Raw genomic sequence first — 72089 nt, forward strand, 5'->3', positions numbered from 1 at the left:
GAAATGAGAAACCGCTATGTTGTGATAGAAAGTGTCCTAGAAAGCAACTCTGAAGGGGTTTTTATATTGAAATGATCTGATATTTTGTGTTTAGTTCAGAGTTGACACCTTTTGTTGTTCCTGTAGCTGTTTATGTGTTGTTAACGTAACTGCTTTTGTATGTGACACTTGGTTGCTATGCCGACAAGTTGATGTAAAGTTTCTATTCGTCATTTACTGGTCTGTTTTGGAGAGTCTGGTGAGTTGAGACTGCCGTTGTTTTGCTCTTGTTTTGGCGTGGGGTAAGGCCTACAGTAGCCCTTGTGTTCAGAAAATAAACAACCAAAAGAAATTCAGCGTGTTTCCTTCCACCAGAATGCTACAATATGCTGGTTGATTTTAAGTGCACCATGTAACTTTTCTGGTGGAGTGGCCAGAACCAGTTTGTCTCCATGGAGATAGTGTTGCTTTGCTTGGAATGTCCCGCAGAATGCCAATAAATGTTTATATTTTCATGGAAAAAAGCAGAAAGCAGCACAGAAGAAACTGACATTTTTGTAATGAATGAATTTAAGAGTGTAAGACAGTTATGTTTACCAATCCTACTGTGGAACATTCCAGTGTTTGCCATTGGCCCCTCCAACCAACACTCCCACACACAGGATACTAGTGTGTGTGTGTGTGTGTGTGTGTGTCCCAACAACAGTCTGCAATAGAACAGAGCCACTGCTACCCCAATACTGTTCCTCTACTGCCCCACTGCTGCTCCAATACTGCCCCTATACTGCCCCACTGCTGCTCCAATACTGCCCCTATACTGCCCCACTGCTGCTCCAATACTGCTCTACTGCTGCCCCACTACAGCACCAACAATCGATTTTCCCATGTAAGTACTAACCAGGCCAGGCTTTGCTTAGCTTAATACTGCCCCACTGCTGCGCTGTCCCCAATACTGCCCCACTGCTGCCCCACTACTGCCTCACTGCTCCCGCACTACTGCCCCACTGCTGCCCCAATACTGCCCCACTGCTGCGCTGTCCCCAATACTGCCCCACTGCTGCTCCACTGCTGCTCGAATCTTCCGCACTGCTGCCCCACTACTGCCCCACTGCCGCTCCAGTGCTGCTCTAATGCTGCCCCACTACGGCAACAACCAACCGTCTCCCATGTAAGTACTAACCAGGCCAGGCTTTGTTTAACTTCCGACATCTGGCCTGATCGGGCATTGACAAGCAGGTATGACCACATGTACTGTCCAGAATATCCAAATCAGCATTTACTCCAAAGCCTCTAGATTACTGAAAGGATTTCTGGATGACTCATATCAGCCATTATTAAAATTATAACACTGGTGCATGAATGAAAAAGTGTGTCCTGAAACACTTCATACTGTCGTCCTGTTTTTACAGTGCATCTTCTGGCCACCCTCGCAAACTGCCGCGGGTTCATTCCACATCTCCGTGTCCCTCTCTGTGTTCCCACACGCGGCATATGGACCACATTTACTCTGGTCGGGTGTCACTGGCCACTGGGAGGCACTGGGAGGCCCTGGCGTCACTGTCCCGTACCCGATGGGGAGATTAGTGACTGCTGTCCCATAAGAGGAGGCCTGGTCCGGAGCTCTGTGATCCAGAGGAGATACAGAGGAGAAGTGGTAGCGGTGGAGTGGTGCGCCGAGCCCCAAAACGGTGACCACAATCCCTGCTGACACCCTGTTCTGCGAGGACGTGGTTTTACTGCGGACCATGATTTAAACCTGTCCCAATGAAGACCAGAGCTTTGGGGAAAAGAGGGAAAACATGGCACCTCCTCACCATGACTGCTCAAGGACGGTATTCTCCCACGACGCTGACCACATGCAGAGGGACAAAGCAGCGTGGGGTAGTTTAGAACCGTCTTTTCATCACCGATATCTTCAAATGGACACGTGTCAGTCCTGCACAGCGACAGCCTGTCCAGATATGGGACCGGATCTCTCCTTCAGTGTGGTTTCCCTTTTCCCCACTGTATTTATGACTATGATTATGATTTTATTTGAATTTTTTGGTAATTTTTTCCTTGCCGAGAAGGAGCGCCTGAGAACAGAGGATGCAGTGGGACAGTTTTCTATTTGCATGTTCTCACTTTATGTTGATTAAAACAACAATCTTTTTAAGCCTTACGATGTGACTGCAGTTGCAATTTAATTTTATATTAATACATACATGTACTTTTATATTGCATTTTTCAACAGACTCAAAAGATGTATTACAAAGAAATACCAAATTATATTAAAAAATAAATAAATAAAAAACATTAAGGTAGGTACAAAGCAGTAAGAGATAAAACAACTTTATTCCAAATCTAAGTAATTTTCCTTGTGGATCAATAGTTTCTTTCACAGAAATAATTTTATCATGCCACAGTTATACACAAAAAAATTGCAAATGTATAATAAGAAAACTATGCTGGCTATCAAAACCAGGGAACAAAAATAAAAATCACTTGTTATACTTACAAATGAATGTATAAATATATAAATTATCATTACAGAATTGACATTTTTGATTAAGTGCAGCAGCTTTTCTAGTCTCCTCATAATAAAAACAAGAATATATTTTATTTATAATGCACTCTTCATTCCATAGAATCTCAGAGTGCTACAATAAAACAAGAACTTTAAACCAATACTAAGTACTAAAAAAAACCATCAACAATAAGCGTTTCTAAATAAAACGGTCTTTAGATAAGCTTTAAAAAAAAGTCCAGGCTCCTTGTGGCTCTCAGCTGGACAGGGAGGCAATTCCAGAGTCGTGGTGCAGCTGAACAGAAGGCCCGGCCCCCCATTGTACGGAGCCTCGTGGGGGGGCCCTAAAGGAGCCACCTGAAGATCTGGTCATATTAACAACAATCTGTGCATAGTTACGTTTTGAAAGAAATCGAAAATGAACAAAAACGAAATAAAGTTCACATTTTTACACAGCGCTTTTCCACCTTCAAGACGCTCAAAGCTCTTTAAATCAAAGCCAGATTCTCACCGCCAACCTGTGGACCACTGGATCTGACCACTCTGAATAACGTTTATGTTGAGAGAGCGAGATTCGAACCTCCAACCTTCGGATCAATGGACAAACACAGCAACAACCGAGCTACTGCCGCACAAATCCATACGTTTTCATTTGGTAACCTGTGGGTCCATCTTAAAGCGATAATCCAATCAAGGGAAAATGAAGGCTTTGCACATCCAAAACTCAAAACTCATATTTGGTTAACCCCTGATTACAGAACAAACAGTCATGCGCGGACCTCCGTATTAGCAGATGCTCCGGGCTAAAGTATAATTAAAAAGACAACTCTCTTTGTCATGTCATACTGATTAGCACGATGATAGCTGAACTCCGAGGTTTCAAAGCGGACGAGAGCTTTGGCTGCCTCCTCCTAACCTTTGTGTAATGCCTAACATGTGGCCGGTGTAGACAGTAGAGAGATACACTGTGCTGATGAGGAGGTCATGCAGGAGTTAGGGCTGTTCCCACTGATTCAGGCAAATTAAAAGAGCACAACGCAGCAGAAAGAGCTCTGTCGTTTCCAATATCAGCATCTGTAAACTACTAAGTGAAGTCTTTAGCGGTGCATTGTGGTTGCGCAGTGCATTTTTATATGTAAATGTAACTTGTAAGGCTCTACTGTGCTGCAAATTGTAGTTTTCTTTGTGTATAATAAATAATATAAATGCTATATGAGGCTCAAAGTAGCTGTATGCATTCATTTGTTCACTCTCTACGCTGAAATGTAGGCTACAGCTGCAGACAAAAGCGTGGTTGCCAATCTCTACTTGTGGCACCTCCAACCATCACCACTCACACACAAACTCACACACAAACACACTACATTCATTCATAGCCAAGGAGGGTAAGTGAGTTAGGGGTATTACAGAGAAACTGCAGAAAGCAATGAGAAAACACAATATAAACACACCAGTAAAACCGTGCAGAAAACTCAAGCAACTACTAAAACTAAAATAGAACTGGAGCGCGAGTGTAATGTCATCTACGCAATACCCTGCATGCCTCGCAATAAAACATATATCGGGGAAACGGGGAGGGCTTTCAGTAGTACATGGAAAAAGGAACATAGGATTGAATGTGAGAAGGAAACAGTGAAGGCGAGCACACAAAGCAGAACGGGAGAATCTCAAATCGGCAGTTTTTGACCTTTGTAAAAGAGAAAACCACATTATGGGCCGGGACGGAGCGAATAATATTGGGACAGAGGGCAACAAACATCGTCGCTGGATTAAGGAGGCAATCGGAATACGGAAACGTGCCCATGGGATGTTAAACCGGGACGAGGGGGCCTTTTTGCTCACACGCACCTGGGATACTGTTCTGAAGAAGTCGGATTGTAGATGGCGCTGTTGGCCTCCATTGGTAGGAAGACAGCCAAAAACCTGACTGGACACATCAATAGCAACATCATGTGACCACTTTGAGGACGAGCGCTTGTGAAACGTCCAAACTGTCAGGGATGAAAACAAACGAAACCCTCATCTGGACAAAGAATCTGTTAAATTAAGGTAAGTTCCCTCGTAAAATAGAACATAGAGTTTGTCTAAGTCTCAGTTATTTAGTTATTATAGTGAATCTCAACAGACCAACGAGTACTTGTACATTTGTTTCACCAGTCCAACTTCTCTGTAACTGCGTGCCAACATTTACCTTTTGACCAATCACTCTGTTTTCATATTAATACAACACATCTCCCCTCCATGGGCCTGTTTGTGCCGCCCCACACTGCAGCAGGACCATCAGCCGCCTCAACCAGTGTCTATCCATGGGTTTTTTAAGTGGTGAAGAATTAGATTGTTGCCATAGCGATTGATAATTAAGTATGGTCCAATGCACTCAAAATGGCTCCTATAAAACCTGTACCCAAACCGATGAATCACCCTAACGAAGATGCGTCTATTCTTCTAATTACCTAAAAAAAAGCATGAATGAACTGCTGTTTCCCATTGTGTCAGCAAATGCTTTTAGTAATGCCCTGTTTTGCGAGGTTCTTCACAATTACTGACCACAAACTAAACTTCTTTATTGTGAGTTCCATGATGTCTCCTTCCGCTCCTCTGTCTGTGGCTGCCCCTGAGAATCTGCAGCACTTTCTATTTTGTATCTTTGCCGGGGCCCAAACCTGTGGGATCCTCCGTCCTCAGCAGTTTTCTCTCACAAGAATCTCCAACATGGCACCCAGATGTCACCACACACAACGGCGGTCGGTCAGAGCAGTCATAATAAGTTTTGCAAAGAACGACAACGACAGAACGTGATGCGAGAAAGCGTCAGAGGAGGAAGAAGTATCGCAGAATGATGGGATTTTTTTGTCATAAAACTTCAAATCATACTCCCAGATGCAATAAAAACTGAATGAGTTTATTTATACATTACCTGGATAACAAAATGCCTATCTATTTGCATGATTATGGTAAGAATGAGTCACAGTTCACACTTCCTAGCCTCCAAACAGAGACTGTAAACAAAAGATGTGTTAGTTTCAGTGTAGTTAACTCCTCCTTTCTGACAGATATAAGGCAATGTCCACCAGTAATCTGACCAGAACTGAAAAAGCAGCTTGGACGAGCAGCGAAACATCTTCACTCCTACAACTTTCTGTCCCGTTGTGTCCTTGGGCAAGACACTTAACCTCTGCGCAGACTGGTGTTTGAGTGCAGGCGTGTGGGTGGGTGCTTCTTTGATGTAGGTGGTGAAGCAATATATAAAAACGTGACCATTTCCTGTGAGTCAATGCTTCAAATCCAGTTCCCACACATTAAACCCTTGGGCAAGACACTTTACAGATTAAAATCAGCATATAGATCACATATGTCATAAACTCAAGGCCCGCGGGCTAAATGTGGCCCTTCACATAATTTTATGTGGCCCTCGACAGGGTAAATTCAAAAGTATAATGGTCTTAAAATGTCATTTTATCAGGAAACATGCAGTTACACAACCACATTTTTTTACATCTTTGCAAATGCATATGTAATATTTGTAACTTGAATAAGAGAAACAATTAATTAACAATTTTAAAAAGTAGTTACATTTATTTTACATCTGGCCCTTTGACGGCAGCCATTTTGCTCTGATATAGATTATGGTCCATTGAATAAACATTAAAAGTTTCGAAATAAAAATTTGAGAGAATTATCTACTTACTTTTTACCATTTAGCACTTTGCCTTGGGGTCCCGCCGGAGAAGCTGGAGGACGTGTCTGGGGTGAGGGAAGTCTGGGAGTCCCTGCTTAAACTGCTGCCCTGGATAAGCGGAAGAAAATGGATGGATGGACTTTGTATAACTTTGCATGAATTCTCGCGCTCACAAATGTTCATATTCACCTTGGCTCGGTCCTGCTGTTGTGATTGCGCTTGGCCACCAGCGGTTCGGAGACGGGATCAATCACGGGCCCAAGGAGACAGATGCATTCCAACTTATTATAACGCAAATACAGACTAAATGGACACGTTTTTTGGGGGGTTTTTTGCATTTGTGGAGGAAAAGTCGTTGATTTCTCTGCTTGCTCCCGCTGGTCCTTCACCAAATCAGCCTGAAGTATCAAGTATCCATTTCAGCGACTCAGATATGATACATGTGTAGATCTTAATTCAGATTGCATTAGCCAGATTACACTTAAAACAATACAATGATTCATCAAACGCGGCCTGTGTGTTGAATCATAGCATCAAGACACTATTTGATTTATGATGTGGTGAAAGTTGGCATTGACAAAAACTTTGGACTCTCAGACAAATCCTCTTTCATGTGTTTCCCCCTTGTTTTTCCCCGTGCAGTTTTCATAATAAATAGTGCACATATTCTCCGGTCGTTGTACAATGTCCTGGAGGCTGGAGCAGAGACAGGCCTGACTGCAGTTGGCCCGGGATCAGCACATACCTGATGGGTCCCCTTCGCTGTGCCAGAACTCATTTATGAAGTATGAGACTGTCAACAGCTCGCATACGAAAACACCAGCCCCTATGACTCATGTTCACATTTGCATTGTTTTCCAAAAGCACAAAAGTCACACAGTAGTAGCGGTTGCAGAGCGATGAGAGAGATTTCTGCTAATCGGATCAGGATTTCATAAGGACCTGTGCCTTGACTTGTCCAAAAGTATATGATCACTGCATAATCGAGGTGTCAATGCTGTCAAGTATGCAGGGTTTTTTTTTTGGATAGTCTGTTCAGATATGCATAAAGATAAAATTCAACATCAAAGCAAAAACGCAACCTAAGAGTGAAGTAAAGAAGACAGTGTAAATTGCAAATACAAACAACCATGACCAATGTATGAGTATTGTAAGAAGTAACTTTTGCAGTCTTTTTTAAGGTCTGGATGAAGTTATATTACGCTATTTTCCTGATCTACGTTATAATGTTGTTTCCTCATCGCAAACGTAGCTGGAGTTACGTTTTGTTGCATTCACATAAACCCATGAGCTAAGTTCTTCTCTCAAACAGAAAACACTCCGTTCCTTCTGATATCACGTTGAAAATCCAATATCTGCTGAAACTAAGGTAAAGTACCACCACTGCATGACATCACAAGGTGGAGCAGAGCATTTTGTAGACAGACTAATAATAAAAGGTGACTCAGACATGTGTGAATGAAACAAAACACAATTCCAGGTGTGTTTTTGATTAGGTAACACCGCTAAAACATGGATAAAACTTCACAAGAGTATATTTTGTGTAATAGTGTGGGACTTTTAAGGTGTACTCTACGGATAGGGATATTTTTCATCTGATTTTCGACTTGGGATAACCTGTTCGGAGCTGTGGGTGGCACCTGCTTCCTCGGGACTACCTTAGCTGAAGGATTTTACATATCGTGCGTGTTTTATTATTTGAATTTTCCAAAAAGTATTGTTTTTGCATTGGTTCTAAAATTGTTAAAACAGTAGCTAGACCTCTCACGATAACAAATTTTGACAAGTTTAACAGTAGCACATCTGCTTTGGGTTGTGGGTTCAATATCCTGGCAGTACAGTAATTTATTTGTATCTCTTATATTGCACACGGCTGCTTAGTTTGACAGGAAAGTGTGTTTTTTTATTGATTTAGTCTGATTTCCAAGTCTTTACACAAGCCTATCATGTACCACTCACTGAAGATAATAAAATGCAAAGAACACCTTCAGTCATAGAGCAATTGCAACATTTATTGAAGTGTTGGCTTTCTTGTATTGATTTTTCAACACATTACAAAAATACATATATGTTCCAAACAGCATGACGTGGACTGTTCAGAAACCACTTTTTTCACAACAATGCACTCCCCCCAAATAAGAACAACGAAACTATCATTTTTTTGTACAAAGAGTGAGTGAAAGTTGTGAAATATGAAGAAATGTATACAGTATGTTTGCCAAATTACAATTGGTAAGTGCCATCACAAGACCTTCAACCAACCATGAGGAGAAAAAGAACAAAAACAGCATGTCTTATTTGATTGGGAAAAGTATGCACTATTTTAGACCGTTAGGTTCCCCTGCAGAAAGTCCTCCTTTAGAAATTGTATTTTTCTAGTTTTATATCCATACACGGATTGCTTCACCAAACCAACAACATTCATAAAACATAAAAAAGTCAAAATAACGGATTAAAAAATGGCACCAAATTGCAATAAAAATATTCTGGAATGGCTTTGCAGTTTTACAATTTCCAAAATACAGAAACATGGTAAAAATCCCTCCACCAGCATACAAAAAAAAAAATATTACGGTGTCCTAAACAATACTTTTTAAAAACATATACACATTTTTTCAATAACTTCAACACTGTAAACATTGTAAGACTGAATGTCCACAAGGGATTTGGATATGTGTCAGCGTTCCTCTATTTTTGCAATTTATATTCCACAGTATGGCTCAATTTGGCCTCGCTCAAAGTTTTCCTGTGCGTATACCACCAGATCTTGATTTTTTGCAGTCATGCATCAACACATGTAAGCAAGCCCCCTTTCTCTCCGCCCAATCTGTGTAGCCATTCATTACAATGTATAACCTATGCCGTCACCACTTTTTATAAGGGAGTCGCGTTGCATTTAAAATCACTGTATATTCCTATCAGACGAAATTGGCGCGGATAGGAGCTGACAGTGAACCAAAAAGCAGGTCAAAAGTTTCAAAATGTGAAGATGATTTTCGACGGTGAAGGGGGAGGGATTGCGAAATGAAAGTCGTATCAATTTTCTTTTGATGTGGCCTTGCTGTGTCTCCTGGCTCTCTTGCTGCGTTATACACTGGCCAGTCCATGTGTGTTTGGGTCTACGAAATAACACACACTTTCCATATGCTTCCAATTTGATTTGAATGACTCCGGTCAAGGCCCCCGCTCCCTGTCTCTCCCTTTCGCTTTTTTCTCTTTCTCTCTCCACCTCCATACATTTCATCAAATCTTTTTATTTTACTATTCGAGACCAACGCCTGCGCGAGGTTGTCGAGCCAATTCCGTACGCCCCCCCCCCCCCCAAAAAAAAATAAATTATCATATAGTTTTCATGTATCAGATTCAAAATCCAAAGAGGTGTAATCCCTAAAAGTCACCGCGGCGCACACAGTCTGGGAAATCTGTTGAAATCGTATCACTTTGTCGGGGCGAATGAACACGCAAATTCGGTCTGAAAGCGGCTCTAATGCTGAATGTGAGCTAGTGGAGTGTGAAAAGACGTGAGCGCTTGGGAGAGGCTTAGGGCGCACAGCGGAGAGAATACATGCTAACACATACTGATACGACTTTCATTTCGACGTATTTGGGAAGGCCACGGACACATGCTGTATTTCCATTAAGATTCAAACTAATGATTTTAAATATTACAGTTTCAAATTTCAACTAAAACCAAATCTAAAATGTGTAGTTTTGGTAGAATAGTATTAATGTTTTCCTGTATATTGAAATCACTGCACTGCATAGGTCGTTGCGTTATGATTAGCAACTGATATTTCATGTGTCGTAATACTTATCTCTGTAATGATAAATCAGCACTGAAATCTTGTATGGAAACACAACAGCTAAATAAATACGGTGGGAGTTTTGTGAATGCGGACATGTTGGCTGTGGAAGTTTGAAATCAATTCTTAAACGACAAAAGCATGGGAGATGGATGTAGCATATTCTGTGGGCGATGGAGCAGCTGGTCTCTGATTGTTTAAGTTTAGGCCTTTTTCTGTCGTGCTCAGGGCGACTTTTCAACATATAAAAAGAAAATATTTACAAACCATAAACAGGACTGTTCTTCTCACATTAATCACAAGTAGTCTTAACTTATTCAACATTTTACATCGGGCGCTTTAGACCTCTGCTGGGAATGTACTGAGCATCAGGGCTCCTCCTTTAAGTGCAACCATTTATTTATGTCCTGGATATATCAATCAGGACAGCAACACAGTAACTGCATTTTTAGAATAGTCGCATGCCAATGTTTTAAATATATTATCCCCTGAAAATGTAAATGTTGGATTTCTTAAATCCACGGTGGAGTTTTAATGTCAGCCTGACATTCAGTGCTTAGGCCTGGGTGAGGACATGGATTGTAGTCCGCTGCTGCAGTTAAAATAGAAAACATCATTTTTTAAAAGCTTACTGCTTCACACAGTTTCATCTTATAGGACAATTCCTTAAAGGAAAACTAAAGAAATTTGAAAAAGGGTGACTTCTTCCAGTTATATTTAAAAAAAAACAAAAATGTTTTAGCACACTTTTAAAACTAATTCCATAGGAAATCCCACAAAGATGTACCTGCACATGCCAAATATCATTACAAAAATCCAATAAATACAGAAATTATTGCACAGTAGAAAGGCTCCATGGATTCCTAACTGATAAAATCAGTTAGGAAGACAGTTTGTCTGGAAATGCCAAGATGGGCTCTCAGACAAGTTCTTTTAAAGTTTCCCTTTGTTAATATTCTCAGGTGTCAGTTTGTGACAAGAAAAAGACAAACAATGATCAGTCTCATGTAGAGATAGAGATTCTGCAGCTGAGCCCCACAGCTCCGAGTGGTTTGAGGGAGTTTGTGTGTGCATACATGTGTATGTGTCCCAGTGTTCTGTCGCCTTTGGGTGCTGCTGGCTCAGCCTCTATCGGCCTGCTCCAGTTTGACCTCGCTGGCCATCAAATGTTCCCCGTGCCACTTCTTCATGTGTTTCTCCAGCGTGCTGTAGACGCTGAAGGGCATGTGGCAGATGTCGCAGCGGTACACCTCTTTCCCGAACTGGCCGTGGGTCTTCATGTGGCGCGTGAGCTTGGAGCTCTGTGCACAGGCGTAGCTGCACAGGTCACACTTGTAAGGACGCTCCCCTGTGTGGCTGCGCCGGTGCACCGTCAGGTTGCTGCAGTTTTTGAACACTTTGCCGCAGTACTCGCACGTGTCGTTCCTGCGGTCTTTGGAGCTGGGGGGTCTGCCGGGCCCAGGCCCCCGCAGGAGATGAGGGGTACTGCTGTTGCTGCGACCTGAGGCGCTGCCTGCATCCATCAATTCCCCCGGTGGCGTGGAGAAGCGCAGGCTTCCAGTTTCTGAGGAGGAGTGCTCCGAGGAGGTGGCGAACGGCGACTGACGGGAATCGGTGAATCCCAGAAAGGGTTCTCTAATGAAGTGTCGAGATGCAGCATAACCAGCCAGGAGCTGGGAGTACACGTTCTCAGGGGAGATGAGGGGGATGGTCGGGGGAAGCTCAAGCTGTTCCTTCTCGATCTTGATCCTCTTGTTGTTGGACGGGCTGGGGATGGTAATGGGAGTTGGCCGGCGCTGGAACAATCCGGAGAAGGCGTCTGCCTCCGAGACGCTCATCCTGCCATTCATCAAAGGCCTCTGATCCTCCGGCTGGTTCCTCTCTCTCTCCTGATTCTGCTCTCCGTTCCTCTCTGCCTCGTCCCGCTCCCCTCCGTCTCCGTTGGGCTGTCGGTCCAGGCCTCTCTTGTTGGGGTTCAGTCGTATGTGATTGTCCAGATGGTTGTACGGGTGCATGATGCCCACTCCACTGCCCTCTATAATTCTCTCCCCTCCCATGGCCTTCTCCTCAGGGGACCGCCTCTGCCCGTTTTCTCTGTTTTGGCTGAATTCCTGGGAGTCCTCACTTAAGTTTGAATCAGGACGACTGCCATTTCTCAACTCCTCCTCTTCCTCCTCCTCTTCTTCCTCCTCCTCCTCTTCCTCTTCCTCCTCCTCATCATTGTCCAGGCCCATTCCTCTGCCCTCTTCGTCTCTCATTTTGTCCTCCCCCTCTCCCTCACCTTTGGACCCTTGTTCTGGGGAGCCGGTCATGGATCCAGACTTGTGCATGTGAGTTTTCATGTGCCTCTTGAGCTTGCTGGCCTGGGAGCACGCATGGTCACAGAGATGACACTTGTACGGCCGCTCTCCGGTGTGGCTGCGTCTGTGGACAATTAGGTTACTTTGGAACTTAAACACTTTGCCACAGAACTCACAAGATTTTGATTTACCCTGGCCTTGGTTCTGGGCGTCAGATGGGCTGGTGGAGTTGTGGCTGCCCTGCGAGGTGGGAGGCTGTGGGGCATAGGTGAGAAAGGCGGGGGGCTTAGACCCGGGCTGGAAGAGGGTGGGACTCAGCAGGCGATGCATGGGTGGCACTCGGTTGGGGGAGAGAGGAGGGGTGGGCCCTCCATTGTTGGTGTTACCTGCCAGCTCCCTCAGACGCCTGGAGAAGTCCATTGAGGGGGGGTCCATGGGAGCCATCCGCATCACCCTCTCAAAGGCACTGGGGTGCTGGGACAGCAGCCCCATCTCTTCTGGGCCCAGCCGCTCTAGAGGAGGTCTGGGCGGAGGAGGGGGGCTGACGAAAGGTGGCGTCGCAGGCAGCCGAGTTTCCATGTACCCCGGGGGAGGGTGGTGTTCCCTGAGGAGGGGGGCGGCCATGCGCAGGAATTGGAATGTGTTGTTGGTGTCGCTGAGAAAGGTGGGGAGAGGAGAGCGAGGCAGGGTGTCAGCACCCGGGGGTGGGGGTAGAGCCATGTGAGGGGTGAGGGCGGCGTTGGCCATGTGGTGGTCTAGGTAGATCCGGATGCCGTGGGTGTTCTGGGCGTGCTGGAGCAGGAACCAGGCGCTGGTGAAGGTCTGCTTGCAGGACGTGCAGATGTAGCTGGACGGCTCATCTTTATCTGCAAGACACAAAGAGAAAGTTCTGTTAATTATTTTGCAGCACAACATTTATTTAAGAATAATTTAAGTGTGCACAAACTTGAGCTCTGAGTGTGTTTGTGGAGGAGCGTCCCTTGTGTGCGACTGGGAGGGTGTGTGACTACAGGCTAATGCAGATGGTGGGTACTGCCCCAAGGCCACCACACATTATGCAAATTCTAATGTCAGCTAGGCTTTAATATACAGATCCATCTCGTCTACTCTGTCATTTCCATACGGAGACAGGAGAGGCTGCTATTGAAAAACACACCGAGGTGGAGGGGAAAAAACAAGGTAGGGCAAAAAGAATGGAGTGATAGAGGGAGGGTGGAATCAGAGAAGACGACAAGCGCACAAAGGAGAGACAGGAGGGATGATGGCGATGATGTGTAAACATTCAAGCCCTTCTAGTGTTTTTGCGTAGCGTCTATGTACAGCTCATATACAGCAAAGGATCGGCGATGGCTAACGCTAGCTGTACACTACAAATTACAATTTTAAATGCCTTGACTTCATAACAGCAAATGAATTGATCTGTCATGGTGGTAAGGCCTTCATGAGCCTTCTTGTGACTCTCGTGAATCCTCGCTTGCATTTCATCTAATTCGACACAGACATGCACTGTAAAAAAAAGAAAAGTATTTCCATATAGTCTCATGTTTGTGCTTGCAAGGCATCTGCATCTACTTTATCATCAGCAGCTACCGCAAACCCAGAGTCAAGTTGGTACAGTGGTCCCAGAGAAGCCCCCGAGGGTAAACACAAAGTAATACAGGAGTGCTCTTGCCCAAAGTCTTATGTGATCAAGAGAGAGAACCTTTAAGATGGCCGACTGCCTCGAAGCCACCCATTGTCAAGGAATCTAAAACACAAACACACACACACGCCAATGCTGTTCTCCTCTCTAGTACAGTACAGGTCTGATCTCTGTGCGAACCTTACGCAGTACAGAAAGTATGAAGTATGTGTTTTCTCAGATTTATTTTTGATATTTTGAAAGTTTAGAAATTATAAACTGTGCCACTCATGTCAATTTACAGCCACAAAAATAATATCACAATGAATTGAGTGTAATATGAGCAAGCAATGAGGGTTCGTTTATGTATTGACTATGAAAGGTACTTGCATAACCGAATTTCACCGATATTTGGATTTACAAAGTATTTATCTAAGTGCGTTGTAAGGATACAGCAAAAATGGATATGATTAGAACCTCTGGAGCTCCCGTTGGTGGGTGAAAGCCTAACCTTCTGCACCACAGCCTCTTTCTATTGTTAATATAATAATAATATGATTAATTGTGCGATTGTTTGGATTTGAGTTGCTAATATGGAGTAAGAAATACAACTTAAAGGTCCTATATTACGTATTCATTCAAACGTTTGGGTAACATTTTATTATTAGTCTGTTACATCTCCAAAGCTCAAAAGGCTCCGTTCCACCTCGTGATGTCATGAAGTGATAATTTTCAAGTTAGCAGCTCCTTTTTACCTTTTGTTTAGTAGAAATCAGCAGTTCCAGGGCTGAAATAATCTAAATGATTCTAGAAATGAAGGTGTGTGGAGTTTAAAAACACAGTGGAGCACTTCCTGTATTACCACATGATGACATCACAAGGTGGAACAGAGCGTCTTCTGTTTGCAAGTTTGTGTTAAACTTGTGTAAATGAAACAAAACACAACTCCAGGTCTGTTTGTGATGAGGAAACAACATTATAACATAGATCAGAAGATAGCGTAATCTGGGACCTTTAAAAGCAGTCAGATGGTTTAATCACTCTTTGGCCGGTCCAGTGTAGTAGCACTTGACACGTGGCCTGCTGCACAGATAAACTGGAGCAGAGGTTGGATTGAGCCTCGTACAGGAAGCAGTTTTGGCGGCACGATCGCGTTGGCTTCCCCCGCGGGAGTAAAAGGGTCAGGCAAAGTTAATGAGGAGCTCATTTAGCGATTCTGTCTGCTTTTCTCTGCTATTAGCGGGGGCCATCTTTACAAGTTGTCACTGCTGGCTGGTTTGCATAGGGGCGGCTCGCGACCTGACTGCTACGCTAGCCGGCGCATGTGTGTACAAATGTATATGGATGTCTCTTAAACGCTTGTGTGTGTGTGGTGCGGGCTGCGTGCCTGTGTTTAGTTTGGCCCGACTTCACAAGAGCGCTTGGCAAAGGGGAGAGGAGTTGGACGGCTTAACAGCTTGGACAGCGAGAAGAAGAGGAGTGCGGAGGGAGAGGAGGAGAAAGGGGGGATAGGAGAAGGGAGGGGCGAGGAGGGAGGAGCAGACAGAGATGGGGTAAAGGGACAAACACACACATACACACACACACACACACACACACAGAGAGGCTATTTACATGCCCCCTGGGATCGGAGCGGTCTATGGACTGGCAAGCCGTGTAATCCCATCAACAAGGATCGATACGAGATGAAGATGTGAGATTTGGAGTAGGATTGATGAAGTTTTTTTTTTTTTAAATTGTAAATAAATAAATAAATAAATTGTATTCTGTATTGACCACATGATATTGACTGCAGAGTGACCATTCAGTGCCGCTAATTAAATCATCGAATGAAAAAAAAAAGTGATATTGTACAAAAAGTGCCAGGCATCAACCTCAATTCTAGTTTTTCTTTTTCAATTTTGCAACAAGATTGAACCTGATAACTCCCACCATTTGAGTCTTTATCCTCGGGCAAAATTGTTTATTTCAAGTTGAGAATGGTCATTCCAATTAGCCTAATCAAAATAAAGTAATTAGAGTGAAAAAATACAACATAAAATGAAAAACATAAAACTAGAAAGCCACAGCACAATTCTATAATCGTTGGCGTAGAAAGAATTCAATTTGGAGTTGATTTGAGCGTTTTAACAAAAGTCTCAGGGGTTGCAAAAGGTTTATCCCGACTTATCAAGGTTGTCAAAATAATCACTACCCAGATGCTAATTAATACTAAAACGTGTAATGAAACTAGTTACAAATTTGAACAAGCGTTAACACGGAGAAAATGCACAATTTTGGATTCGAATGGCTTTAGAATTATCTCGATCTGTGTCAGACTTGGTATAAACCCACATGCCAGTATTAATTAAAATATACGTTGAAAAAAATAGAGTGATCTTTCTCAAAATCTGTATCGTTTCCTTGAAATTTCAGCACTATGACAACACCACTTCTACAAATTCGACATGTAATGAGATTTGACGCGATCCACACAGCCTTTGCATTTCTCTAAAAACACAATTTCTTTTACATTATTTCTGCTTAATCACTACACCCCCACCCACTCCTCCGTGCGCCCACCCGAGCATCCGCCCTCCCCCTGCCCCCTGCACCGCTGCCACGCGCATTTGCATCCTGTCATATTCTACACAGCCCTACCATATGTTGTTAAAGGAAGCGTGCAAGCTAATAGAGTGGCAGCTGATGGGGAGCGAGCTAATGACAACCACAGACAAATTTCATCAACTTCCCAAAACAAGAGGCTGCAAAAGAGGGGAAGGGGTTGGTGGGAGTGGGGGGTTTGGGCCATAGCGCCACATGCAGACCAACCATGAAACGGTAATCCTCCACATGGAATCAAAAGATAGACACATTCAGTCTTGCTATGTGTTTTACTCTTTTGTGCTAGGACTTCATCAAAAACTCATTTCATATCTGCTAATGTGCGCTTTGGCAGTAATTCTGAGATTCAGCTACCCATTAAGCATACATGAAAGCCTTAAAAAGCACCGTCTCGCGGGACCAGTTTGCTTGATTGACACTTCACAAAGAAATATTGCGCTAAATTACGGGTTGATTGTAATCCGTTGAGATAATAGTGTGTAAGATACCCAAACCTGCGGGCTGCCGGCACTGCGGGAATCGTTAAAAAACACGATCTTGATAACTGTATAGGAAGTAGGGAATCTATAGATTGTCAGGAGTAGTGGGAGGAGTACAGGGTAAAAGTATAGATACTGGAGTGAAGAAAAAAACATACTCAAGTAAAAGTATCACATGAAAAAATCTGCATCAAGGTACCTTTTAAAAAATGTACTTAAAGAGTAAAAACTAAAAGTATTTTGTGCACATTTTGAGATCTAATAAAGCTTAAAATTTTGTGATTTTGATAAAAAAAAGTGTGGAATTTTGTTCAACAGAAACAACTGAATCGATATTTTTTTCCTAGCTGTTTTATTATATGTATATTTGTGTTTGCTCAGACTTCAATAGTGTTAAAAGTAAACCCCTCGTCCTTTTCAGCAAACAATAAACAAACAATAATAATAAATACTTTTACTTTCCAGTTCAAAAATGTAGTGAAGTAGAAAGTACAGATATCTGCTCTTGATATAATGAAGTAAAAGTAAATAGCATCCACAAAAGAAGAAAAAAAGAAAGAAAAAGAAGATGGTTATTCATTTTGCCACAGTGTAATTGCATACATCCTTTAATACTTCGATACAGTAATGCATAATATAATGTTTTTTGTGTGTGTTTTTTTTATTTTTTCACACGACATTCAGGGCTCAGATCACACATTCTCTCTTTGTTTCATGCATTCGTCCATAATTCTAAATAATAATAAGTATGAAGTATGAAATATGAAGACAAAACAACCTTGAATATCAGGTCTTTGTGCAAATACAATATAATGCTGTTGTATAACTGTTGATTGCATATGAGATACAGTAATTGAAAGAATAACAAAGGCTATTATGAAACCAAGTGCTGCCAACTGCCTTCAACCGTGGCCCCTTCCCTTGATCAATAAAACCATAATTATCATGTAGCCAAAGTCTGTTACTCGGGTGTTGGTCACAGTGAGCCTCTCCGTACTGACCATATCGGTGTTTTATCACACACACGAGAGGTTTCCATGATTCCTGCGGACATTACATTTACTTTTACTTACATTAATTTCCTCGACTGATACTAACCTTAATCACTATCACGATATTGCACTTGCCTAACCTTAAAGCAGACATATTGTGCTTGCATTATGTTATAATTTGGACATTTTAAATTGCAGTATTCATCTATAACATCTTAATCTTAGTCTGTTGACTTCCGTGTTAGAAAACTGCGGTGCCCAATGGGAGCTGACGTCACCGTAAACATCAACACAGCCAAGAGTCGGTCCCTCGAATGCATAGCTGTGCGTGACACTAGCGAGAAATGGATAAAAAAAAAAAAAGTACCAAAATGACTACGTAACGCTGCCAAATTCTATGTGTATCATCGATTAAGGAAATAAAATTGGAGAACGAAGTAAGAGTAGAGGTTACAGAGCAATGGGCGTATCCTGGTGGAGGTGAAAACAGGGATTCATTTGCAATATGTCGTCTTGAAAATAAGATAAGAATCACTCCAAATACTACTTTGGGTGAGTAAATGTTGATGGGAAACACTATAACATGGTTAAAAGCTCTTAAAAGACAATTTTGCACAATAGGTCTGCTTTAAACTAAATCCTCGTCTTATTCCATGTCTGAAACTCTTAACTTAAATCATGTCGTTGAGCATTTTCACCACTGGGACCTGATTTCCGTCCCCATAAGTAGGCACAAACTGAGCGTACACACACATTTCAGTCCCCACGACGCGCTAACTATCCGCCCACACACACATACGTAGTAGCGAGCGTTCTGCTATCACTGCTCACCGCTCACAGCCAATAAAGGCTTCATTAGGGGGCGGCGTGGGGCTGTGTCATGCTTCACTTTGTGCTAATTATACTTGTCTGCCTGACACTCAGACAGGGACCCTCCACCGATGACCGCCAAGGTCAACTACCACTGACAATACTTCCATTCTCGCTGAGGCCGGACCTAATCGGCCAATTTAGCCTGCGCACACACACGCGCTTAGTAAAACACACACTCCACGCGGCTAACTGCCCGAGACGAGAGAGAAAAAGAGAGAATATCAGATTCAATCGGATGTTTCAATCCGCTGCATTACAGTTTATTCAATGAGTTTAATGGACCTTTTATGAGAACTGGACATAGTGCAACTACTTTAGCAGTGCTGTTAAATCAATTGACTACTGGTTTAATACGCTCTGCTGCTCATATTGTTGTGCCACATCTCATCTAATAACTTGAGAGGAAAAAGTAGCTCAGTGGATGCAGATTTTTGCCCATCAGCGAGAAAGTTAACAGTTCAATCCCGGATACTGGTCGTGCGTACTGTCAGTGTGTTTTTGGCTTCAATTTCTTGGTTTTAGACGACATCACGACATTTTAAAGACAAATAATATGTAATTCTGTGCTAAACTGGACACTTTATAATACCGGTCATCTTAATAAGTCATGTTTGCACTGTTGTTCTGATGGTGTTGTATGTATCTACCTCTAAGACTATTTTATTTTCACGCATATCTGTGTTTAACTTTATGCATGCTCTTATTTGTACTTATTCAGTGTTTATGTTGCACTTTATCACCGAAGAAGGTTCTAATTCAGATGGGGCGCATGTTATAGAATCTAGTCACCAACAGAAATGATCAAGGACAATATTTGTGAATTTACTTTTCAAATGTAGAGTGTAATCAATAGGGAAAATTGGCTCTTGTCCTGTGTATGAAAGGACATCATCACGTTCTAAAATCTGAAAACCAGCAGTAGGTGAATGATTCGTTGATGTAATCCAGACTTTTCAGAAAAAATTGGCATTGTAACTAAATATAGTAGCATGATACAAGAGTCTATAATGATTAAAACACAGATGCTAAACTTCTGTGTATGTAGGTGAAGATGGGAAACAATATCCTAAAGCAAAACTTGAAAATTGGCAATATTCAGATGTGAATATATGTGAAGTATTTGTATATGAATGTGTCATACTCCCAGACGAGGGGCAACAGCCAATTTCCCTACTGATTACACTGCACTTTTTGGAATAATATCTAAAAAATAAGTCACAAATATTGAACCTGATCATTTCTGTTAGTGACTCGACTCTAAAACCCACTAAATCACAACAAAATTTTAGCATTATTTTAGCATTATTAAGTTTACCCGCCCTCATCTGTATTAAATCCCAGTCTTTTTTCTTACCCAAAGACACAACGACACTACGCACGACTAGTATCCACGACTGAACTGTTAACCTTCTAGTCAACGGGCAAAAATCTGTATCCACTGAGCTACTTTTTCCTCTCGAGTTATTAGACTTTTACATTGTACTGTCCCATGTAAGTTGTTGAACCTGATCTAGCCCCAAAAACTCACTATAATTTGAACAGAAATCCGAATTTTAACAATATTCTATCACTTCAGCTGCCCCTCATCTGTACTAAATTATCGTCCAGTCGAATGTTGTCATCCGAAACCCAACGATCGCCTTACGAACGTTTCCAAATCTGTCATAACGAACAGGGTTAAGTGATGTATAAATAGCTTTTTACAATAAATTCCCTTAGACTAATTTGCTCCCAGCAGTAGTCTTAAGTCCCTATTGTCTCCTCTCATGCGATCCCCCCCCGTGCCATGTGTGGCCAGGTAGCGGGGAGGCGTTCTTTTCCCACAATGCCGAGCGGCACAATGCAGATGTGAGAGCGGCTGGAGAGGGCAGCAGCTCTTTGTCCTGGCTGAGCGGAGGAAAACACACACACACACATACACACACATAAACACACATAGGGCTAAGGGCCAAGCAAGCCGGGAGGAAGTTATTAAACCACTGGCACATGCACGCAGCCGAGGTGGGCCGTAATAATGCCCGCGTTTTTTTTACCAAACCACCGAGCCAATTAACTCCGTCTTCAGGGACCCAGATCTGAGCTTTACATCACGTTTTATTCCTTCCAGATTGCCTTTTATAGCCATTATTTTGCCTTAAAAAGTACAAACAAAATGCCAGTGAATGAAGGGGAGCCATAGTTGACTGTTCACATATGGCTAATGTTGAAATGTTGAAGGCCATGGAGAGATGCTGCAGACGTGAGGATTTGGGTTTCAGATAGAAGCTCCCATATGCCAGCTTGACACTGCAAGATATTGTGTTGTATATTGAATTGCTGTGATCTGTACGAGTCACATTTTGGATATATCAGACCCATGCGATGTAAAATAATAATATAAGCTTCCATACTGCGAGGCGTCGACCTGCCTGTAGTCCAACGTTACTAATGAACAACAGAAATGACTCGAACAATAAACTCCAGGGTGGAAAGTCTTTTAGAATATGTTATATATAAAGTCCAGTCCAGTGTATCCCAAACGTTTGCTACACCGAGGACTTAAAAGAAGATATTTGGCCTTCTGAGTATCCCCCAGATCGAAACCAGGCCTACAACAGGACTAAACCAGGTCTCAATTATGAGTAGACTAGTTCTAAATGAGGACTAACCCGAACCAGAAGAAGCTGGTTGAGTGTTCGTTCACTGATCTGAAGGTTGGCGATTCGAATCCATCCTGCTTTTGACATAAACAGAGGGTCAAGATCCGCTGACCCACAGGTTGGCGGAGTGATTCCAGCTTCCTGAAATGAATATCTGCCTTGGTGTGTGAATGGGTGAGTGGTTTGTTGATGTAAAGTGGCTTGAAAGTGGAAAAGCGCTGTATAAAAATGTGACCATCTAGTCCAGAGGTGCTCAAACTCTTTTCACCGAGGGCCATATCTTTAAATAAGGCTTGAAACATTATTATTAGGTCTGTATGACAACGTAATGTGATGTTATTTAGGTTATATTGGTAGGATTACTCAAAGTACTGATTATGATCAACTGGGCCACTTCAACTGAAGGTCTGAGGGCCAAAAGAAATTGATCTGAGGACCACATTTGGCCCCCGAGCCGTAGTTTGGACACCACTGTTTGGATAATAATATACGCTAAAGTGTCCCAAATGCTTCACCAGCTATTGCAACCAAAATGCATCACCCATTTCTAGATAGCTTCTGCAGTTGATCTTGTTTTTAATTACAAATAAAAAACATTTAAATAAAAGCTTATGCGCTGACGGTTGCGTATAGTTAATGCTGCTACCGTGCTAGCTTATAGGCTGCGGTGCTATAGTGCAGACATGTGTGTTTGGCTTTCATTTAGCGAGCGCACATATGCCATCCTGCCAGCCTGCTTTTGATTTATACTTTTGAGGTCCACGCCGCTGCCCAAATTTACATTATACTTACATTTGGGGTCGTTATCAGATGTTCTAAGCCGGCGGGACTTTTATTCAAACCACAGAAGAATAACAAGAATCTACGAGCACCACTCTGACATGACAGGAGCAGGGAGAGTGTGCAGGGTAATGGACGCACACTGCTGGCAAATTAACTCGCAAATCTATGGGGAGAAATCCTAATTGAAATAAGCGGCATTTAAACTTGAGCCCTCTTATACTTTGCATGCAACCCACTTTGCTAAGTCTGGTAGCAAACACCATAGTCTTTGGCTTTGAAGTTTCGCGGCACCGTATTACACAAAAGCATTCGCCGTTATGTAATCATCGTAATAAAGTAATGATTATTATAATTATAAAAAGAACTGGTATTTTAATTATGGAGATTTTATCGTGAACCAGAACACAAAATGAAGTTATTGAACGGTTGATTATGTCACTTTTTTGGTGCGGGGTTCATCATGTGCTTGTCTTTATGGATGTTATTGCTTTGCCTCGAATGTTCCAGAGTATGGCATTAAACTAAATGTACCTGTTTTGCGTGTGTATTCAATTATAGGTGTGTTTAGTGCTAAAAAACACATTGAATAACACGCATTTGTACTGTAAAGAGGCTCGCTTCTCCACAGATATGACTTGTGCCTTTTCTCAATGATAGATAATTATAATGCCGTGTTGTGGATATAAGCAGATGGCAAGTTGAGATACTTTTTTGTTTTCTCAGATACGGATTAAACAGTTGTTGTTTAACCGTGACATTTGTTTGCGGGAATGAAAATCGTCTGTTGACCCTGCCCCGTACGAGCCTAGTGCGCGGCGTCTTGTTGTGAGGGCCCAGAGCAAAGGCAGAGCAGGTTGACGCTGTAAACATCTCCGATACGACACGTTTCCTCTGTCTGTCTGTCTATCTGTGTGCGAGCGTGTGCACTGCAGCATTCCTGGGCTTCGGTTTCACTTTAAACTGCTCCTACATTCCATCAAGGGCGACACAAGAACGCCACTACCGCCGCGGATTAGCATACAGAACAAAGCGGCCCGCAGGCGAGGCCATTGGGACACGGAGCAGGGCCCCCCCCATCCTCCCCTCCCTCTGGCCCCTCCCCTCCTCCCCTCTCATGCCACACGCACGCACACGAACACACACACACACACACGTACACACACGCCACACCATGGGACCGCCGCTGCACCTGTCAGGGGTTAGCTGACACCTCTGCTGCTGGCAACGCATCTCCTCATTAGCATGGCTGTGATCTAGGGGTCCCCGGGGGTCCCAGCCTCCTCACCTTCTCGTCCTCGTCCACCCCCCCCCCCACCCACCACCCCCGCTACCCTCCGCGCACGCACCTCTGCTCCCCCCCGCCCCTCCCTCACTCATCTCCCCCCGTGTTCTGATGACTTGTTTGTCATGCACCCGGCTAATCAGGAGACATGTGTGTGTTTGGGCCCATCTCATTTCAGGGTGATCACATTTGGTCAGTGGGCCATGTCGTCCTCTAGTGATGCCGAAGGGAACAGTCTATCATTTTGTAGCGATCGTGTCTTGACCTCGCCTCGGCTCTCGACACAAAACGCGCTCTGTTTTAATGTTCCCCCCCGTGCAAACCGTGTGAAAAAATGTGAAAAACATAATAATGATTCGTTAAAGTTTCACTATGGAACTTTTTTCTGGAGTAGGGTACACCACCTGCTTGTCTCCGTGGAGATGTTATTGCTCGGCCTGGATTGATCAACTGTACAACATTAAACGTATCTATCTCCCAATGTCAGATCTGTGGAGAAGCGAGCCTGTTCAGTCAAGAAATTCATGTTTTTTTCAAGATATTTTTGAGCAATAAAAACACATGTAATTGAATAAATGCAATATAATGCCAGACTGCGGAACAATGTACGCAAAACAATATCATCTCCCTATAGATATACAATTAGAAATAATAATAATTAAACAAATAACCCTAAAATGTTAGTTAATCAGTATAATTACAACAGTGATTGACGTAATATCATAAACATGTCAACTACTACTACTCCTAAAACTACTACTACTACTATTACTACTATTACTAGCAAGCCATACATCACTACAACTTGTAAAGACAACCGATAATTTTCTCCCATGGGTGTAGGATTAGGTTGGGGCAGTTAACCTTTCACCTCCGCCTGTCCACACGCATATATGTTTTCAGGAGACATGGTTTGGGGAGACTGAGGGTGGTAGGGGGCGGTAGGGGGTAGGACGGGGTAGGAGGGGGTAGGATGGGGTAAAGAGAGGAGGAGGGGGGGGACCGGGTTGCTCTCACACGGAGGGACTGGCGCTAACGCTAACTCAAACCAGCTACGGCCCGCTAACCATGTGCATGTGTGGAGCTGGCATGACCGTCCGAAGATTGTTTAAAGACACAGTATCTTCTCATGTATTTGCGCAGGAGTATTTATGTTGCACGCGGAGTTTTCTTTCCTTTCATAGAGTACTTATTGTATTCGTAGTATTTGGACCAATACTTCACCCTTTTTTACGATCGTATGACTTGTACGCACCCTTGGAGGTAGGTCAAATGCGCAATAAAGGGATTGGGTATCATCAGTTGGTTCAGTTGGGACAATGCCAAAGTCACGTATGGGATAACGGAACAACCAATAGATATATAATAGTAGTAGTAAGACAAGACACTCCAAAAAGCACAAAAAAATACTTGTCTCGGTTAGTTTGAGTACGGTAGAATGCATTTGGTCTATGATTACAAGTTCAACACTCCAAATAATTGTGTATATACGAGAAGGTCATCCAGAAAAACAATAAAATAAATTTCAAAATGGCTGCCAAAACATCATCCAATTGCTTCGCTCTGGCAGAAGAAGAAGAAGAAGGTAGTTTAAAAAATGAATTATGCGATCAATTTTAATTACTTTGCAGATTTTTCATAGCATCCAAAATCCTCAAACTTCGCACACACGTGTATTTTAAAGCTCATTTTGTTTGTTTTTCGCGTCATACGTCTATAGCGCTGGTTAAAAGCGACAGTACTTGATCTGAGGACATTCTCAGCTGGTGAAGAGTTACAACCTCTGGCTCGGCTCGCGGGCCTAACACAGACCAGAGGCAGGGGAGCAGTGTATTAAGAGCCAGAGGAGCTTTATAAAGTGCATTAGCCTAAGCCCTGTAGACCTGAGTCATCATTATCAGCTCCGCCGTCCCCTGTTCTGAATGGGTTTTTAGAGTCTACTGTCTGAGCCGTGACACTGACGAATACTGCACTCTAAACGCTCAAACGAAACGCAAAGAAAAAAGTGGGGAAGCAAAGAGAGGACCCTAAAATTTGAAGGAAATACTCCAGCTAGGTACTTCGCAGGCCGGAAAGGGAGTTACACTGAGGTATGGGTCAAATGCAGATAAGAGAAGAAACTGCGCAAAAATAATGGTCTTCCTCACCCTCTCTCTATCTCCATCCCATCTCATCTCTCTCTGCCTTCTTCTGTCTCCTTGCTCTCTATCTCCATCCCATCTCATCTCTCCGTCCCCACCCCATCTCATCTCTCTCTCCCTTTCTCTGTCTCCTTCTTCTCTCTCTTTCTCCCTCCCTCTCTCTGTCTCCCCCTTTCCTCCTCTGTCTCTCCCCACTTCTCTGTTTCTTTCGCTCTTTCACTTCTCTTTTTGAACCCCTCTTTCACTGTCTCCCTCTTTCAATCATTCTTTGTCTGTCTCTCTCGCTCTTTCTCTCTCCCTCTCTCTGTCTCTCCCCACTTCTCTGTTTCTTTCGCTCTTTCACTTTCTCTTTTTGCACCCCCCTTTCACTGTCTCTCTCTGTGTGTTTCTTTCTCTCTTTCACTTTCTCTCTTTTTCCACCCCTCTTTCACTGTCTCCACCTCTTTCAAACTTTGTCTGTTTCTCCCATTCTCTCTCTCTCTCTCTGTCTCCCCCTCTCTCCTTCTCTGTCTGTCTTCTCTCTTTTTCCACCCCTCTTTCACTGTCTCTCCCTCTTTCAGTCTTCCTTTATCATCTCTTCCACTCGTTCTCTCTCCCTCTCTCATAGGTCAAAGGTCAAATCGTAAGCACTTGAAACACTATTTTCTACGTGGCTCTTCACTCCCTCTAGTGGCGCAAAAGGACATAACCAATATCTAAATAATAATAATATCACCATGGGATTTTAAAATACAACATGGAGGATTAAAATATACTGTAATACAAAGTGATGTTGCAAACTGGTTCTGCGTGTTTGAGGTTTTGATCAGAACGAGCTCCTTTCGCTCCGCGGGATTCACACTTTGTCCAGAAAAGTTCACTTCCTTTTCATTTCAGCGAGAAAGAAATTGACTTTGACATGTGACTGACATGTACAACACTGCAGTTTTAATAAATGTACTGCGGTTCGGTCGTTTCATATACAGTAAGAAGACGAAATTCAAATCCGTTGGTTTCGTGTTTTGGTGTGGAATATTTCAGCGTGTATCTAAAGGGTGCAGTATTCGTACAGCAGTAGTAATGGACCCCAGCTGTCTGTGCCAGTCGCGTTTAACTGGCTGCCCACAGGAAAATACCATCTGAACGCAGTATAGTGTCTGTAAAACTCACACGGTCTGCAGGGGCACGCTCATCCACACAACAGGACAGTACAACGTATACAAGTACAAGTACAGTTATTTTATGTTGAAGTATGTAATAGAGTACAAACCACTGTCCTACTACTTCGACTGGTACAAATATACTGGTGTAATGGTAGGATTTGTGGTAGGATTGTGTCATATGATGAACTGGTTTCTGGTCTTATTAATACGAGTACTACTAGGCTTTATACTACTACTACTACTACTGCTGCTACTATGGCTGCTACTATTGCGATTCTTACAGCTATTACTACAAATACTGCTATTACTACTTCTGCTGCTACTGCTGCTGCTGCTATTCTTGCAACTATTACTACAAATACTGCTACTACTACCACTACTGCTACTGCTATTGCTGCTGCCGCTGCTACTACTACTGCTATTCTTACAATTATGACTACAAATACTGCTCTTACAACTACTACTACTACTGCTGCTACTGGCACAACTACTAATACAACAACTACTACTAATACAACTACTAATACTGCTGCTGCTACTGTTACAACTACTACAATTACTACTACTACAACTGCTGCTGCTGCTGCTACTTCTTACAACACCTACAACTATTACTGCTACTACTACTACTACTACTACTACTACCACTAAAATACCCCTACTACTACATCTTCCACTATACCACAGTTTAAATACACAACCATAACTACAATTTGAAGTACAACTCAAATATTTGCACTGACTGCCCAAAAACGAACCTACTGCGTTCAAATGTGTAACATAATAAACCTTCAATAATAATAATAATAATTGTAAATAATTGTTTTAATGCAACAAATATCATTTAATCTAAATCTAATCCAGATGCACATGTCCACCCTCTCCACCCTCTCCACCCTCTCCACCCTCTCCACCCTCTCCACCCTCTCCACCCTCTCCACCCTCTCCACCCTCTCCACCCTCTCCACCCTCCTAATGCCCCTTAAGTACACAGGATTAAAAATAATACTCGTACTTGCCAAAACATGGACATAATGACTTTGACACACTGGAAACAAATACTTTCCTTTCGTTCATGATCATGTCTCGTTATAAAGTAATTGGGACACAAACACATAAAAGTAGAATGTGAGTGACCTCTTCTCCAGGTGTGTGCGGCGCTGCTCTCGAGGCTGGAGGCCAACCCTTAATAACCCGCATTGTCTCCACATGAATTCTTTCTATTATGAGCGTCCTTAAACATGCTGAGGTGTGCCAAGACTCTCCCTCCTCCTCTCCTCCTCTCCCTCTCTCTGTCTCCACCCCATCTCACCTCTCTCTCCCTTCCTCTGTCGCCTCTTTCTCTCTCTCCCCCTCCCTCTTTCTCCCGTTGCCTGTTTCCTTCTCTGGCTCGTTCTCTTCCCGTTTCTCTGTTTCTTTCTCGCTTTTACTCTCTCTGCTTTTCCACCCCCTTTCCATGTCTCTCCCTCTTTCAGTCTTTCTTTGTCAGTTTCTCCCACTCTTTCTTTCTCCCTCTCTCTGTCTCCCCCTATCCTTCTCTGTCTCTTTCCTTCCCTACTTTTCTGTTTCTTTCTTTCTTTCTCTCTTTTTCCACCCCTCTTTCACTGTCTCTCCCCCTTTTGATCTTTCTTTGTCAGTCTCTCCCACTCTTTCTTCCCCTCTCTCTGTCTCCCCCCTCCTTCTCTCTGTCTCTCCCTACTTCTCTCTGTGTTTCTTTCTCTCTTTGACTCTCCGTCTTTCACTATCGCTCCCTCTTTCTCTATTTGTCACAGTCTCCCTTTTTACCACTCATTCTCTCCTTCTTTCTGTCTTCCCCTCTCCTTTTCTCTCTTTCTCTCTCCCCCTTCTCTCTCTGTTTCTCTCGCTCTTTGACTGTCTCTCCACTCTTTCGCTCTTTCTCCCTCACTCTCTCCTCTCCCTTTCTCTTTCTTCTTACCCATTTCCATTCTCTCCCCCTTTTCTCTCTAGGTAGTACCTCTCTCCGTCTCCTTTCTCCTCCCTTGCTCCCCCTCTCACTTTCTCCCTCCCTCTTTCTCTCTCTCTGTCTCTCTCTCTCGCCCTCTTTCTCTCTCTCTCCTTTCTCTGCCCCCCTCTGTCTCTCTCTCCTGCTCTCTCTCTCTCTCCCTTCTTCTGTCTCTTCCTCCCTCCCTCTCTATTTATCCCTTTTTGTGTCTCCTCCTCCCTCTCGCTTTCTCCCTCGCTCCCTCTTTCTCTCCCATTATCCCTCTCTCCCTCTTTCTCTCCCTCCCTCTCTCTCCTTCTTTTTCTGCCTCCCTCTGTCTCTCCCTCCCTCTCTCTCCCGTTTTCTGTCTCCTCCTCCCTCTCTTTCTCCCTCTCTCCCTCTGGCTCTCCCTCCCACTCTCTCTCTCTCTCCCTTCTTCTGTCTCCTCCTCCCTCCCTCTTTCTCTCCCTCCCTTCCTCTCTCTCCTTCTTTCTCTGCCTCCCTCTGTCTCTCCCTCCCTTCTTCTGTCTCCTCCTCCTTCTCTTTCTCCCTCTCTCCCTCTGTCTCTCCCTCCCTCTCTCTCCCTTCTTCTGTCTCCTCCTCCCTCTCTTTCTCCCTCTCTCCCTCCCGCTTTCTCTCTCTCCCTCTCTCTTTCTCCCTCTCTCCCTCCATCCCTCCCTCCCTCTCTTCTCCTCTCTCTTTTTTTACACCTCTCCTTGAATGATCCTGTATGAATCCATCTCTCATCGGACACGCCCAGCACATACTTTAGAGGTGACAGGTGTGGATATGTCGGCTTTGTCTTTTCCGTGGAATAAAAGAGGGAATACTCTGTTACATTATGGAATGCCGTGGAAAGGAAAAAACGTTTGTCAACTTGCTGCTTCCCCTATGCACCGATGCCATGGAAAAGATATCGATTCCAAGGTATCGGTCCAGTCGATATCCATTTTGGTCTATAAACTTGTGTGATAAAACTATATACTGCCCAATACTGTCTCAAAATGTCTCGTAATATTACTTTTTTTTCAAAGCTGTGGTGTAATTACTTTAAATCTAAATGGTAAATAATAGTTACACGACACGTAGGATCATTTTTACCATCAGATTTTTGTATTTAAAGGAAATTGTATATGTATTCTCTGCCCTAATATCGGTTAATATCGGCAAAAAGTATCACATATCGGTATCGGGACAGAAAAACCTGGACCTGTGCATCTCTAGTCTCACCTGATAAATGTAAAATACCAAAATTAAACCCAACATTATGTCCGCAGCAGCTCTACTATCGTTAAAAAGGTGATTTTATGACTTTTATTTTGAAATTCTTCTTCAAAACCTTCAAAAATCTGCTGTTTATGTTATTTTATTTGCGGATTTTTTTGGGTAATAACAACATTTTCCTTTAAATACAGCAGGGGTGTCAAACTCATTTTCACGGAGGGCCACATCAACAAAACTAAATGTAACCAAATGAAGAAAACTAAATGTAACCAAATGTAATGTAGAATAAATAAATAAATTTAATCTTGTTAATTAATCATTTCTATATTTACTATTGATGCAAGTTACAAATACTGTATATGGATTTGCATAGATATGAAAAAATTACTGTGCAACTGTGTATCTCCTGTGTAACTGATATTTTAAGAAAGTCATATCTTTAAATTTACTTTGTCGTGGGCCACACAAAAGGTCGTGGCGGGCCGAATTTGGCCCACGGGCCTTGAGTTTGACACATGTGAAATACAGCCTGAACCCGTTACTTAAGCAGTCACTAAGTCAAAACCATTCATTATTTGTCAATCTGGATCAATCAATTTGTTTTAATAAGACAAAAACGTCAAATCGTGATCAATACGAAAGGAAAACGCAATTCACTTCTGATCCTACCTCCGAGATTTAACTAATATTCATGCAAAAATTCTAAAAATCACCCTTTCGTATAAAGACTCGTTCTATCTCCGCGTCCCTCCGTGCTCCCTCTCTCCTCCTTCGTGCTCTGTCTTACTGGCTCTTATCACGCTGATACATTTCCCGCTCCTGGCACGGCTCCTGCATAGCTTATAGTTAGAGCGAGCTTTCATGTGCGTACTGCCTTTAGGAAACACACACATTAATACACACACACACACATGCATTTACACACAAGTAGGATTTTATACACAACCAGCGCTGCCCATCCACACCACAGGCCCAGACAAGTTCTCCTGGCACCAATCAGGACGATAGCATCTCTGCGTTATTTCATTCTGACTTGGGTAGTTTTGCTTTGGGACAGACACGGAGCGAGAGAGAGAGAGGGAGTTTCATGGAAAAATAAAACATTTGTGTATTTGTGCCAATAGTAAAGATCACAGGGGCTTAACCTTGAGTGGTGAACTCTGTGCAGCGCCATCTATGGACAGGACAGCAGATGACAGATGATTTCAGTGGAACCAGATGTCAGTGAATCGATAAGTGCGATTAGCTGATATTGATGGACATGTAGCTAGTCAAAGAAGAGAGTGTTATTGGTTTTTTTTTTGGTTTTTTTTTTATATAATACTGATAATTGTGAATAATCTGAAAATTTTTCCAAATAGTAAAAATAAATAAATAAAAAAAAATAAAAAAATTAAGGTGCAGATTTTTTATTTATTTATCCATCTATCTATTTATTCATTTATTTATTTATATATATATTTATTTATTTATTTGTTTATTTATTTACTTATTTATTTATCTATCTATATATCTATCTCTCTTTTTATTCATTTATTTATGTATTTATTTATATATTTATTCATCTATTTATTTATTTATCTATCTATTTATTTATTTTGAACTTTCTCACCTTATATGTCAAAATTTCAGATCGCCAAGCAGCTTAGTTAGGTGAAGATATTATCGCAATGCTCTGAATGTTCCGCAATATAGCATTAAACTTGTATATTTTGCATTCATTCCTAACAGCTGTAACAAAACAAAACAAAAAAAACCAAAAAACTGCATTCTTACAGTGAGCAATATCGCAACTTCACAGATCTGACCTGCACAACTTGGCTCAGTGGTGCCCCCTGCTTTTCTTTATGTAGTTACACGCTATTTTTACACCTGTCACAATAACAAATTTTGAACTGTGATATATTGATAAAGTAAATATAGACGATAAACGATAATATGGAAACTAATTTACGCCAATATCACACAAAAAAAGCAGATTTAAACGGCAAAAACGATTCTAAAGCTAAAATATTATTAAAAAACCACAAGCTGCAATAAATAAACAGCAGAATGAAACACTTTAACACTTACTTTACATCTGTAACAAGTCGTAGAAGTTATTTATTCAACTTTTACGTCTCAAATTTGATCATTTCGCCAAAACAAAACCAAAAAATTCCCAGTTGTGCAAAGAAATATTAACCTCAGGAAAATATAGTTGAAGGTTTCATAGTAAAGTCCGAGCTACACTGTGCAATATTCTCATCTAGGCAAAATCTCAAGCTGTTAGCACGGCCCCCCCTCGTGCAGAAAGGTTACACAGTGCGTCTTTAAGCACAAACAAACTACAGAAGAGTGTGACACGAGGCCGTGCTCCGGAACAGACACACAAACACACACAAACCTCTTGTTAAGTGATACAGGAAACATAATGTTAGTCATGTGTTTGTCCGCCTCCCTCTCACAATAATTGCACGAGATAAATAAATGGCGAAATAAGTGCAAGATTGTGCCGGTGCCATAAAAGCCTTTCAATATCTGTTGCGGCGAAGCAGGTTGTAAAAAGGAAAAAAGAAAAAGAAAAAACACAACTATAAATGTTCCTTCTCTCATTTTCGTGTGCCACAATCAGACGCCTAATAAGATAAGAGCAAAGAGAACAACAAGAGAGCAGCGTTAGCATGCCGAGGATTACTACAAGCTAACAAGCGCCATCTCTCTCCCTCTTTCACAAATAGTAATAGTAGCCTTTTGCTCCCACACCGAGACTCAACAAACTACATTTCAACAAGAGCAGAGAGGGGAAAAAAAACTCTTCAGTGCTTCAGACAGAAAAGAAATATTCCCATTAGAGTTAGATGTAGAATAATATGTTTGGCTTGCATACTGGATTTGACTTTTGCAAGGTTCTATAAGAAGTATTTTGAGGGTTTTTTTGCAGAGGTACGTACACATATACTGGAATTTCCTAAGGGCACGGAGTAGAATTTGCTCGACGGTGAGAGAGAACACCTGCTGTACTGTCATTATGGATGTTTATGCAAAAATCATGTACAGATCTCTCTATACGCAAAGGGACAACGCGAAATGATGTGAAAATCAATGGCAGGTGAGATGCTAACGTGCTATAGGGATAAAGTGTATTCTGGTTTAAAACAGTGGAAGAAGTACTTTGTTTTGTTGGTTAAGTCAAAGTACAGATACTGGAAAAGGAAAAGAAAACACTCAAGTAAAAGTATCATAAGAAAAAATGCACTTAAGTAAAAAATACCTAGAGTAAAAAGTCAAAGTATTACGTGCATATTTCGAGTTTTTTTAAATTTTTTGTGCAGCAGAAACAACTGATCAGTTTTTTTTAGCTGTTTTTATTTGTATTTTTGTTTGTTTTTTGTGTATTTCAAATGATGAATGCGTTCAGAACAAACTGCTGAGACTTTTCAGCAGGTTTCAGACACGTAGTGGAGTAGAAAGTACAGATACTGCTCTCAAATGTGGTGAAATAAAAGTAAAAAGTACCCACTGTGAAGTCTACTTAAGTACAGATACCTTTTACTTTGTTACGTTCCACTACTGCACTGATGGTATGCGTGAAACAGCCACAAAAAAGTAATTAAAACTTTAAATATTTGAGCAAATTTGTAAATTATTATAACAAGTCCATACAAATATATAAAGTAATCCTACCTGCAAAAACACACGTTGTACTAGAATTATTATGTTGCCCAAAAATGACAAGTTTGACCTTTTTTTTTTTTACCAAATACTTCCACCAAGATATAAACAAACATATTCAAATTTTAGCTGAAAACACATTTTCTGACCAAATTTTAAACACACGCCCCAAAAAATGAAACACTGACGCTAAAATATTATATTAAACAGATGCACGGACGTCAAATAAACCATCTTAAAATCTAAATCGGCGTCAGAAAACGTTTAGTCAAAGGTACATTTTTGCGTGTATACGTCATTTTCTAAAAACACGAGCATTTTCGTAAGTAGTTTAATAAGAATTCCTACAGAAAAACACTAAAACGAATCGGAATTGTCACGTTTCACCGGCGCTAACGCACAATCTCCCTTCGATGGCGAGGACAGCTAAATACTTATCACTTGCGTATTAAGCGAAGGCTACTGCCGTTGGAGAGCGTGTGTGAGATTCTTAATAGCTCTTAAAGGCAGAAACTGTAAAGGAGCAGAGAGAGAGCACACATCTGGAAGGCACCGACAGCTCCGGCACATGCTCAAAGTTAGCGGTGGCGCTCGCAGTCCAAATTAGTGGCGAGTTTTATTCCCCCGCTGTGGTAGGAAAATATCAAATCGGCTGCCATGTGAGAACCGTAAAGCTGCTTGTGGAGCGTTTGAAGCCTTTATGTGGGACTCTTAACCATGTGTGATTGTGTGTATGTGAAAGAGAGCGAGAGAAAGAAAGAAAGAATGAAAAAAGAGAGAAAGAACGTCGCTACGGCTCTTGTCTGCTAATGTATTCCTAACACATTAAACGCACGTAGAAGGAGGGCGAAGATTGACAAAATTGGATTGGCCTCATATCAATAATCAGATCATATTTTCAGAATTCTGCAGAAACTGGATCAAACGGGGGTTGTAAATGTTTTGGTGGAGGATCAAAATGTTCATGGAAAACTGACCCCGAAATGCACTTGATACAGTTGTTTGGTTTTACAGTTTTCAATGTGCCTTTTGCCGATTTACGGGTGACGTTTTAAAGAGTTTTGGCCATTGAAAAGAAGCAAATATTTAGTTTTTAAATTGGTGATCGCTACAGAAATGGTCCTCAGTTTTATCAATCTGAAACGAATCGCGGAATTGTTAATACACGTACTTTCCTAATGCATTCGTGGCATCAACAATTAGCGCGTTTCGGTGTTACTTCCTGGTTCTTAGAGGATAAAAACACGCTATAAAATGGTTTAATGTTGACCCTAAGAGCTGCTTTTACAATGTATCTGTGTATTTGAGACAAGACGAACACGAAAAAATAGGATGTTTTTATAGTCAACGTATCAAAAAGCTCTAAGTATACGTTTGTGTGTAAGTCCTAAGTGTGTGGGTGCAGAGTGGGACCCGCTTGACCCCACACATGAGCAAGACAGACACGGGGGGGGGGGGGGAGGCAGGGGGGGAGGCAGGCGGGGAGGCAGACGGGCCCCCGGGGTGGTCCTGTCTGAGGGGAGCGGTTATGGGGCAGGAGCGCACAAGTCGGGACACGTACGCTCTAATTGTAAACACGCACGGGTTTTACTGCGGACCAAAGACGCTGGACACAGAGCTGCGTTCGCACGTTACACTTTACACTCGTGAGGGGTAGGGCTCTTGGTGTTAACTCATACTTCAGGGTACTTCTTTAGGGAGTTTGGATCGTTTTAAGTTTGTGTGTTTGTGTGTTTCGTACGGATGTGGTTTCAAATAAAATAATAAAAAAGTGTAGTCCTGCTTTGGTCCTAGTTTGATCCTTGTGTTAAGTTTGATCCTTGGTTAGATCCTGATCCAGTCCTGATCCCGGTTAATTCTCAGTTTTGATGTGGCGTCTGTGACTGTAGACAGCTCAGATGAAGTAGTATAGTATTATTAGTATTATTAGTATTATTAGTATTATTAGTATTATTAGTATTATTAGTAGTAGTGGTAGCAGCAGCAGTAGTATAGTCATTTGCAGTAGTTGTTCTTGTTGTTGTTGTAGTCACTGCGTTACTCTGGGCTAGGATCTCAAAAAAGTAGTAGTAGCAGTAGTAGTAGTAGTAGTAGTAGCAGTAGTAGTAGTAGTAACTGCAGTAGCAGTAGCTGTAGCAGTAGTAGTAGTAGTAGCAGTAGTAGTAGTGGTAGCAGTAGTAGTAGTGGTAGCAGTAGTAGTAGTAGTAGTAGCTGCAGTAGTAGTAGCTGTAGCAGTAGTAGTAGTAGTAGTAGTAGTAGCAGCAGTAGTAGTAGTAGTAGTAGTAGTAGTAGTAGCAGTAGTAGTAGCTGTAGCAGTAGCAGTATTAGTAGTAGTAGCAGCAGCAGCAGCAGCAGTAGTAGTAGTAGCAGTAGCAGTAGCAGTAGTAGTAGTAGTAGTAGTAGCAGTAGCAGTAGCAGTAGCAGCAGCAGCAGTAGCAGTAGCAGTAGCAGTAGTAGTAGTAGTAGTAGTAGTAGTAGTAGTAGTAGTAGTAGTAGTAGTAGTAGCAGCAGCAGCAGCAGCAGCAGTAGTAGTAGTAGTAGTAGTAGTAGCAGCAGTAGTAGTAGTAGCAGCAGCAGCAGCAGCAGTAGTAGTAGTAGTAGTAGTAGCAGCAGTAGTAGTAGTAGTAGTAGTTGCAGTAGTAGTAGTAGTAGTACTCTTCGTAGCTGGTCTTTTCCTTAGGGGGCTTAAGTGAATGAATGACACTCTCTTTATAGCTGGAGTTAAGAGGTTGTGGGTTTTTTTTGTAAATGTGGTTACACGGCCCGGCGTTTGCGTAGCGTTACAGTGTCCAATCACAGCATTGCATCGAGCGTTCTGCAGCTCACCACCGCCACACAATCAAACACACACCACACATTTCCTTAAACAACACGAACACGCATTTATCTGGTGTTTATTTTTTATTTTAATTTCACATTATTGTAAAAAAATAGAATATTGCTACAGATACTCAGTTATAAAAAGTGGTTCAATCACTGCTGTTGTTGTTGTTTTGTTGTTGTGTACTTGGGCAAAACACTTCCTCCAAACTGTGTGTGTGTGGCTGGTTGAAACTGGAAGATCAAGTGTGGTAACTAATTGCTAGCGAAGCACTTTTTAAATATAGCTGTCACCTATTTATGGTATTCTATCTATTCTATCTATTGTATCTAAGTAGTGCAGTTGTCAAACTCGATTTTGATACTAACGGAGGAGCACAGACCTATTCAGAAACCACGATGATAATAAAAAACACTCTTTCTTTAGACAATAGAGTGTGATTTCCAACTTTAAATAGTAGTACTTTGTTTTATACTCCCATGTGGCCTTATATCTGTGTATTACGTGTCTTATAGTTGTTCTGATACGGCTCCAGATCAGTATAAAGGTTCATTTCTGTCCTGTGAATGTGACTTTTTAGTATTGATACCTGCTCAAATGACTATCTACTTTCGATTCTAGCTTTAGTATCAATTAGCATCTGATTTTCGATACTTTTAACAGCCCTGCTATCAAACTACTGCATCTTCCCAACTGATAAATGTGTATTAACTTTGGTATTTCGAGCTGCATTGTTCACACTCACACATTCCTGTTTAAAATGATTTTAAAAAACGACATAATTGAACAGAATCATAATAACCAGCGACCTTACATTCTTCCCCATCGCATATTTAAACAAAGATTCCTGCGCAAATATGTAATGTCAAGTATCGCACTTCTTCAGGACTTCTTCTTCTCCAGGAATTCTGCAAACGCATTCCAGAAAACATGTTGCAACCAAAACAATGCACACACACACACAAGACCCAAGGACGTGGAATAAAACCGCGCGAATAAACGAAAACCTCCATAAATGAAAAAAAAAACAAAAAAAAACGAACATGCTACATTAACGAGCGTTTAAAATTTGCTCATTTACGAATGCATATGCCACCTCCGCAACCGCGCCGTAACCTCTAATCACAACCCCAGAGCTTGGACATCAAATGAGGCAAGTTTAAAAAAAAAAAAAAAAAAAATCATCAGGAGTAATTAACGCATTTTCATATGCAAATGTGATTAATGCAAAACTACAAAGTCATTATGCAAATCAACTTTTCCTTCAGCCCCTGTACAAATATTCACAGCTCAAATCACGGATCAAGCTAACCATCTTTATTTTTTTTATCTCCTCTCTGCTTCCCTCCCTCTCTCCCTCTCTCTCGTCTTCCTCTCCTCTCTGTCTCTTTCTCGGATTGCCGATAAGTCGTATGTGAAGTTATTTGGAAGTGTGTGTTTTCATGCGATGGTACCGGGGCTATGGCATTACACTGGCTGCCTACTGATTACTATTGGATGCTTGGCAGTGAAGCGAAACAGGGAAGTGTATGCAGGGGAGAGGAGGGGAACGGAGAGAGAGAGAGAAGGGGGGGAAGAGGGGCGAAAGAAGGTATGAATATGCAAAAGCCTGATTGCTTTTCATGATTAAAGCCTATTTAATATGGAAATGAGAGCAAGCCAGGTGATTAAAGGAGCACGGGGTGGTGGGGGTGAAAAAAAAAAAAAGTGAGGAAAAATAAGGGAGGGGGGAGAAAGAGAGAGGGAGAAGAGAGGGAGGGAGGAGGGGGAGAGACACCTTGATGGCGGAAAGGTGTCGGATTAGCTTTGGCGTTCTGATATGATTATGAATTAGATCGAAAGTGTTATTTGACATTGAGGATACGTAAGGGTGCTGCTTAGGTCAAAAATACATGCAGTTCGTTAGATTTTTTGAATTGCCATCTTTTTACAACTAATAACGCTATGTTTTATTACGACACGTTCCACAATATGGCATTAAACTGACTGTATCTCCATGGCGACGAGCAGGTGCCACAGCCAAACCGAGCTTTTTTTTTGCTTTTTTTTACATTTATTTCTTGTTTTTTTCCTTTCAAAACATCTCTAATTGTATCCAGATAGCTATCGAACGCCACCCTGCAAAACATCCCAGACAACGCAATAACGTCACCATGGAAACGAGACGCACGTGCGGCCAGAAAAGTTACGTAACGCGGCAATAAAAACGTAATAGCGGCGAAAAATATCAAATCAACATTGTAAAAACACATACGTCTGGCGCAAAACAATTTTAAAGCTGAAATTCCATCGATATTAATCACAATCAGACGCTATTAGCAGGAATTCGCCGTGCTTGACGAAACATAATTGATAGATTGGCAGCAGATTAATTCAACTCGCATTGTACAGTGTTATATTTCAAACATGCTCGGCTGCTAATAACACAGCGGCTGCAAACATGCCCAGGGCCACAACTGTCACCTTCTGCAGCAGGAAATACAGGTTCGAGTCAAATTATGATTGAAAGTAGCACAATTGTGTAAGGCCCAATTCTGTGTTAATCTTCATTTCCATCTGAGACGCCTGGAGATATGGAGCAGGACAGTGAGGTCTTGTTACAGGTTATCACTTGAGAAGCATGTGAAGGTGCAGCTATAATGTCAAGGCCCAGTTTGGACAAGTTCATGGGTGTGGGCTGTCACGGAAAAAACATCGGCCAGTATTTTGCGGAGATCCGATTGCAAAGGATCGCTGTACGGTTGGATTTGTTAATGCGAGGTTCGGATAGGGATTGGAGAGTGTATTTTGTTCTAATATAGGTAGGCTAGTTTTCTGATTCCTTACATTTTTCTGAACAGCACACACAGAGAAAGTAAAAAAAAAATCAAATCAATGTAAGTTATCATTGCTTATAGGGAAGTCAAATATATAGAGGTTGTTAATGTAAGATTTGGATGGGATTTCATAGCGTACTGTACTTTGTTATACTATAGATAGGCTAGTTTTCTGATTTACTGCATGTTTCAAATACAAATATACTGGCAAAAACATGAAATTAACAATCAAAATCAACACATAAAAAGTTGTCTTTGCTTACAGAAAGGTCAAATATATGCTCTATTACAGGTCGTTAATGCCAGGTTTGGATAAGGACATAACAATGTACTTTGTTCTAATATCCGTAAGTACTTTTCTTATGACCTACTTTGCAGTTATTGCAGTATCTGTCACATTTGTCACGGCAGCACTTTGTCATGACGTCTTAGCAAAGGTATGAGCTGCAGAAAAGTACACGTATTTGAAAAATGTAACTAAACTGTCCAAAGACTACGAGCTTTGTAGTATCTGTTGGCTCGCTGAAATACTGCGGAATCTTTTTAGCACAAAAACAACATCATATATTTCTAAATTAATACGAAATCGTGTTGATCTGTTCTTTGTCGACCTCTGCAATGGGAAACAGTTAGGTTTTTACATAGATAGCACTTTTCCACATTCAAGGCACTCAAAGCACTTTACATCACATGCACATTCATTCAGCGTGTACACGGTGTATGCAGACACTGAGGACAAGGTGAAATAAGTGTCTTGCCCAAGGACACAACAACAGCGTTTATCTGTGAGAGCTGGAATCGCACTGCCAACCTGTAGGATCATAGATTTGACCGCTCAACCAATGATGTTATATGTCGAGAGTGAGATTTGAACTGCAAACCTTCGTATCAGTGGGCAAACGCTCTACCGACTGAGCCACTATCGCCCAGTACTGACATCAGTTATGGTCCACAGTTGTCGATCCGATACCAAGTAATACTACGGCAAGTATTCCAATCCGATACCAATAAAAATGCAGAGAAACTCCTTTAGCGCAAAGACGTTTACATTGGCGTCATTATCTTTGCAGCCACTTTGAATTAATCTAAGCATGAAATAGATGTGCAGATAACCTTAAATATTAAAAAAAAGATGTAACGTTTTGGAAAAATTTGAATTATCGATATTTTTTGGCAAATATCTGGTATTAATCCACCCATAACTAGCAAGAACCTCTTTGTCTGGACACTGTATGACGAGATACAACCAACTCACAATGAAGGATTTTCCCATTGTCACTTGGATAAAGAGAAGAATTTAGCTGTTCAAATTATGCCAAACTACCAATATCTTAATTTTTGATGCACAAACATAAACTATACATAGAATAATAATGTGTAAACTATAACTGCGGGTGACGAGTGTGACTGAACCTGTCTGTCTCGCAGCAGTGTACAGCACTTTGGTGGGTCTTTTTCAACTCAAGGCCCGGTTGTTAAGGCTTTGATGATGAAAAGCCACCATTTTATGTCAGTTGAAAAAGTATTAGTATCAGAGAAATCTTGTAAGTGGCGTCCAGCTGGGATAGAGAGAGAGAGGAAGAGATAGAGTGAGTCGTCAACGTAAAAGTGGCGTAATATGAAGGGATCTGACTCGGTAAGCCACGGTACAGTGACGGTGGGAAGATCTGAGGTGGACCCTGCCAGAAAACTGACTGAGATGTTGAAGAGGTCGTTGTTGCTCAGAGCACCTCGTAAAATATTTATCCTGTGATGTGCCGTGTTTGGGTGCGGTGAGGAGGGGGCCAAGATGGAGGGATGGTTTGTGAATGTAACATGGGTGCTATAGTGTCTCAAAGGTCCTCCTCCTATGGAAAATTATGGATCTCTTACTGATTCTTCTTAAGGTTTATTATGAAAAAGGTAGAACATGTGTGAAGGGAATATATGTAAGTATAGCTAAGAATAGAGAGAATGGTAATTGTTTCAAATTGGTCCCTAGAGTTGGAGATCTAAACTGCATTGTGCAAAAAATAAAAAAATGCCTATTTTTTTAATTATTATTATTATTATTATTATTATTATTATTATTATTATTATTATTGCTATTATTATTGCTATTATTATTATTATTATTATTATTATTATTATTATTATTATTATTATTATTATTATTATCACTATTGCTATTATTATTATTATTATTTATTTATTTATTTTATTTTTTTATGTGAGCAAATAGACAAAATTGCAAAAAATATTGGCTTTCTTAGACATGTTCCTTATGAAGCAGATGTCTTAAATAGTTCTGCAACATTTAAGGATTCATTTGAGCCTCGTCATAACTTTATTATCAAAATGTGCTAGTTTATAGAGAAAAAAAATTGAAGCAAAATGACTCAAACTTGTAGTTTACAGGCACTCACATACAGACGAGCCTCCATTTTTGTCATCCAAAGCTAGAATTATGACACGAACGTACCGCGATATCAACCACTGTCATGACGAGTCGAGACAAACACAAGCCGTCACCTTAATGCAACGTGTTCCCTACGTAGCGACAACCTCAAAGTGCTGCAAAGAGTCCCGCCAGATCCGCCTGTCGCCCGGGGAGGGGGTTCAGAACGGGGCCAGGGTCGCTTTACCACGGCAACAATCTCCCATAGCGACAACCTCCCAGCCCGGCCCCATGACACGGATCATTCTTCACACAAGCTCATCCACAAATTCATACACAGCCGAAGCACATTAACATACTGTGAAAAAAAGGCCACACGTAAACAGCTAGAGTGCACACATCAGCAACAGAAACTCGGGTTTGAAAAAAAAAAGAGGAAAAAAAAAAATATGGGGCCATTTTTCATCGATGCCATGCACAGTGTGAGTTTGCGGGAGGAGGGAGCGTGCATCTTTTGGGGAGGATTCTGCTAGCCTTGCAAGCATGTTTGCAGCTTAAGCATGCAGGCTGACAGACAATAGGGCCAGACAGGAAGCGATAAAAAACACAAGATGGTAACTGAAATTAAACAAGCGATAGATGTGGGGTTAAGATTATCCAAACAGCCCAGCGAACTTCAGAACTGTTACGCTGAAAATGTATCGTAATAATGCCCAGATTGTAGTAAATGACCAAAATAACGTCGTCTGTGTCTGTTTATCTGTGTCTCCTACAACTTTTTACCCACTTGGCAGATTTCAAATGCTCTTTTCCTGTCAATACAAACCTTTTTTTTATTTTATTTATCAATTCATCAAACGTTATGGACAGACAAAGGTAGTTTTTTACATATTTCCACCCGCCCACGAACCAGCCCGTCCCACCCATGACACTCAAACCACCGATCCCACCCACTCTGACGCTACAAAGATGCACCGTGCCATGCGTACATTGATACTCACTGGTTTCAAATGATTTAACGTGTTCAAATTGTCAATCACCATAGCTACAGTTAAATGTTATGTGGGATTTAGACTCAGATGGACAGATTCAGTTGCTATTTAGTATCTGCACATGTGTATTTTTGCAGACTTTTTATGTAAAACAGTTTGTTCAGGTTGTAAAGTTGCATTTAAAGATGTTATATAGAACTGATCCTAACTCCTAACCCCTTAAATAAGTCTTTGTTTAGGTTTTATTAGAGAATTTTTAGCCCGTTACCTCAATTGTACGCACGTAAATTAGGTCAAAAATGCAGTTCACACTATCAGTAATTGTGAGTAATTGTGAAATCCTCTCATAATAATCACAAAACACAAAAAAAAACGCGATCCCATGACATCCCTAACCACAACCCAAACTTCTCATTACCACACTGACGCCTGATCCGAGCGTGTGTGTGTGTGTGTGTGTGTGTGCTAGCAGCCTATTGGACTTAATTAGGACTAATAATGTCGTCTAATTTCGCTTAAAACTGGAGAATGCCTTGAGTGGCAATCTTGTGTGTTGAACAAAGCTCTCGTGCTTTATTGGCTGCTCCGAGTGCTTTCGTGTCTCCTTCTCTTAGCGATAACACTCTGCTACTTCACTCACTTAAATGTATTCTCCTCCCCTGACCACCTGCAAGACTAAATGCTTTGTGACTCGAGTGTGCTTGAAATGACTTCTTTAAGCCCAGTTTGGAAATAATACAACTAAAACTTAAAAAAAACTGTCATGTAAAAGCATCCGAGCTCTTTCAGATGATTATAGTCTATTGCTTTTCATGATAAGATTAAGGTAAGATGTAAATATAGCGAAAAATACTAAAATTTCAACCTCTTTTTCGACGTTTTGGTTTCAAAAACGCAACATAATAAGTGTTTGTTATTGTATAGACAGAAAATCATAGTCGTTTCTTTCATTTATAGTAGTTCTAATATAGACCAAGTGTATTATAAATCAAATGCAGGACGAAGCCAAAAATGTGCACCTTAACTCACCTAAAATATTCAGGAAATGTTTGTTTCTGCAGTAGCTTGTTCAAATGTGTATCTAGTTCTGATATAGTAGTAGTTTTCATTGCGTAGCATCTGAACTTCGATACTTTTGACAACTACAATGCAAAACATAAGTAACACTGTAGGTAGAATATACACTACAACCCAAACTGATCTGTACTTAAATCAATAAAATACCTCTCGAGAAATAAAAACACTGCATCGCTTTAACTTCCCATCATCCCCATTGACGTCCAACGAATGTGTGTGTCTCAAATTATGCCTGATGTCTTTGATTCTCCGGCCACACACAGCTGTTAGCCACACACCAGAGGCCAGCACATGTGTTGCTGTGTCTCGCTGCAGTGACAAACCGTATTATGAGATTTTCTTTCAGAGTACGACAAATTACTTGAATCAAAATATTTACATGTCAGCTTGTTTTCCTTCACTGCGCTCGAAAAAGTGCCAGTAGACGTGTGTTGCGATTGGATTGTGCCATTACACCTCGGAATATAGTTTAATTATATACATTTATATACAGGGTGATCATGTGACAGTCAAAGTGATGAGTTGGTTCAGTCGAAAATCGTGATCTAGCTCCACATTTGAGTGTCTAACAAGGATTCGGATGTGCATTTTTTATTGCTAACCGAAGAAATTTGCACATTTTGGTACAAGACAGTACTGGTTACACAAATATAGTGTTAAACTAGCCAAAAATAGGTATTCTAATCTACCATATTGAGCAATTTACGATATTATATTAAAAGTATTAACCAAAAGTCTCTCAGTTGGTTTGGGAACACCTTGGAGGAGCTGGAGGAAGTGTCTGGGGTGCGGGAAGTCTGAGAGCTTAGAAAACGGATAGAAGGATCAACCAAATATACTTTTTTATATTGATACAACCTCATTATTGTTAGCCATATGTTGAACCAACTAAGCAATCTTTAAAATCTTAAACGTTTTATGCAGATTTGAGCGTCTCGAACCAGGAGTCAGACCCAAATAATGACGTAATTAACTACAAATAGTTGCGTAATGACAAAATTAGACACTTGGTTGCAAAAGTTAAGTGTAAAAAGTGTAAGATTTGATCACATATGAAAAATTATGCACAAAAATATGAAGTTGTCAGGTCACAGTTTGCTTTTTCACCCCTTACTTCCTTATTCAAATTCTACTCGTACTTCAAAACAAAGACTCGGTGTACACATATCTGCTCTTTTACCCCCCATATGAATTCTTCTGTAGCATCCAGTTTGCGCTACGACCTAATCTACTCCCATAACTACACCCTATGGAGTTCATAACAATGCAATACCATGAGCTTGACCCGGGCCAGAGTCTTAGCCCGGCAGATCTGTTGTAATCCCGCCTGCCCTCACTTCCTGCTCTGGGCGCTATGGCGACTGTCTCCGGTGATAACTTTGAACTGGTTTTGCCTGCTTCTTTATTAATCCTCTTCTCCTCACCACGTACGCACACACACACACATCATAATCAGCTTTCTTAGCCTGCTTTTTTTAAGATGCTGGGGGATTTCTTTACAAAGCCATGTGACGCGCGATCGCATAGACACACCACTGGGGGGCGGCTCCTCTATCGCCTTCCCCCTCGTCGCCTTTTTTGCACAATCGGTTTCAGATGAAGAAGTGTGCCGATGCGTTACTCAAAATACAGGTGAATAGGCGCACTTAAGGGCTAATGAAATCGTCGTGGGCTACAGTAATCCCTCCTGAAGGCCAGTGTCAAAATAAAAAGCGGTTGGGATTCTTTTAAACGTACTTATCTATCCCGGACAGGTGGGGATACGGGAGGTACGGGGATGTTTAGAGCGAATGATATGATTGGCTGCGCTCTGATTAACCTGCTTTTAAGGTAAAGGTTGAGTCAGGTTAGTTTTCAAAAGTTGACAAAAAATCACTTCCAGGACTTTAACAATTTGGGAACAATTGGGTCTTTGCACAACGGCGCCCGGTAAACGCACGGTTAGCGTCACTACTTCCTGTCCAATTGGATGTGTAGGAGGTTTTTGCAGAGTCACGCTAAAATGAATAAAAATGTAAAGATCAGGCAGTGGACAGAAAGCTGCAGGTGTTAAAAACTACACAAATAGGATAAACACTTCACCGGAGAACACAAAAGAACTGTTTGTGTCTCAATGCTAACGCTAATGCTAATTTTGAGGCAAAATAAATACTAAAATACAACCCAACTGACGTATTCTACCTATAAAAACAACCAGTTAGTCTTTATTTTCGATTAATTTGAGTTTTTAATCGGTTGTTTATTGTATATTTTCTGATTTTAATAAAAGTAATAAACACGCTAACTAGCTCACCGTGTCGCAAAGCTACTGTTAGCTTTGCGACACGGTGAGCTAGCTAGCGTGTTGCTGTGCACAGAGCCAATTAGCTGCTTTAAAAAGTGAAGCTAAAGCTATAAGTAGCTATGTCTATATAACAAAATAAGTCCAGTTATGCAATTTTCATGGCGAAAAAGTTATGAAGGAGATATTTTGTTGCACGTTTCCATAGCAACCACATTGGGACGGAGGATAGCATTGGCGAAAAGCAACTTCTCTTGGTTGAACTTTTATTATCTCTCATTTAAGTTGAGTTTTGGGATCTTATTTTCACGGGAGACCTGGTTACAAAGGGGAGTATATTGGAAAAATGGAACGAACATGGGTAGAACGTGCAAACTCCACGCCACACGGGAATCAAACCAAAGCCCTTCTCGCTGTGAGGTGTTGTCCAGGTGTTGTTTTATCGTTTTAATCTTATATACAAAACTGTCGGACCTATTCAAGCTTTGACAAATCAAAAAAATATAAAACTTTGCACTACTGGACTCTCACAATCGTCAACGCAAACGACACAACCGTACCTCCTCGCTCCTGTTTGGGGCAGATCCCTTTGGCCGGCGTCAGTCTCCTCTCCTCTTCGTCGTCTCCGCCCGGCGACACCTGGACCCCCACCTCCACCGGCCCCCTGCCCAGCTCCAGCAGCCGGGCCCGGGGGGAGATGGGGAGTCCGTTGGTCGCGCCCGCTTCCCCCGGTTTGGAGAAGGACCCCGGCGGACTCCGAAGCCCCCTGCATAGACGCCGCTTGTGCTCGATGAAAACCAAGATGTCGCCCAGAGGGAAGTTGGTCTGGCACTGGCCGCACGTCAGCAGGTCGTGCTCGCCGGGGCCGGTCCTGCGCGGGCTCGGGGTGGACGAGTCGGCCGACGGAGAAGCTGACCCCGCCCCTGGATCATGATTGGCTTCTGCTGTTGATGAGAGAAACAAAATAAGAAGGTATTGAATAAGAAAGACACGTAGAACTTTATAAAAACTACATTTTAATTTGAAGTTGAAGGTTCATGGTTACGTTATTCATACCAAGAGGTGAGTGAGTACGACTGTCAAAAGTATCAAAAATCAGATACTAATCGATACTAAAACAAGTATCGAAACTAGATACTAATTTAAGCAATATCGATACTGGAAAAAACGCATAACTGGATCAAATTTGAGCTTTTCTGAACAGTTTCATCTTGAGTTTTATCAGAAATAGTGTAAGACTGTGTGGCATAATGAACAAATACTATTACTTTATGTTGAGAAATTACAATATTGTCTAAAAAAGAGCTTTTAAAATGATCACTTGGGTATGAAAATCAGTATCGTAGTAGTTTGCAAGTGTAGTATCGTGACAACACCCTTAGTGATTTTTACAGGCTCAGTGCACACACTTTTAACACTTTCATACCTTTAATCTGCAAATGTTTCACCGTTTCATGTTCCGATTCACTGTTTCACATTATGACTGATGTGTGAGCGTTTGTGTGAGCGTTTGTGCGTACTCTGCTGTGCACTTCTGCTGTACTCTTGGCCTGCTCGTTTTTTGCAAATGAAACTGCGTTCTCAATCGACTTACCTGCTAAAATATCAAATGAACTAATAAATAAATACAAAAATTCACGTATTCACACTGTTCTGCATCTAAAACACGACAACAGTGCGTAGTGCAGGACAAGCCCAGCAAATTAAAACCTCATAAAAATAACACAATCAAATGTAGGTGAGAACAAGCGTCAGAACAAGAAAGACTGGTATCACTACAGTACACACTAAAAACTACACTTTAATTAGCTTAAATAAACCATGTAGAACGACTTAAGTCATAATGAACAAATAGCTCAATAAAATGGATCCAGGTAACTATTGAGCGAAGAGGTTAGGGTTTTAATTAAGTCGTTAATATGCCTGAATCCCTCTTAATCAAATATTTGTTCATTATTATTATTAAATCATTATTATTATTAAAGTTAATTAAGGTACAGTTATTACAAAGTGTTATAGAAGACTCAATTTTACGTTGTTGCTATTGCCAACCTTAGCAAATTCCATGACCCTAACCCTTAACCAATCGCCTCTCGAGCACGCCTCTAGCTTTCCCAGTCGCCACTGCAGCAGTGAAACCACCAGCCACTTCAGCCTCTCCATCTTCAGCAGCGTCTACTCGTGGGAGATCGAATTTGCATAAGCTATCACACGTTTTTATATCAACCTGCTGCGATCTGAGTGCCAAAAGTGTATCTATTCAACAACTTCTTCTGTTTATAATGTTGTTTTTTTATGTTTTATATCTTTTCTTTCCCACTGTTGCTTAATAAAAACTCCGGTTACATTCATGAGACATAAAACAACCCACTTCTTGGTCGAGAGAACACCTGCGTGGCTTATCGGGGGGGAGATCAGTGTGGGCGGGACCTGACACATGCGTCTATATGTATATCTATGTGTGTGTGTGTGTGTGTGTGTGTGTGGCCAGGATGCTATTCATCTTTCGCGTTTCCGGTGAGGTCGTTGGCGGTACTGAGCTGTCATGTGTGCTCCCCGGCTGCCTTCACCACGTGGGACACAGCCGCAGCCAAACCAGGGCCACCAGCTACTAGTCTATGTGTCTTTTTACATCACCGAACCGAAAAAAAACCAGGAGCGAAGAAAGATGTCTGCATAAGAATAGGCACAGGTGAAAGGATGTGTTCTATATAGACACAAAATCTATAACGCCAAATGAAATCGCACATAAATATTCAAGTAAAAAAAAAAAAAAGCATAACAGAACGAGCTCTTATTTTACACATTTTACCCAATCAAAGTTTGGAGAATTTTTAAAAATTTGCTGAAACGTTTATGGAAGCACATTATATCTTGTTATTTACGTTTTATTTTAATTAATTAATTTATTTTACATAATTTTACGAAAAGAAAAGGCAATTTTTTTTAAAAGCTGGTCGAGATCTTAATTTTTTTCCTGTTTATTCAAATTTGTGGGATTCAAAATGTCGCAGATAAACAGCTCACATCTCATCATTTACGGTATGATTTAAAAAAAACGTATTATTATTTTTTATGTAACTTATTAATCACTCCAAACATGACAAAAGTAAGATGTCCACATTTCAATAGCCCAGTAGCAGGCGAAAATGCTGTATTCTCCATAGACAGAAAATCTATACCGCCAAAAACCTGGGGTCCTGTTAAAAGAGTAAATCTCATTCTTCACAGATCAGACACGGTCATTAATAACCATTACATACTCGCCCTCCCTCCTCCTGCTCTCTCCTTCCCTCTCTCCTTTCCTTCCCTCCCTCCCTCCTCCCCTATGGCGTACTCCGGGTCCCACAGCTCAACATAAATCCCTCATGGACAACCTCCGCTTCAGGATTTTCTTAACACTGCCCTCATGTACGGCGATGAAAACGTGTCCGGGAAAAAAAAAAAAGAAAAAAAAAAAGAAAAGGAGGCCTGCAGAATCATGAAACGACACAGTTTTCAGGGGGATATTAAGATGTATACTGTCAAAAATGAAAAATAATACACTGTCTAGTTTTATTGTTTATTGATGCAGACTTAGCACTTAATGAACCATATTTAGAGACAAAAACCTTTTCCAAAACAGCTTGAACTGCTTATGTTGTTATATTGTCATGCAGATAACTTGACATCGACGATCTGTATTAACAAGGAAACTCCATTTTTGTAGATTTAACGCTCAAATATTTAAAAAAAAGTTTAAAATTGTCGAACAGTGAACTATTTTTTAACCTTATCTTGCACGAAATCGAACTCACGCAGGGCATTTGAGACACAGTTCTCCATGTTTTTCTTTACTTTACAAATACACAACCACATATTAACTAAGTATTTGTCTTCTTATACAGTATGTGACACTTTCGCAGGTATAAGTTCAGCTAGATTTCGCTTCAAATTTGATGAAAAATTTGACTATAATGTGTAAACAAGGCCTTGAAGTTCCCCAAATTTCCAAGGCCCAAATTTTAGTCAAATTTAATCAAATCAGCACTTGATTTTGCAGATCGTTTTTACAGTTCTAGCAAGGCACACATATTTATTTATACAATGTAAGTATGTTTTTACAGCACGCTGATCCTCGCACCTGCTCGTACCCGCCTTTGATCACAAACACTATCAGAAAGGTGTTGCCTCGTTAAACTCCGTGCATGTAAAAAAAGAAAAAAAACCCATCCTGATTATTAAAAACACATTACGCACTGCTATATTTTGTATTATTGCTAATCTTTTTTTCTGTTAAGCTAATCCCCACTCCCTACCCAACAATGCACCCCTCCTCCTATACACTCTCTCAAACACGTTCCAGTCCACTCAGTTCGCCCTGGAGTGACGATCCGATGCCAAATATCTTTTCTCTAAATGGCGATGGCTTCCTGGACTCCTGCCAAATAATTTCCATCTCATAATCTTTGGCGGCAAAGAAGGAACACAAACACATATTTACCTACAGTTCACAGCTTGTGACCGTAATTCACATGAAGCTGTTCCGGCGTCGTGCTACTGTGCATATACGGTGTTGATTGTGAGGTACGCGGCGTGCATTTTAAGAAGACGTCTATCTGCTTACAATATGGCGTATAGGCAGGACAATGTATCGCAATCGATTCGGGATTGCGTTTTGAGTTAGCGCGTCAAATTGCGAGGGTTGTGATTATTTAGGCGATGCTACGTCGTCTGCCAGCGATACAAGAACCAGTTTGGGGTTTTTTTATTTGTAGTTTAGACTTACAAAAAACACGTTCTGAAGCAGCAGCAAGTAGTTTATCAGTTCATTTTTCATGTATCTTTATTTACACAGGAGCACTTGGACGTTCAAATACGCAAAAATACAAACAAGTAAGCGTGTAAGTCCGGCGAAAACATTAAAAACAGGTGCAGCTGCGAGTATAAATGTTCATATTTCAGTCTCCACTCAAGCGTTAATGCTCAGGGAGTTTTTTTTTTGTTTTTTTTTTTTACGACATCCACTCAGAAAAGAATCCTACTTTTGAAACATACATTGCAAAACGAGCCACAACTGCTGCATAAGATTTGTCATTCCCCAAACTTATGCAACTCTAAAACGGGAGGGCATCTGGTTTAAAAAGCACAAACGTTGATGTGCAAAGGCCTGGATGTGTCTGGAGTGGAAGTTGATAGACAGCTGGGCATTTCAAGGAAGGCCTCTTTGCTAAAATATGCTCTTAGTGAGACGCCCTCCGGGGATAAGGTAGTAAATTAACGACTTGGCACTGTCGCTATGGCACTAAAATAGGAGTCGGACATCTTCAAAAAAATAAAAAAAAAGGCAACCGTTGTGTCTCGAGGCTTCACCTGCATGTGAGAAGAAGAAGAACAAACGCAATACCCCCCGAGAAGAAAGTTAAAAGGCGAAAGTCGGCGAGTATCATGACAGACGGCGCTTACTTAATTCATCTATATAAACTCCAATGTGAACGGGACATGTTGATAGGTGAAGGAGCCCGGCGGACGCGGTGTTAGACACGCCGACGACAGAAAAGAAAGAGAAGAAAGAGAGAGAGAGGGGAGAGAAGAAGAAGAAGAAGACATGATGACGGTAATAAAACCAAGCTGTCTAGCGCGATACCACACATACTTTTAGCTCCTATGTGCACTGCTGCTGCGCTGTGCTGTGCTGGGCCTACGGTCGGTGACAGTGAAGAGAGTGAGAAGAGCGAGGGGAGGTGCGGTCGAGCAGCCTTACAGCGCCCCCTATCAGCTCGATGGGGGTTTAACAGAGTCAGGGAGAGCTGCTCTATACAAATGCCCGGGTCTGTCTGTGTGTGCGCAGCCACCGGTTCACAATGCAGAACAGATGGGACACACACAATGGAGTTCTTTGACTGAAGTGTCCAGTTTTGCGAAGCGAAAAAACAATATCTGGACTTTGGATTTTATGAACTTAAACTTTGGCTTCGTAAAGGTCAAATTCTCAAGTGGAAATCTGTGCACAATATGACAACTTCATCATCAAGTTTTAGCTTCTACCTGTTAACGTGGTTCGGTTTAACAGCTTAAAACAGCGTAAGTTTCGTTCTAAAACATAAATTTCAAATGCTACATCGTGCTACGTAAACCGAATTCATAGAAGTTACTGTACCTCAACAACAACGACTTATTTTTACCGTTTACGTCCCAGGCTGACGCATTGTTCTGAGGTACAGCTAAAGCCAGGGGCACTCATGTGATAGTCCTCCCATACAGCATGAGTTCAGACCTGCCTGCATTTCTTTGTTTCTGCTAAGTCTGCCCTGCTGAAGGCGCACACACACTGCAAAGCCCACAGGGAGAAAACGGGCGAGATCGGCTCTGTCATTGAAAATAAATGACACCAACGAAGATGCAGATGGTTACAATCAAACATTCAAACAACAAGCAGCCCCGGTTAGCCCCATTCCTTTTTTTTCCTCAGCTCCCATCGCCACAGAGAGCTGCAGCAGAGCATTGTGCAAGGCCCGGGTTATGTTTACGTGTGTGTGTGTGTGTCTCATTATCTTATCAGCATTTAATCTGTTGCAGCCTCATAGCTTATCGTAAATCTTGAATTATTGAACGCAAAAAAGTGAACAAAATATGGCTTTGCGCAGCTGACTGGCGCTTGTCACTAAATCTCTATAAACGACTTGTCAGCTCTGAGCTCTATGACATTTGGAATTATAAATCACATTTGCACAACACTTTGAGCCAGATAATAATAATAATCTTTATGGGTGTGTGAAATTGATTAAACGTGCTGGATTTTTAGTGAAATACAGGAAGAAAATGTGCAGGAATTGAGCAAAGCAAAACGTGTACCGTAAATCACCCATTGCTCACCACTCATCTTTTTTTTGGAGATGTTATCATCCGGTTACCACGATGCATGAGTGTGTGTGTGTGTGTGTGTGTGTGTGTGTGTGTGGTACTGCAAGAGCCATATGGAGGGAGGGGAAGAGGTAGCACGCGTAAACATCACAAATACGTCTCTCCCTAATATTAGCATCCGCAAACAAACCTATATGAATTTAATAACCTGTTCTTCTGCCTGCTAGAAATTCTGTTTTTAGCCCGGGAGGTCGTCGTTGTCTTCTCCACAAACAGGGCACGAGGATAGTAACTTGTAACGTGCGCACACAACAGGGTCACGAAGTTTGCAAATACATCATGAGTCCTGCTTGTCTGTTACGTTGCACACATGAAGGCATTTCCAAGCGCACGTCTTTATTAGATCGCTCCAGAAATATGCTGATTTACAAGTTCCCCAACTGGTGCTCGTCCTATGGGCCCGTGTGCTGCAGGGTTTCTGTGTGTTCAGTTGATAAGTTACACCGGATAAACGTTTTTTTTTTCTTTTCTGTCACATGCTGGTTGATCTACGCACACACACGGACTCCTCGAGATTCTCAATTTATATACTGACATATTGGAGTTAATACAAGGGTGCGGTCTGTGCATTGTTCATGTTCAAAGCGTGAGATTCATTGAGATGTCAGGTTAAGCTGGAGGTGTAATCTACTTTTATTTTTTACTATGCAAACGTGTACTGCTATACGTAATACCATAGAGTTTTTTGCACTTTGATGGTCCTGCACGTACATCACAGAACAAAAGAGTGGTGTCTATGCAAATACGGCTGAACTGTGGTGGCTTAAAAGAAGTGCAATAACAACTTTTAGCTGTTTGAACTGTATTTACGAAGGTCATTGTCATAGGCCAAGAGTGCAAAAGGAGCATGTGAGGAACTGGTAAGACAGGATTCAGGCCCTCCAGATGGCCTAGTGCAAGACTATCCACTGTCTACAGTTACTCAGCACTGCAGACATTTACACTGACAAGGCTTAAATGAAGTAACCACGACCTGGCCACAAACTCAGCTTTAACATGCAAATCTATTAACCTGTGTTTTAACTCCACATGCTGAGGAAAACAGCAACGTGATTAGAAATTGCATTGTTTGTCTATAATGGTAAATGCAGAAGACAAACAAATACAGTGTGTGATATCTGTGTCTCAAAGGTAAACTTATGTGCAGTGAAAATGAACATGTTTATAGGTGTGTTGTTGTGTCAAAGTGATGAAAACATATCTGTAAAGGAGGAGAAAAGAAAATAAAAACAAGAGAGAAAGAATGAAAAAAAATGAAATTAAACAGTGCAGGCAAAAATGAGGCACATGTGTAAGTCTTTTTCTCTTAAACCAAAGTGTAGGAGGATTCTATAAAGTGGCACATACGTCAGGATGTGTACGGCTGAAACGTGATTTTGTGAAAGGAATAACACAGACTTTCACCATCCAAACATTTACGCTTCTGACTCCTATATTTACGCACGGAATTGCCCTAATTATTTCCAAACTGCGCTGAGATAAACGCAGGACGTGTCGTTGGGGCGAATAGGAGCAGCCCCTTATTGCTCTTCAACACATTGGCCAGAGATTACATCATAAACTTCTGCTGTGAATTAGCCAGATTAAGGCCCTCATCAAATTGGATTTGGGCTAAAAGCGCAGCGCTGGGACATGAAGGAGGTTAGATTGATAGAACTGATTTAGAATCGGATTATTTTTAATCATAAACACACACCCTCTGAAATATTCAGATAGAATCTGCTCCAAATTGAATCAAAGATGTTCACGCGGGCTATGAAAGTTTACGGAGTGTTTTTTTCTAAAGGAGTTTAGTTTTGTGTGCACCTTTACGCACAGGTGAAGGCCCGCGTGCCACTCAAATATATTTTATGCTCGAGAGAGCAGATAAAAAATAAGATGAGACTTAAGAACACTGGGCCCACACGTGTCTCAAAATCATGTTGTGAAGTTAGACAAAGGCGCAGATAATAAACAAATACACTCCGCTCCACAGTCACCGGTGAAAGTTGCATTAAACAGGATATTGTCGGATCCACATTAATAACAGGCTGCGCACGGAGCCATATGGAAGAACACGTTATGTGAAACAGCGTGAAAAGTGATTCATTTCATTTAAATCCACGCTGAAGGCTCGCGCGTGTGTGACACACACTCTCACACTCAGGCACTTTGCACAAAGTAAAAAACAATTCAACAAATGCTCCTCATGTTTAAGAGCACATGAGCCTGTGTGTGTGTGTGTGTCCCTTCAATAAAATGAAGAATTAAACACAATAAAAAACAAAACAGACTCAGATGTGTTTAAAATGTGCACGTGGTCTGTTAAATTGAGATGTAAAAACAAATATGATATTTTCAGATTTTTTTTTTTTAATTTGCATTTAGTTGAAAGCTGTGTGACTATTTTAAACTCACTTTACAAGTTTATTAGCCTAATAGTGAGCTACTTTAACTCATCCAAAAATACATACAAAACACACAAATAAATGCAACATTAAGAAGGAGTAAAAGCCTGTGCGTGGAGCCCCACACTCACCTTGTACCGTCTCCCTGTGCGTCAAAGAAAAGTGCTGCGGGTTCACCTGCTTGCGACGGGACATTGCCCCGGCATTTACTCTGGCATCGCCCGGTGAACTGCACTTGGAGTCGGCTTGAACCGTGGTGTCGGTCCTTTGTGGCTTTCAACTATCCGCTCTTCCCTCTCCTCTCCCCCTTTGTGATTGTTTGGTGAAGATGTCCACCTGAATGCTGAGTAGTTGAGTCTCGTGCGTGTTTACGGTGGGAGGAGGACCTGTTTCCAAATCCCGGACCGCGCTGCTCTCCGGAAGACAAATTGCTGTTTTTAATCGTCTGCGCTGCTCCACGTTTTTCGGGGGGTCAAGACGCTGTTGTGCTTTCTAGGATTCCACACAGTCCTTGCGTGTTCTTCCCCAAAAAACTAACCGATTTGGCACCTAGTCGACCTCCTGTGCGTCTTGGAAACGGCGCGGCAACTCTAGGCTCCGCTGGCCATGGCTGATGGAGAGTGTGCGTGAGTGCGCGAGGGAGGGAGAAGAGTAAACGAAACGGGCAGATAAGACACCTCCTCCTCTTCTTCCTCCTCGTGCTGCTGCGCCTCCGTCGTCTCTCCAAACACGGAGTGGTCCAATGTTTCCCCAGTTTTGGTCCGAGGCGGGTTGTGTAGTTGACTCACGCGGCATAAAAGGAAGACTGTGTTTGTGGGGAGGCTATATGCAGCGGCGCGTGCGTTTGTCTGCGTGTGTATGCGCGTGGTTGGAGGGGAAGGGGGGGTGGGGGGTTGCTCCTGCGAGAAAAGTGGGATGGGATCCAAGTTCAAGAGCGGCCGTGACGTTGAAGAGACTCTGGAGCAAAGCGAGCGCGGACGCACGGATCGGGGACCGGCTTCGTGGCAACTGTAATTATCAGTGAATGCGCGCGCTCTGTTTGACTTTTGGGCTGGTGTTAAACTCTTCTCTTATTTCAGCTTAATGGCTTTTTAAATAAGTGATCTCTATTCATCTGTCCACTTCACAGCCTTAAAGAGAAACTCAGGGGATACTGCGTAATAATGGAGACCGTTTTAGAGGCCAGTTTTGTCGCTGTTGGTGATAAATTTGATTAAAAAAGGATGTGAGGAGGGGCAAATGCTGGATGCTATCAGTCAATCAAATAGATAAAGTGTCAATCAAAGCCTTGAGTTGCGCGTAATCGAGTTATTTCTTCCAAAAATCTTGTTATACCTTCACTATTCCTCAGAAGAACTGTTTAAACTGATCAGTCCTCTGTTTGCCCTTTGACCTTCATAGGGGATAGTCTTTAAGTTTATGTTTCTGCTGTTTCAGGACTGAGTATTTTGTGTACAGCAACAAACAAAAATGTAAATAGGCTAAAGTATTTCAGATATATATGTAGGAGTGAGCATTATTACACAAAACTGACCTGTTACTCTGAAAAACACACCAAAAACACAAATATAAAACACAAAATCTACTTCAAACTGATGCCTCTGCTATGTTTTGTTGTCCATATTTAGTTTTTCTTTCATTTTTTGCCTTGAATAAACTCATTAGACCTGTTTGCAACTTTAAAAAAACATATATTTACAAATCAAATCCAGTTTTTTTTGCATTTTTTTAAACTTCCTGGTCTATTTTCTTGCCGTTTTCTCCAATCTGAGCAAGTTTATATATTGTTTTAACCTCTGTGGTCAGTTATTTCCTTGCACTGTTGCTCAAATCAAACCCTTTTTCACCCTTTTGCGATCCGTACTACTGCAACACCCCTCTTTATCACAGATTCTCCCACTGATGCTGCACCCGTATGTGTTTTATTTTGCTGTGTGCTGTCTATACATCCATGACATTGCATTATATTTAAACTGACTCACATTGTTGGCTTCTTCAAACTCCACGCAACATTTACATTACACACCTCAGCTGCAAACACATCTCATAAATCCCAGTGTCTAATTTTAATGCGATTACGATTCAAATCAAATTACCTCTCGAAGCACAAATAAACACAGTCTCGACCGCTTTTTGTGAATGATGTAACATTCTCCAGCAGTTCCTAGTTCTGTGCTGTATTTAAGTCAGTTCAGATCCTTTTTGGCACAGTTTAATTTACCTCTCCCCCCTGGCATTTAACCCAAGCCAGACAGGACATCTTGGTGTTTTATCGCTCTATTGTTCTTCAGCTATGTGTCCAGTTTTGTTGACTTTTCTGTGAGGCTTTTGTGCAGCTTGAGTTGTATTTAAAATGTAAATAAAACTGAACTAAACTGAATTTCTATGCCCACAATGCAAAGTGCTGTTGTCAATACCATTTGAATATGCTATGAGGCAACACTACCCTCTATTGGCCTAGTCCAAGACATCATTTCCAACCTGCACACACCAAGCACTCTAAGAGAAATCCTCCTCCTAATTTGCCATTTCAATTTCAATATGTACGTGGAGCAAAAAGGTGCAATTAATCCCGGTAATAGCGGATCATTTAGACTATGAGAACACGCACAATGCTGGGTATATAGGGATTCCATTGTGCGCAGTTGGAGAGCGTGGTCTATAATTTGGTAAAATACATGTGTGGCGTAAAAAAAAAAAAAAAGAAAGGTGATTCAAACTTGACACTATTGCTTTGCAGGATCAGCGAGGGAGAGCGCGCGCGGTTACAGCAATACATTTCATAGTCGGTCATTAATAAAAGATGGTGGGCAATTTTAAGAGCATTAGACGTTTGATTGCTATGGGGCTGCCCTGGGGGACTTTCAAGACAGTAATTATTTATATAAATGAAATGTCATCTCTGCTCTGGCTCAAGTAACCTCAGTAGACTCCGTGGAACAGCCGTGCGTAATGCGTCTATTTGGCGATTTTGTTCCTTTATTATCATTTTACGCACAGTTCTAAAGCGTGCAGCGTGTTGTGTACATTTGCTGGGTACATAGAAAGTAGAAAGCTGGACATGGACACACAACCACGCGCTGTTTTTTTTCCTCTGTTGGCAGCAGGCAGCTCCTTGATCCTCACCCTTGGGTTCGTCAATAATACATCAATGTCTGCGTAATGGCGCGCGCGTCTTGGAGCTCGGGGCAAAGGCTGTTTAGAGTGGGCTGCTCAAAGGGGGTAGCCGTACAAAGATACCCAACATGTGGACACGGGAAAGGTTTTAAGTCCAAAGTGTTGCCTCTGAGGGGGACATGCGTCTCGGGGTTGTAGCTGCCAAGGGTCGAATGGGAAATGCGCAAAGAAAAGATGCGCGCTGTGAGTGGAAGGATAAGGAACAAGTGAAGGGACAAGGTTTCCAAATGACTCAGTGTTAAAAGAGCAAAGAATGACCTGTGTTTTACCAGAGTCTGTGTGAGAATTAGACTCTTACAAGACAGTGAAGTCCTACAAAGGCGCACGGTGTAACTTTTCTGGTGTTATTGCCTGTTATTTGCCTAGAATGGTTCATATTTGGGCATTAAACTAAACTGTTTCCATGGAGACTCCAGGCCATGTTTCAGCTCAGAGGCCTCGTTTATAAAAGTACTATGTGGAGTTCTTAGTAAAAGTGTACATAGGAGAGGTGATGGAAGAAGTACTCAGTTTTGTTATTTCAGTAAAAGTACACATACCGGAGTCAAAGAATACTCAAGTAAAAGTAAAGGTATCGCATGAAAAACCTGACTTAAGTAAAAGTATTAAATGTACTTAAGGAGTAGAAGTGTTTTATGTATATTTTGAGGTCTTATAAAGTTCAAATATATTGATTTTGATAAAGATTTGTGCTGAATTTGGTTAATAAATAAATAAATAAATAGATTTTTTTTTGGGGGGGGGGGGGGGGGGGGGTTTGTTGGTTTTTTTTGGTTTTTTTTGTATATTTTTGTTTGCTCAAACTATGAACATGTTAAAAATAAACCTCTCAGCCTTTTCAGCAGGTCTCACACAGGAATAAACATACTTTTACTGTAGTGGAGTAGAAAGTACAGATACCTGCTATCAAATATAGTGAAGTAAAAGTAAAATACAGTGCAGATACCTAAAATTTGTACTTAGATATAGTACTTTATTACTTTTGCCTTGTTACTTTCCACCATTGATAGGAACAAAACAAAAACTTCCACAAGCTTCTGTACTTCTTGTCTCTCTGTGTTCTATCTCATCTCTGAAAGCTCCAAGGTTTAAAATTCAAAGTTTTAGGACCAGACCAACATTTCCACATCAAACTTCTTTTCAGGGATCACAAACTGAACACACAAAGTCACGTAAATGTGTACAATCGCTTAGGAGTAGCATTGGATTGACACAAAACTCACGACAACATTAAATTTCCAAAGAATAATCTATAACAACTACAAAAACTCAACCTAAACGCAAAATATCTCGCTTTCTCAATGCTATTTTTGTCACACAACCGTCCAAATCAATCACGTTCTAACACATTTTCAACTCCGATACATCGCTGAACTAAATACAGTCGATAAACGATAATATTGACACAAATTTATGCCATCGACAAACACCCAGGAGCAGATTTAAACCACAAAAACAACTCTAAACCTACAATATTTCTAAAAAAATCACAAACTGCAATGAATAAACAGCAGAATGAAACACTTAAGCAGTTCGTTTGCATCTGGAACGAGTCGTAGAAGTGATTAATTCAACTTTTTACAGCTCAAATCTTATGAAATAGCCAAAAAATAACCAAAAACAGCAAAGAAAAATGTACATATGATAAAAAGTGACCCCCAAATATAGTGATTTTCATGACAGAGCTGAGTATCGTCTGATAAAAGTTACTCCAAGAAGCATGTAACCAGCTAAACATAACTCCTGCTATATAGTGTACACCGCTTAGATAATACATGCTCCTATAGCTGTATTACTTTCACTTGAGTCAGACCTGTTACGATGTTTGAAAGCGGGAGCAGAGTGCATTTAAATGTACAGGCACAAACAGCTGAGATTCTGGGTCATAGCATAGAGTCACATGTTTCTGAAGCTACGTCTATGTTTCATTTTTCATGCTTTCCTCATCTCTGTTTACTCTTTGTAGCGATTGCCCTCTTAATATCTTAAAATAGCACGTAGGAAAAAGCAGGAGCAGGGGGGGTTTTGAGGTTAAATCTTCTGGTCAGAGGATGCTGCCTGATGCCATGTGACAACTCGGAGAATGAAAGGTCCAGCGCGTGGTAATACGAATATTGCTCTGGGATTTGCTTAGTGCCTGTTTCATTATGCAGTGTTTAATATTAATAAAGAAAGTACTTGTATATATTATTCATAAGCTGATTTACATGTGTCTTTGTGTGTCTGTGTGCGTGTGTGTGTGTGTGTGCATGGGGGTTTTGAGTGACAGATTGAGATGCTCTTTTGCTACAGGCGATACAATGAGACAAGGTTCTTACTTTTCCGAGGGACACATCATGGCGATTCTTCTCACAGTTAAGAGGATTTGTCCGAGTAAAAGTGGATGTATAATGCATGGTAGACTAGTCCAAATTTGTGTTTAGACCGGGCACATGACTCGACACTGTTTGCAGACTGTAGGTGCGTTGTGTTTCTTGAGGTCAGTGGTATAAGTTTGAAAAGTTTAAGCCAATATTTGCGATGGGTGTTTGGCAGCGTTAGCCTGTTTGTTTGACTTTTAAACAGACGGTCTTTATGCTTCACAGTGTCATGTTTACAAGGGTCACAATCAGAATCAGCTTGTTTTGTTGTCAGGAGTGTGGGAAGTAGTAAAGTACTGCACTGCTGAGAGGAGGTATCTACTATGTACTTTCTACTCAACTATATTTTAGAACTGGACTGAAAAGTAAAAGTAACTGAAAGTATAAAAGGGTTTATTTTTAGCACATTCGTAGTTTGAGAAAAAAAAAATCAGCACAAATCTTTAGCGAAATCAATATATTTGAAGCTTTATAAGGTCTCAACAAGAGAGAACTACTGAAGAGTGAGAAGTACTGAAGAAGTACTGTGGAAGTTTTTGTTTTGTTCCTGTAAATGGTGGAACGTAACAAAGCAAAAGTAATAAAGTACTATACTTAAGCAAAAAAATCAGGTATGTACTTAAGTAAAAAGTGGATACTATTTACTTTTACGTCACTACATTTGAGAGCAGTATCTGTACTTTCTACTCCACTACATTTTTGAACAGGACTGAAAAGTAAAAGTATTTTTAGTACTGTTTGAGACCTGCCGAAAAGACATGTTCATAGTCTGAGCAAACAAAAATATACAAATAAAAACAGCTATAAAAAAAAATATGGATTTCTTTTATTAATTTTATGATGAATATTTATGATTATTTATGTTTTGTTTTGTTGTGTTTTGATTGATGTTTCTTATTCTGTAAATCACTTTGAATTACTTTGTGTAGGAATTGTGCTGTACAAATAAACTTGCCTTGTTCTATTTTATTACTAAAACACCTGTAACTGAATGAATGCAAGAGAGCTGAAAGTGCACCTTTAACCTGTGTGGTTGGGAAAGAAAGACAGATAGATAGATAGATAGATAGATATAAATAAGCAAGCAAGTAAATAAAATAAATAAATAAATAAAATTTAAAAAATGAATAAATGAATCATTAAAAAAAATAATAATAATGAAAATAAATATAAATACATAAATAAATCATGAATGAATGAATGAATGAATAAATAAATAAATAAATAAATAGTTAAAAAAAAAGTAAAAGTAAAAGTAAACGCTGCCTTGTTGGTTTCAAAAGCTAATGCGCTGTTGCCATCTAGTGGACACATTCGGTATAACATCTGTAATTTTTATGCAATGTAGAAAATATAAACATAAAACTGGCTTGGGAGGCGCCACTCCTTCACAATTTGTTCACAAAGCTTTAAGACCTAAATAAAAGTGAGTTAATTTAAACCAATCCTTACCGTGCGCTGCAGAGGTCCACGTGAAGCACGGCGGGTTGCGTAATGACGCGCCTCCAGGAGTGACGCACAGTAATGGCGGTGCCCTTGTTAGAATGGGGACTGCTGTTGGTCATTTATTAGCTAAGTTACTGTGATTCAGCTGTGGATTTCTTAATTACTACGTTTATCCGGTTACATTACTTAAAGACTTGATGTTAAAGGTAAGATTCGCGTGTGTGTGAGCTGGATGGATGAAGTTAGCAGTAGTTTTTCTGTGCCAGAGCCTCAGACCTCGAGTGAAGAAAGTTTGCTAGCCGCTGTAGCTAACTGTTAGCATCACCTGCTGAGCTCCAAAGTTTGATAGGGCAGACTGCAGCTGATAAATACACTTTTTAGCCTACCGTGGGCACGTTGTCGCAGTTTGGGGCAAGGTTAATCTGTGTTATTCTACGTAAAATGGCGTGTGTGGAGGTTAAGACCCGGCTAACATGCGTGGCTAAATAGATGGTAGCACTTAATCTGTAGAAAGTGATTTATGACAATTAGACTGCGCTGACAACAGAGTGGATGTGTTTTAACGAAGAGGCTATTAACTATCTGGTGTATTTATCAGTGCAGATTTAATTCAGGTCAATCGGATTAAGTACTGAAGTGATTACAGTTACATTTATGGTTTGAAGACACAGTTCTTCGCTATTGTAATTTTATGTAAGTCGTTATTTACCAACTCTTTAGAGATGGTTGTAAAAAGATTAAGGGTTACAAGACATAAGGTACCTATAGAAAGACCAAAGAGGAAATGGTTTCTGCTATTTTGATGTGAAAGAGCTCATGCTGTTTTTAGTACACAAAAAAGGAACAACCACAATATGTTTTACTTTTGGTTCATATACCTAGTTTTAAGTTCATCTTTGACTTGCTAACATTAAACATTTATAGTACATTGTGTAAAATGGCCTACAATACAATTGACTGTAACTAAACATCAGTTAATTTCTGTAGCTATTGTTGGGCATGATGGGCACCTAAACCTTATATTATATAGTCTTTTGCTATAAAACCTATATTGTTAAGACTTTGTTGTAATATAGTGAGTTCTAGGGTCTAGTCAGTCAGCCTTTCATAATGACATATTTCATTGTGTGATTATATTTAAAGAGTTACCAATTGTATAGGTTCAGTTAGTTTCAGTTTATTTATTTCCAGACATTTCTGTCTTAAGTCAACGAACCAAATCAAAATACATAAAGGTCTGAAAAAAGGAATAGGCAGAAGCCTAAGATTATACTAAACCTTTTATACTAAACATAAAGGGCTGCTCCATTCACAATGTACACAGTAAAAACAAGAACATAATTCAATATCACTGTATGAATTTATAATTTTCTTTTTATACAAACTTTTGAAATGGCTTTAATCTTTAATATCTTCATCTGACCTATTCCACACATTTACTTCAATAACTGAATCCAGAGAAAACAATCTAACCTCTGCGGATATTTTTTGGGCCGATATGTTGCGCCGATTTGGATTATTTTCCACAAATTTTGTTATTAGAGTGTAATACAAACTCACCTACAGCCTTTTTTTCCTCACCACAAATCTATAAGAGCGCTGTGTAATCATGTTTTGTGCAGTCGTCTCTGGAGTAAAGTGTTCAAATAATGCTTTATGTCTAGTTTTTAGGCAGCAGGTTGTACAAAACAAAACATCAGCCTGTGCTAGAGATTTAAGGCCAACAGCCGTTACGCTAAAAACTGCAAATATATCAGTCTCTCTCCAATTATATTGTCTGAAATCTACCAGTTGTTTTGTGTTGTGAATTCCTGCTGATTTAAAAAGTCCACAGCATTTGATGGGACATAAGATTTTATTGTTCATATATTTCACACATGGTCATTTTTACATTGTCATTTGCTTGTATTTTGTATCTTTCTGTTTGCTCAAAGTTATTTTTACCACATTGACTAATAACTGCTTCTTCTGCTCTTGCAGTCTGGCACAGCAGGCCCTTCCACCGTTTCCTCTCCTCAGCCAATGAAGGACCCAAAGGAGAGCTTGTCCATGTCCGCCCGGGCTGTTCTGGACCACATTAAGCCATGTTGGTACTGGGACAAGAAGGATCTGGCCCACACACCATCCCAGGCTGAAGGCTTGGACCCGGGGACAGAGGCGCGCTACAGGAGAGAAGGAGCGCGCTTCATTTTCGATGTGGGGACACGACTCGGCCTGTATCCTTTTTTTCACTAATCACTGGCTTTCTGAGTACCATCAGATCCAACCATCCCTAAGTCCCTAAGTTAATATTTAGCTTTCTGAGTACCACCAGGTCTAAATCAGGTCTAAGCTAATTGAAAAGTCCTTTATAAATAATAGTTTGATTGATTGACACTTGTGTGCATGTTTGACCCTGGTTTGAGCCATATTTAGTTGTGATGTAACAATAACCAAAATACTGTGACATCGTATCATCAAAAGTCTCACAGTAAAATCGTGGGCCATCACAATATATCGAATGACAAGTTTATATTGATTGTTATGGTGCAGCATGAGCTAAAAAAGAAAAAAACAGAGAACTATGCGTATAAAATGATCGTTTGTTCTGTTTCAGTACATTCTACTTGAAGAAATAATCGTTAGAAGCACTTTTTAAATCTTAATTGTTTGAATTATCACAGAACCGAGAAAAACAGAGAAAAAGTCTCATCACGCTATTTTAAAAGGAAAAAGTAGAATATTCATAATTTTGTTAGCCTCCACAAATTATCTCAATAAAACAATTGTACTGTGAGATGCATATTGTGAAAGTATAGCACCGAGAGATATGATTATTGTTACATCCCTACTATTTAGTTTTAATATAGACTTTGTTTCATCCTGATCTAGTCCAGGTTTAGTTCTGGGTTTAGTCTTAGTTTAGTTTATGGCCTGTGTGCAAGTTTGACCAACTCCTAAACAGGTTTAAACGGGCTTAGCAAGGTCTAAAATTAGAAACCATAACTAATCTACCGTAAATTTCGGATTATAAGCCGCTACTTTTTTTCCACGCTTTGAACCCTGCGGCTTTTACAGCAGTGCGGCTTATATATGGAATTTTACTGGATAACGGCCCCTGGGGGGCGCTCTCTAGCTGTAAACGTAAAAGTGAGACAGACGTGGGGAAAGATTCTGCTCTGAAGAATTCACTAGTTTTGATTTTGAACGATCATTTTGCGCATCATGAAATGGATATGATGCAGTTTTTAAGATAAAGAAACCGAAAGGAAACAGAGCAGGGGTCGGCCTTTAACACGCAAAGAGCCATTTGGACCCACTTTCCACATAAAATAAAACACTGGGAGCCGCAAATACTTTTTGACATCTAAAATGAAGATAACACTGTATAATAACAATAATGTAACGGAATAATGTAGGTTTTACTTTCACGGACAAGCCTTCTACACGTGGCAGATAAATATGGCAAAAACAACTTAAGTGCATTAAAAAAATACAACTCACCAAACCGCTGCATCATGCATCGCGCTGATTATGTGATTATGTCTACTCTACTCCGCAGTTTCTTTAAAAAAACAACAACAAAAAAACTCGTAGCGTATCGTTTAATCCCAGGTGCTTATTCTCCATGTGCCAAAGCAGTTTTGAAGGTTTCATTGCCTTATTTGCTTTTCCCGTATGTTACGCAGAGCGGACTGTGCGCGTGAGTCACCTGTAGTGACAAACCCAGATTTTAAGTAGGCATTGTCTGTTAAATTTATCTTTCTTTTTCTTGGAGGTCGTAGTCTCCTCTTCTGGCTCCTCAGTTGTCCTTTTCCCCTTTGTTAAAAAGATCTCCAAAGACTTTTGTTTTGGCTCATTTTCACTCGCTTGTGGCTCTACTTTTGTGCGTCGTGTCTGATGTGTTATACGTGATACGTCATCGCAGAGACAAGAGCGGATAATAAACTTGCTACTACATCAAATAGATTTCTGTGGCGATTTCCAGCAGGATTTTCATGATACATCTACGGACGAGCTTATTAGTGTGTCATTAGGGACGGGCCAAAGTTGCTCCTGACCCCTGTGCGCACAACGTCTGAAAATCAGGGCTCTTTACGCAGGACTGTGAGCTGTGTCAGTGTCAGTTCCCAAGCCACGCAGAGCCGCAGTATAAGGCTGAAAGAGGCGCATACGGCTCCGGAGCCGCGAGTTGCCGACCCCTGAAATAGAGCCACTGCACGTAAGCTCGACATCAATGAATCCAACTTGGTCAATGTAAAAAGACGACAAAAGTTTTCAGAGGAAATAAAAGCAGATTTTCCGTGTTGGTGCAGCTTTATTTTCTAAACCTGCAGATGTGTTCATCCCGTGTTGTTGTCGTGTTGGTGCCAATTTTCAGGCACAGTTTAAAAAAAGCGTGTCGGTGCACCGTCTTTCTGTGTAAATATCTCATGTTACAATATGAAAACCTGCGGCTTTTATTCAGGTGCGGCTTATATATGTACAAAATTGATTTTCTCTTCAAATTTAGCTGGTGCGGCTTATATCAAGGTGCGCTCTGTAGTCCGAAATTTACGGGTAGTTTAATTTAGAGAGTAATTCATCTATCACCAGAAGTACACGTACCTCAGTTTTTACATGTCTGATTGACTTGGATATGATTTGTGCACATACATATTCTTATGTTGTGTTGCCTGGATGCAGGTTTTAACACAGCCTTGTTAATTAATTAGTCTCTTTCTGTTATTTAACCTTTGTTTTTATGAATGACTCTGTTCTTTGATATTTTTTCTTTAATTTACATGATCAGACATTATGACACACTGGCAACTGGCATCATATATTTCCACAGATTCTACATGTTTCACTCATTTAAGCAGTTTCCCAGATATGTAAGTGTGCACAGTTTGGAGTTCATATTTTGGTAAAGACAAACCTAATGTTGAGGTACTATGTGTTGTAACAGGTGACTGGTGCCTGTTGCCTGTTTTTGGCTGGGAAAGTGGAAGAAACTCCAAAAAAGTGTAAAGACATTATCAGAACAGCTCGAGAACTACTGAACCCTGTGCAGTTTGCCCAGTTTGGGGATGATGCAAAGGTACATATTTTATCCGTGGCTATGTTTACATCATAGACTATATATAGATGTGGACATAGCTAACCTTCTAGACTTCTTGGGCGCGTTTCCGGCTCCATCAACTCCAGTTCACGTTCCCTCTTTCTGTAACTGCTGCTGTCTGGCTCATTATTTTGGTCTTAAAATGTTCGTAATAACCTGCTCTACATGATTCCGGGGCGTTTTATTTCATTATTGTGTCTGTAAATCAAGATATGAACATTAATAATTCCAAATATGGAACTCTGATCCAAATTCGCTCCTATAACTGCTAGGTTTGATGAGCTTCATTTGACTGGAGCCGAACGCTATGAACAATGTGACACAGTCTGTTTTATACTTATTACAGTCTATGCTTTACATGCACAGAAAAAACAGTTCATTATCTCAACTGAATTTGGAAAGGTGAAGGTTCACAGTATAATAAATGTGTATAATTGAAAGCTGCGTTCAACCACAAACATATCTTAAAGTTGTGTGTGTCTACTGTTTTATTTTCACAGGAGGAAGTGATGGTGTTAGAGAGAATCCTGCTCCAGACCATAAAGTTTGACCTGATGGTGGAGCATCCGTACATGTTCCTGCTGCGCTATGTCAAACAGCTAAAAGGTGACACAGAGATCACAGGACAAAAAATACCATGATGTGTATGATACCTAAGAACCAGCAGAAAACAGAATGTGTGTTTTATTACAGGGGACAAGAATAAAGTGTGCAAAGTACTACAGATGGCATGGACCTTTGTCAATGACAGGTGGGTAATGGATACTTGAGAAAACGGGAACGTGCTCTGTTTTTGCCGCTACTTTTTTGAACAAAGTAGCAGTATATGAAGGCATTCTGACTCTGAACTAAATTTTCCTCAACAAAACATCAAAATTACTCAAAAGAAATTGTTCAAGCTACCTTTCTTTCAGTACTAGAGATACTATGAAGATAATTTATATATGCAGACTACAGCCTCTACTTTTAAACCTTTAGATTCACTCTTTCACTCAGCCGTTCATTTCATAAAAAGTGATGAATTTAAAACCCATCACTGCACACTCTATGAAAAAGTGAGTTGGCCATCGCTATCTGTCTGTATAAAATGTATTTATAAGGGGCTACTTGGTAGACGGTCTGAATATCTCACTTGTTTGTTGAACTTTGATACGGGAACTTTTAATACAAGATCTCATGACTGTATAAGTCTAAAAACTCTCCGCACTAGAACTGAAATGGGAACAAAAGCTTTAGGTTATTTTATTGGCCAAAAACAGAAAACATTTCAAGGACGAGCAAAACTACAAACAAAAACAATCTGGTGATAAGCATTTATACTCACACCTGCTCCTGTTTTTAATGTTTTAAATGGAGCTATGTAGATCTTTGTTTTGTTTAGTTTTTCTGTAGTTTTAGCAGGGCATACATGAAAAAAGGAGAGTCTTGAGTGCTCTCATCGGGCACTTAGAATAAAATAAATGAATACTTTTAAGTAGGATCAAAAACCATGACAACACGCATTTTTATCTACGAAAATATGAATTGTTAAAACCATCACTTGGACTGAATTGTGTGTAATTGTTCTCACTTGTCTGTCTCCTGCAGCCTGTGCACCATGCTGTCGCTACAGTGGGAGCCAGAGATCATCGCTGTGGCCGTCATGTACTTGGCCGGACGCCTCTGTAAATTTGACATCCAAGAATGGACCACGAAGCAGCCGTCACGACGCTGGTGGGAGCAGTTTGTTCAGGATGTGCCAGTGGAGCTGCTCGAAGGTATAACACTTAAGCATTTGTCCAACTTAAAGGGTTATATTACGCGATTTTCGGATCTATGTTGTGATGTTTCTGCATCAAAAACAGACCTGGAGTTGTGTTTTGTTACATTCACACACATTTAACATACAAATCCTGCATGAAATATAGCACTTTATGACATCAGAAGGTGGAACAGAGCATTTTGAGCTTTGGAGATTTACTCAGACGTGTGTGAATGAAACAAAACACAAGTCCAGGTCTGTTTTTGAGGAAATAACCACACTCTTAACACGGCTTACAGCTCACAAGAGTCAATTTTGCATAATATAGGACCTTTAATATTTGCTCACAGATAAGGAAATACTTTCACATTTGTATAACATCTGCAGTTGCATTCTTGAAGTACCAACCCTACACTTTACTTGCTCCTGTTCTGAAGAAAGCATCTATCTTAAGCATTATCTTGACAATCGCAATGGTACTAATTTGTCTTTTCAAATACGCCTCCACTAATGGCGACGTAAAGCTTCCGAGACCCAAGCGTCAAAAGAAAAGTGAAAGTGCTGCATAAGATCTTTCCCGAGTCCAACCGTATTCATTATTTAAAGTTGTATAAAACGTGAAATTCAAATGCAAAGGTCTCTAAAGGTGTTTTAAAAACCCTGACCAAAGCGTAACATCGTCTGTGGCTGTATTCTCCAGACATCTGCCATCAGATCCTGGACCTGTACTCTCAGGGGAACAAGCCCATCCCGCAGCAGATACAGGAGAGAGAGAAGGCCTCCACTCCTCAGGCTCCTCCAGTGCCACAGGGACCTCCTCCTCCACCCAGCAACCCCCCTCCACCTCCACCAAAGAAGACTTCACCACCAGGGGGCAGTCCTGCACGACAGCTCAAACGCACACATGTAAGGATTTGGATTTGGCATTAATCTAGACATATTAGCTGAATTTTGTGATTATGTGACTATTTTGCTAAAACATTTGAATTTTAAATACTAGAAACCTCAGACCTACAAGTGAAAGGGTTATTGATTACTTTTATGTTCAGGGACAATAAAGTGTACTGCATCTTTCAATCATTATCAAAACATGGATTGTCTTAGTTCATTCAACACTTAAGTATCTGTTACCTTCATTCATTTTGCTCATCTTCACTGAGATAATATGTTTAATACTACAAACTTACATACTTACTTACATCCTTACATACTTTCATCCTTACATACTTTCATCCTTACATACTTTCATCCTTGCATACTTACATCCTTACACCCTTACATTCTTACATACTTTCATCCTTACATACTTACATCCTTACACCCTTACATTCTTACATACTTTCATCCTTACATACTTGCATCCTCACATCCTTACATACTTTCATCCTTACATACTTTCATCCTTGCATACTTACATCCTTGCATACTTACATCCTTACTTACATCCTTAAATCCTTACATCCTTACACCCTTACATTCTTACATACTTTAATCCTTACATCCTTACATCCTTACTTACATCCTTAAATCCTTACACCCTTACATCCTTACATACTTACATACTTTCATCCTTACATCCTTGCATCCTTACATCCTTACATCCTTACATCCTTGCATCCTTACATACTTTCATCCTTACATACTTTCATCCTTACATCCTTACATCCTTGCATCCTTACATACTTTCATCCTTACATACTTTCATCCTTACATACTTTCATCCTTACATACTTACATCCTTGCATACTTACATAAGTATACTAGGGATGGGACAATTAACAATAATAGTGTTTAAGGTGATAAAAAGGTGGACTGTAATCGTTCATGGGACATTTTGTGATAATTGCCGACAAAGATGATCTCATTATATCTCCAGAAAGTGCAGAGCAAACCTAATTCTCCCTGGTGATTGCTTCTGGATCATTGTTGTTTTATTTTATGACAAAGTACAGTACTATAACAGTTAAAATGTCCAATACAAATAATTATAATTTTAATATTATGAATAAGTTTCATATTTAAACTGTCAGCAGCTTTAAGAATTATCCTGAAATAACCGTTAATCACATTTATTTTGTCCAGAATAATTGTGACATCAAATTTCAATATGGTCCCATTCCTAAACTGAACATAAGCCGATCCTACACCAGAAAAGTGTGCTCCGATCACTCCGATGCCTCTTTAGCTTCAACTGTGAACCACAAATTGTTGCTTTTCAGTGCCATATTATTATTTGTTATTATTACTTAATTTGTTTCTTGGAAAGTTGCAAAATATTTGTATGTGTTTGTCTGTTTCAGGCGTCCCCTAAAGAAGAACCAAAGGCTCCAGGTAAGACCCATATAGTCGTCTTATGCAAAGTGTAAAGTACTTTTAAATTAGTTTTCCTCCTAATTAACTTAAGTGCACATGTTGGAAACCCTATAAGCTCTCCTCAGTGAGCCACTATTGTCTTTATTCTAAATAGCCGCGATTAGTCTCCTGTTGAAGGTATGAACATTGCCCGCTGTGTCGTCCATTAGCTCAAACACATTCTCTTAACAGTGATTGCTCTGCTCAATTAACAGAACAAGTTGGATCAAAAATTCCTCGTCTGGAGAGCCCCATGCCGCCCCTGCCTTCTCCGCAGCCTCCTCCTCCGGGTGAGCATTGTTCTTGCCTAATTTAAGTTCTAAATGACCACAAGCGGCGTCAAAGGCAAATATTTGAATTCTCTCCAAATGGTTTTATAATGAGCCGCCGCGGCCCCCTGCAGAAGTCTTTAGTCTGATTATAGAACAGTCTTGTCTGGACACTGAGGAAATCTCGGGCTTGAGAGATTTTCTTGACAGTCTTAAGGCAGGTCTGTCCATGTACTTAGTGTTTATATGTAGTTTATCGAAAGCTGTTCGCCGCTAACATTATACGGATATATTTGGGTTTTATTAGACAGAACTAAAACCAATTATATCTAAGTTGTGAGTTCCACTGTTTGGCATTAAAATTTTC

At 40.9% G+C, this 72089-nt stretch overlaps 2 protein-coding genes across 3 annotated transcripts in view; one reads left to right on the forward strand and one right to left on the reverse strand.

The window, feature by feature from the left end:
• Nucleotides 1-8150: 8150 nt before the first annotated feature.
• On the reverse strand, nucleotides 8151-56085 carry bcl11bb (BCL11 transcription factor B b). Of its 2 annotated transcripts, none has more exons than XM_033990896.2 (3): nucleotides 55429-56085; nucleotides 46568-46948; nucleotides 8151-13133 (listed from the first exon to the last, which is right to left on the reverse strand). In XM_033990896.2, exons 1-3 carry the CDS (start codon nucleotides 55490-55492, stop codon nucleotides 11089-11091), a joined length of 2490 nt encoding a protein of 829 aa, XP_033846787.1. In that variant the 5' UTR covers nucleotides 55493-56085; the 3' UTR covers nucleotides 8151-11088. The 2 variants fall into 2 exon arrangements, with proteins under 2 accessions (XP_033846787.1, XP_033846786.1); XM_033990895.2 differs by having other exon boundaries at nucleotides 46568-46951.
• Nucleotides 56086-62335: 6250 nt separating this feature from the next.
• Nucleotides 62336-72089, forward strand: part of ccnk (cyclin K) — a 12022-nt gene continuing 2268 nt past the window's right edge. The window contains exons 1-10 of the mRNA XM_033991325.2: nucleotides 62336-62486; nucleotides 64261-64496; nucleotides 67052-67133; nucleotides 67208-67339; nucleotides 67861-67966; nucleotides 68054-68111; nucleotides 68948-69117; nucleotides 69802-70007; nucleotides 71402-71432; nucleotides 71669-71743. Of these exons, the coding sequence (XP_033847216.1) occupies nucleotides 62478-62486; nucleotides 64261-64496; nucleotides 67052-67133; nucleotides 67208-67339; nucleotides 67861-67966; nucleotides 68054-68111; nucleotides 68948-69117; nucleotides 69802-70007; nucleotides 71402-71432; nucleotides 71669-71743 (1105 nt within the window). The 5' untranslated portion in view covers nucleotides 62336-62477. The remainder of the gene's footprint in view (nucleotides 62487-64260; nucleotides 64497-67051; nucleotides 67134-67207; nucleotides 67340-67860; nucleotides 67967-68053; nucleotides 68112-68947; nucleotides 69118-69801; nucleotides 70008-71401; nucleotides 71433-71668; nucleotides 71744-72089) is intronic.

Source organism: Periophthalmus magnuspinnatus, chromosome 24, assembly GCF_009829125.3.
Source record: "Periophthalmus magnuspinnatus isolate fPerMag1 chromosome 24, fPerMag1.2.pri, whole genome shotgun sequence".
In the NCBI taxonomy this organism is placed as follows: Eukaryota; Metazoa; Chordata; class Actinopteri; order Gobiiformes; family Gobiidae; genus Periophthalmus; species Periophthalmus magnuspinnatus.

Bases quoted from the DNA above. Each gene is read 5' to 3' on its own strand.
- bcl11bb (XM_033990895.2), bottom strand. From the start codon at position 55,492: ATGTCCCGTCGCAAGCAGGTGAACCCGCAGCACTTTTCTTTGACGCAC. The intron at 46,952-55,428 runs GTGAGTGTGGGG...TCTCATCAACAG, and splicing joins GCACAGGGAGACGGTACAAG to CAGAAGCCAATCATGATCCA. The intron at 13,134-46,567 runs GTACGGTTGTGT...TGTGTCTTGCAG, and splicing joins CCCCAAACAGGAGCGAGGAG to ATAAAGATGAGCCGTCCAGC.